The sequence below is a fragment of the Quercus lobata genome, chromosome 8, assembly GCF_001633185.2.
Source record: "Quercus lobata isolate SW786 chromosome 8, ValleyOak3.0 Primary Assembly, whole genome shotgun sequence".
Classification (NCBI taxonomy): Eukaryota; Viridiplantae; Streptophyta; class Magnoliopsida; order Fagales; family Fagaceae; genus Quercus; species Quercus lobata.
Window position 1 is genome coordinate 16,837,115 of NC_044911.1, and position 72,089 is coordinate 16,909,203.

At 36.6% G+C, this 72,089-nt stretch overlaps 5 protein-coding genes across 5 annotated transcripts in view; 3 read left to right on the forward strand and 2 right to left on the reverse strand.

Moving 5' to 3' along the window:
- The window catches only part of LOC115956502 (G-type lectin S-receptor-like serine/threonine-protein kinase At4g27290), a 2,943-nt gene extending 566 nt beyond the window's left edge, over positions 1-2,377 (reverse strand). Inside the window, exons 1-6 of the mRNA XM_031074858.1 lie at positions 2,167-2,377; positions 1,501-1,622; positions 1,189-1,399; positions 758-995; positions 398-548; positions 1-308 (exon numbers count right to left, since the gene is read on the reverse strand). The exon at positions 1-308 is cut by the window's left edge and continues 566 nt beyond it. Of these exons, the coding sequence (XP_030930718.1) occupies positions 207-308; positions 398-548; positions 758-995; positions 1,189-1,399; positions 1,501-1,622; positions 2,167-2,377 (1,035 nt within the window). The 3' untranslated portion in view covers positions 1-206. The remainder of the gene's footprint in view (positions 309-397; positions 549-757; positions 996-1,188; positions 1,400-1,500; positions 1,623-2,166) is intronic.
- LOC115957673 (S-locus-specific glycoprotein S13-like) lies at positions 1,599-3,557 on the reverse strand. Its single transcript, XM_031075978.1, has 2 exons — positions 2,167-3,557; positions 1,599-1,882 (listed from the first exon to the last, which is right to left on the reverse strand). Exon 1 carries the CDS (start codon positions 3,469-3,471, stop codon positions 2,473-2,475), a length of 999 nt encoding a protein of 332 aa, XP_030931838.1. The 5' UTR covers positions 3,472-3,557; the 3' UTR covers positions 1,599-1,882; positions 2,167-2,472.
- Positions 3,558-18,044: 14,487 nt separating this feature from the next.
- Positions 18,045-21,830, forward strand: LOC115957664 (G-type lectin S-receptor-like serine/threonine-protein kinase At1g11300). The gene is made up of 7 exons (XM_031075967.1): positions 18,045-19,355; positions 19,513-19,686; positions 19,776-19,975; positions 20,196-20,406; positions 20,515-20,752; positions 20,878-21,025; positions 21,377-21,830. Exons 1-7 carry the CDS (start codon positions 18,116-18,118, stop codon positions 21,683-21,685), a joined length of 2,520 nt encoding a protein of 839 aa, XP_030931827.1. The 5' UTR covers positions 18,045-18,115; the 3' UTR covers positions 21,686-21,830.
- A 25,968-nt stretch (positions 21,831-47,798) lies between these two features.
- LOC115956504 (G-type lectin S-receptor-like serine/threonine-protein kinase At1g11300) lies at positions 47,799-52,391 on the forward strand. Its single transcript, XM_031074859.1, has 7 exons — positions 47,799-49,038; positions 49,209-49,382; positions 49,472-49,665; positions 50,891-51,101; positions 51,203-51,440; positions 51,559-51,706; positions 52,083-52,391. Exons 1-7 carry the CDS (start codon positions 47,799-47,801, stop codon positions 52,389-52,391), a joined length of 2,514 nt encoding a protein of 837 aa, XP_030930719.1.
- Positions 52,392-70,290: 17,899 nt separating this feature from the next.
- LOC115957674 (calcium-binding protein KRP1-like) lies at positions 70,291-71,055 on the forward strand. Its single transcript, XM_031075980.1, has one exon. The coding sequence runs from the start codon at positions 70,629-70,631 to the stop codon at positions 70,974-70,976; it is 348 nt and encodes a 115-aa protein (XP_030931840.1). The 5' UTR covers positions 70,291-70,628; the 3' UTR covers positions 70,977-71,055.
- The last annotated feature ends 1,034 nt before the right edge of the window (positions 71,056-72,089 follow it).

Sequence of the window (72,089 nt, forward strand, 5' to 3'; positions counted from 1 at the left end):
TACCTCAGTGCCCTCCTCCAACTCTACCAACTTTGTTGACACACCCGGATCAATGATTTGCAGAGGTAAACAATCTGACACTTTAGTTTCACCAAACCCCACAGAAAAATCAACTGCATCCTCCACAAGTATGACCTCCCTAGGAAGACTTAAAAGTTCCTTACTAGAGAAAGTATTAACTTCCTGACCCGATACTTCAAAACCCATTAACCCAGCTCGCAAAAACTCCAGAAACTGATCGGGAAAAGATCCTCTAAACAGGTAAACAATAGTTCCAACGCCCTGCCCTCCTTCCACAACAACCATGCCTGGAACAATTTCAATCCAGATACTCACATAATTCACCAAGAGAAAGAGAGAGAGAGAGAGAGAGAGAGAGAGATAATTTTCCACTTACATGTCCCAAAAGGTTATGGCAGTGATCTGGATGAAAAAACTTTCTATTTTTCTTGCCACTCACTATCTCTAACATAAGCACACCCAAGCTAAACACATCAGATTTCACTGAAAATGTTCCATCAACTGCATATTCAGGAGATATGTAGCCGCTGCATGAAACCATCAAATATAAGTTTTATTATCTTTATTGTTGTTGTTGTTATTGATAAGTTGCATGTCAATACATCTTTAACACATGACCTTACCCTTCACACCATGTTTATGAGGAAAGGAAGTGTCATTTGAGTCAGAGCACATTGATGAAATATTTGCTATAGTATGACAAACAAGAATCTAGTTCCATTTTTATATTACATACTATGTTCCAACAACTCTATCTGTCTTCACTTCACTTTCATCTCCTCCAAAAGTTCTTGCTAAGCCAAAATCTGATTTTTTTGGGTTCAAGTTGATATCTAATAAAATATTGCTTGCTTTCAGATCCCTGTGGATGAGTTGAAGTCTAGAGTCCTGGTGGAGATAGAGAAGTCCTCGCACAATCCCAACAACAATCTCATAACGCTTTGGCCATGCCAGCATTGCACTTTCATTTTGTTCTGCATATAATTTTTTCCCTTGTTACCATGACTTCATCTATGACTATTTTTAGTTCTTTTTGTTTTATTTATTTTTTTTGTGAAAAATCAATCGGAAGACTCTATCGGATACATAATAGGCAATAAACACAGGTACACAACATATAAAAGAGGGAAAGTAATAATAATACATAAAGGGTCAAGAGAATTGTACCAAAAATGAAATAATTCAAGCTTTTGTTGGGCATGTACTCATAGATTAACATCCTTTCATCTCCTTGAATGCAGTAGCCTAAAAGGCTGATAAGATTCCTATGTTGAAGTTTGGCAATGAGAACAACTTCATTCTTGAACTCTTTAAGACCTTGTCTTGAATCCTTTGACAGCCTCTTCACAGCAATATCTTGTCCATTACATAGATTTCCCTGCAAATCATCACATAAAGATGCATGTTTTTACCTTTTGAATTTGCATAATATCACCATACAATTTGTGACCTGTATAACAAATTCAGAATCCTTTTTACCTTATAAACAGGACCAAATCCACCAGCTCCAATCACATTTGCTTGAGAGAATTTGTTTGTTGCGGTAGCAATTGTTGTAAAATCAAATGAAGGTACCTCTACGTCTTCTTTCTTTCTTTCACCTATTGAATCCATATATTACCTTTTCAGGAACTGCTTTTTAATTTTAGTCTAAGCACCCTTTATTATGCCCTCTTTAATTGATCTTGCTTTGATGGATGAGTGTATATATATAGGAAAAATGGATGAGTATACTTACATCTTATATTTGTTGCTTTCCAAATACAACTAAAAACCAACCCCAAAGTAAGCAATCCAGAACTGATTGATAACATTACGATGACCACCAGCCTTTTCTTCGTATTTGATTTGTGGATTGATCCTAGAACGGACAGCAGTTAAGAATTTGTTCATTTTGCTTGAAATGTTCTTGTTTCTTTTTGGTAAATGTATTAGATCATTGATTACACTTGTCAGGATTTATTATAAGTCAGTTGAGAATGCTAATGAAAGCATGGACAAAACTATAACCTGGGAACTTAAACTGAACTGTATTCTACTACAGATTATAAGACTTTCTGCACCATGTTGGCCAAGGCTTTTACAAAGCCTAAATAAGCTAACATGTGAGAAGCTGTGTGTTATAGAGCAGATAAGTGCACTTACTAAGTTCTGAAGCAGGCAGTCGAATATAGATGTCTTGCCCAGGATTTTCTTCTGAATACCCACTAATATCATTTTCTTCGCTGTACCCCATAATATCAATCAAATCCCCAAACCAGATCAAACAACCGTTGCCTCCTCTAATATCTGAATTTGCATATGCTGTACAGGAACAGTTCTTCAAGCACTCCGCCTCGCATTCCTTGGTGCTCATACTCTTGTTTAACCAAAACTCCAACAAGTCAGGCAATTTCACCCACGCAAGCTTTATGAAACCATCTTTCCTCTGGCATTCCAGCGGAGTTCTCCTCACACATCCACTCGACCAAATGAGCTGTTTCCATTCTTCTGGTGATTTGGGGATGAAACCTTCCAAACACTTGCAGATTGATATGATTTGTAACTTGGGCAAACACTATTGGCACCACACTGCCCATAATTGTCACACAAGTCATTTGGAATTGCATTCATAATGGTCCATTCACTGCTTCCTTCCTTCAATAAAATGCCTTGCAGGAGGCCGGACTGACTCAATGTTATCCTCATATTATTCAACTTGTCTTTAGGTTCATATAAATTTCCCACCACGTCCTTTTGAAGTCCTAATATGGGAACAAAATATTGATTAACAGGCACAGGAAGACCACCAAATCGAACTCCATTCCATAGTCCAGTGCGGAATTTTTTTACTGAACCCCTTCTAAGAATTATTTGAGGCAACCCCTTATAATCAAATTTGTATGTAAAATCTCCAGGAGATGCAATATCTGAGTCTCTGCAAGATGTCAAAAATCGGTCTACACCATTGTTCATGTCCTTTCCTATTGTCATGCCTGGTAACCATGTGTTAAGTGGGTAATCAAAGCTCTTCCACAGATAGCTTTTAGAGCTTGATGTAACACTGTCTTCAAGAACAAGGTTACCAGAATCTAAAAGCTGAGCAACTGGTGTCTGTGCGACCCTGGACAAGTTGGAATACCAGATAGTGTGGTTTCTTTGGTTGAGAAGAATAAGCGTTCCATTGTTGCTGATAGTGAAAACTCCAGATGCATCTGTGAGTGGATTGTTCTGGTTCGCTATCCACACAAGTATCCCTGGGGTCTTCTTGTACCATATGCCCAAGTATCTGCTCTTGTTGTTGCCTGAAGAGAAGAAGCCCAGCTCAAAAACTTGGCCTGAGGAAACTAGTGTCTGGTTACCGCTAATTGATTGCCCAGAACTAATGGTGTCAGCTGCAATGCAGAATTGCAAGAAGGTTGAGAAAGCAATGAGACAATAAAAGAGTGAGGGAAGAGCAAGTGTCTCCATTAATTTAGGCTCTTTTCCTTTTAGTTTCGCTGAAAAAAAAATTATATATATATATATATATATATATTTATTCAGCCAAAAGCAGTAGCAAACTACGGCTTTCTGTAGAGAACTGCAAAACTATAAGCAGCTCGTCACTGCCTAAACAAGGACTTCATATTTCAAGTGATATTTATTTTTGTGTCCACTGCTTATGTGGAGCCATGTCTTCTTATCCTTTTTTTTTTTTTTTTTTTTGCCCCACTTTTTGGATAAATTTAAACAGGGGAACCTAGTTTCTCTGCCCATACATCATGGTTCTAGATATAGAAGGACTTGGAAAAGACGTTGTGCCTGCTTTGAATTGTGTTGGTGTGAGAGTAACCTACAAGACGAGGTGGTATATATATGCCGGGTACCTCACAAGGAGGCGGGACCCACACAATGTGGGTCTTGTGGGTCCCGCCTCCTTGTGAGGTATATATACAAAATCCCTACAAGACTGGGGCACTGACATTGACTAATGATGATAAGAAAAATGTGGACTAGAATTGTTAAGATTGTGAATATAATTACGTATGGCTTGAGCCTTGAGGAAAACCTTGGCTTTTTGGCAGAATATTACGGTCTTTTGTAAAATATATTGATGAATTTTAATATTAATTGATAAAGGAAATGTAATCTTTTATTATTATTTCGATTAAAGTGGGTTGGGAGATGAAAATGTGTAGAAATTTGAATTTGTTGTTGGAGAGTTAGTAGCATGCTTTCTAAATCCCATTCTTTAATTTTATAAACTTATACAATGACAATAGGGTGTGTGTATATATATATATATATATATATATATATGTGTGTATTAATACTCTATGAATGCAATAATAATTTACTCTATCGTTTTACATAGTAGTGGTCTCACTACCTAAATTCATGGTAAAATTCACTATAAATACACATTTTGCACTAGGACTAATCACAATAATATAATTTTTATGTTTTTATTTTGATAAGTACACAACAATATAATTTTTATATTAATATATCAACTAATTTACCTATAAATAGATGCATATTTGAGAATATTTGAGCAAAGAGAGTTTTTTTTTTCTTTTGGTGGAGTTTTGGGCTAAGTTATTAGTGTAGAGTTAGCTTAACCCACATGACGATTCATTTGGGATATTAGATCCTCAAGGAGACAAGTCAAATGAAAATCTATTGCATTGGTTTGTAAGTTTTGCCAATTGCAAATGGCTTGAATCTCTTTTGGAGTTCCAAATTGTCACAAATGAGTCATTGGTGGGAAGATTGTGTAGAATTCCAAAAATTCTACAATCATTGTGTTGTAAGTAAGCGGGGTGTTTGATGTAGGAGGAATCAAACCCCAAATCTCTTATTTGACAGTAAATTTTTTTATCAATTAAGCTAATTGGTAATAACTTACAACATGTAAGTTGTTTGCTTGATTATATATAATCGAGCTATAAAGTTTTGAAAATAAGACTGTAATAACCTCTTTCATTGTGGATTTTTTCTAGTGATAGTTTACCACTTTACCTTGGAGTAGTTTTTCTTTTGAAGAAGTTCTTCAAAACTTTTTAAATACTTATGTTTTTTATTATTTACTTTTATTGTTATATGAATTGTGGTGATATATGTGTGTTTGATTTACAATTGTGAATTCCAGGCTTTTTTTTATTGATCTTGTACGAACTTGATAATCAAAATTGATCATTTAAACAGTTAGCAGTCAAACCTGATTTATTTCTTTAAAGAAAATAAAATTTCCATTTAACATATTTAGAACCCAAAAGAAAAAAAAGAGAAAGAAACACTAATAGGCTAATAGGTTAATCTTAATTTGTCTGATATTTTCATGAAAATTATATGCCACAGCTCGTCGAACGTGTGCAGTCCTTTGATTTTCAACTTGCGATCCACCTATCACGCTCTCATTGCCTTCTCTCTCAAAAAAACCTATTACTTTTCTCTTTGATTTGAAAAATCAAATTAGAAAAAGAAAAGAAGTGATGGAAATGCCGAAATGGAAGCTACGGTGAGATGTGTTGACTGTTGAATTGAAACGTCTAGGGGAAAAGCGACGGAACCAAGGATTTCTACAAAGGAATGTTCTGTAGTTGTATTAATTTGAAAATGAATGTCAAGACTCATCTAATGTAATCATAATTCCAACTTCCAAGTCATCCAGCTAAAAAAAAACAAAAAATCAAAATCATAAGTCCAAGTAAGCTCCATTAAACAATTAAAAAAGTAAATGCCTCAATTGAAACAAATGAAAATGTGATATAAAGAGCCAAAACATACATTGCATTTTCCAGCCGAGGAAAATGATATGAGCCTGTTTTTTCTAGCATAACCCATATCTTGAGTTTTTGTCTCTGAAACTACCAAGAAAATGCTGAGCTCTTGCGAGCTTTATCTGTATAAGACTGTATCTCACTACAATGCCTATTTACGTAACTGATTATACACTCAAATTTCCACAACCAAAATTGTATTTTTCATTTTTTTTCTCCTCAACAAATTGACTTCCCTGACACTACAGCGACAAAGCTGTGATTTTTCTCCACAAAGGGTGCAAACTCTAATTAAATAAGAAAATTTAAATGAATTGTTTTGATATTATTTTGTAAAACAAAGGTAATTGCTTCAATAATTATTCTTTGATAACGTTTTGGTTCTTCTAGGACCACAAGTATTACCATAACATAATATTATATGCGATTGTGATTGATGAACTATTACTTTTACATAGATTCATAACTTTTTCTTTGCCATTCGCGGCTGCACATGTCAAGGTTGTGGTAAGAGTTGTGCCATACTCCATAGACTTTCTCTAACAATTTATATTTTTTATTCTCTCTCTATCTCTCTCTCTCTCTCTCTCTCTCAACCAAAAAAAAAAAAAATTAAATAATTAAAAAATTATAACATCTTGCTATAGTACGCTCTCAAAAATGAAAGCTCACTATAACAAGATGTCAAATTTTTTAGCATATGGCATTTTTGATAGAGTAGGTTTTTGTGGTTAATGCTGAAAATAGCATTTAAGCATTTATAACACTCTATGAGCGCACTGTAGCAAGATGTTATAATTTTTTAGCATATGGCATTTTTGATGGAGTAGAATTTTGTGGTTATAAAATATAAATGCTGAAAATAGCATTTAAGCATTTAAAACACTCCTGATAAGAATGCTCTAATGGCTCAAAAAATAAACCTAGTTTTTCAAGTAAAAATATTCCTAAAGTGATCTTATTTGATGCCTGACCGAAATAGGACTCTAATTTGAATATGAAAATCTTATATACACTTAAAATCAATGAATAAAACTCTAAATGATAAAATAACGAACATTACATTTAAAAAAAAAAAATTAAAATTAACAAACAATAAAAATTATCTTTCATATTTTGTCCTACGTCATAATGGAATATTTATAAAATTAAAATTGACTTCATCAAACCCATCATTATATTATATTATATTATATATATATATATATATATATATAAAACATATCTTTTCAATTCAAAAAACCCAAAACATATGATTTTGTTATATGCCTTTCGTTTCTCCAGTAGGACTTTGTTATTTCTTCTACTTTGTTATTTAATTTTTCTTAAGGACTAGGTAAAAAAACTTTCCCTAGGAATTCCGAAACAGCAGATAATGTTTTTCTAGACAAAACTTATGACATTCCGCTCAGTAATTTTTGCTAATGGCTCTGCTTCCACCCATTTGGTAAAATAATCGATCCCTACCACCAAGAACTTCATTTGTCTCGTCCCCATGGGAAAGAGACCAAGGATGTCCAATCCCCACTGAGCAAAGGGCCAAGGGACCACCATTAGAGTAAGGTACTTTGATGGTTGCTTGGTATATTACTGTAGCGTTAACACTTGTCACACACTTTGACATAGGCTTTGGCATCTACTTGCATGGATGGCCAGTAGAATCCTACACGGACTATCTTATGGACAAGGAATCTAGCTCCTGAATGATTTCCACAAGCTCCTTCATGGACGTCCCTCAAGACGTAATGGGACTCGTTTAAAGTTAAACACCTTAAATAGGGCTCAGAGGAACTCCTTTTATATAACACCTTGTCCATAAGGATGAACTTCGCTACTCTTACCCTTAACTTTCTTGCTTCTTCTTTATCCTCTAAAGGAGCCCGTCTTAGAGATAAGATACGATTGGGGTGGTCCAGTTGGCTACTCCGTCTACCTAATTTACTTATAGAATGTCAATACTTTGGATGTATTGGATTTTAATTCGATAACCTACTATCTCACAGATGCCATCTTGGTTAAGACGTCCTCTTCTGCATTTTCCTCCCTTGGTATCTGTTGAAACTAAGTCATTGTGAAGCCTTTAATACATTGTCTAACTTTGCTCAAGTACCTCTTCATCCATTCCTCCTTAGCTTCACATCTTCCATTCCTTTTGGCCTATCACCAACTGTGAGTTTCCTTGGACGAGGACTAAATATGCTCCAAGTGATTTAGCTAACTCCAAGCCCTAAGGTAGGGCTTCATATTCTGCTTCATTATTGGTCGTTTGGAACTACAAACAAATGGCATACCCTAGATGATCCCTTTCTAGTGGCTGTAAAACTATCCCAATTCCTCTTGCATGTTGTGCGGACAAATCATCCACACGAACGACCCACTGTTTTGCCCCCTAGTCTTTATTTTGCTGGTCACTTGTAGGAGTGAATTCGGCAATGAAGTCTGCAAGGACTTGAGCTTTTATTGCTTCTCTTGGTCTATACTACACGTCAAACTCACTAAGTTCCACTGCCCACTGTATCAGTCTTCTAGCGGCCTCCAGCTTATTCATGGCCTTCTTTATCGAGTGATCTATTAGGACATTGATTATATGAGCTTCTTGAAAATAAGGCCTGAGCTTTCTTGTTACTGTCACCAAAGAAAATGCAAGCTTTTCCATGGGCTAGTATCGTCCTTTAGCTCCCCCTAAAGCTTTACTAGTGTAGTAAACGGGCTTCTATACCTTTCCTTCTTCCCTAATCAAGAAGGGACACTGCTAGGTTGAGATACAACTCTTCGCCTAGTTTGGACGGGCTCAGCAATAGAGTTGAAGCGAGATAAGCCTTTAAGCTTTCAAATGCTTGTTGGCACTCATCCGTCCATTCGAATAATTTTCTTAATACTCTAAAAAACAGTAAACATTTGCTAGTAGCTTTGAAACAAACCTGTTAAGCACAACTTCTCGTCTAGTGAGGCTCTGAACATCCTTGACATTTTTCAGGGCCTCCATATTCAAGATTGCTTGGATGTTATCAAGGTTCGCTTTGATTCCTTTCTGCGAAACCATAAAACCAAGGAACTTCCTTGATGCAACTCCAAAGGCACATTTGCTTGAATTCAGCTTCATCTTGTATTGTCTAAATGTGTCAAAAGTTTCTTGAAGGTCGTCTAAATATTGCGTCTCCCTTGTGCTCTTTACCAGCATATCGTCCACGTACACTTTAACATTTCACCCAATTTGTGGACAAAGCATGTGATTAACTAGTCTCTGATAGGTAGCCCTTGCATTTTTCAGACCAAATGGCATTACTTTGTAACAAAACAAACATTGGCTTATATCGAAGGATATTTTCTCCTGATCTACCTCGTCCATCTTAATCTGGTTGTACCCTGAGAATGCATCCATGAAACTCAGCAGTTGGTGTCCAGCTGTTGAGTCCACCAGCTAGTCAATGCATGGAAAAGGATAGCTATCCTTAGGGCACACCTTGTTTAAATCTATGAAGTCTAATAGGCCAAGAATGTATTGACCCATTATGATGAATTAATTAATTAATTAGCCAAGTTTATTAATTAATCAAATTAACATACAATATGCATGATAGCACAAACAAATTACCAATTAAATTAAGTACGCAGCGAAAAATAAATTGACACAGTAATTTGTTTACGAATGGGGAAAACCTACATGGCAAAAACCCCACCAAGTGATTTTAAGGTCACTACTCCCGAAAATCTACTATTATCAAAACAAGTGGTTACAAGTAAAGAAATCTCAGTACCTTATACCAACCTATAGTTGAACCCTTACCCCAATACCCAATTGGATTTGTTCTATAGTGACAATCTCTCATTTTCAATGCATGGCTCCTAGTACATGACTAACCAATTGCGTGAATCCCAGTATGCGACTTGATCACCAACTTGAGAAGGATGTTGGCTACAAAATTCTTCAATTCATCACACAATAAAGATCATGAAGTTACTTGGTCACAAAACCCGATGGTGCACAAACATAACAGTTTCTTCAAGAGAAAGAAGAACTAAGGCAAACTAGGTTTCCGGTCACACTCTTCTTCACACTTGTGGAATTATGCTCTTGTGCAACTTGTGTAACCTTTTACGGCCCTCAAAATAATCCTTATATATGTTTAGGGTTGTGAGAAAAGAAAGTCCAAACCTACATTCACGAATTGGATGAAAATCAGCTTAAAAAACTGAACTTCATAAATCTCAACAAATAGCCTATCTGTCGAGCAGCTGTTGAGCTTTGAACTGAAATAGCTCTCTTAAACCTCGATAGATAGAGCTATTGAGCTAGCTGTCAAGAGTTAATAAACAACACTTTCTCACTTGATTCTTGGACAGACTTGCATGGCTTTAACACTTAAACTTGAAACCTTATTTCTTGAAGCATTAAACATATCTTAGATCTACCCAATTACAAGTAAAGTGCGATTTGTCAAAGGATTAGCCAATTACATAAAATAGTGACATATGTTCCTAACATTGAATCACATATGTCCTAACAAAGTCTACACACATCCTCTATTTGCCATTAGCTTTTTTGACCATCACTACATTAGCTAGCCAATCAGGGTAGTAGACTTCATGGACGAACTCTGCGATTACCAACTTTTGAACTTCTTCTTTGATGGCATTATCTTGTTCTAAGGAAAACACTCGTCCGTATCATGTCCATGGTCTCAGTGAAAATGACAGTATTTGCTTTTGTTCCGCTTGCTATGATCTCCTTTCATCCTCTCAGGCCATTTCAAGGACAAATTGTCTTTAATCTACATCAATACTTGGTCAAGTGAAGTATTTAGGGAAGTGTAGTTAGAGTATCACCCCAAGGACGACCTTGCTTTCTTGCCATCACAATCCCTTTTCTCGCCTACTTTGGCTTTCTTTGGATGAGAATTCTACTCTGGATGGTGTACATAACCATTTTCCAATCGTTCACCTTTCTCTTTTTTCTTAGCAATAATCGCATCTTCTGCATTCATGAAACTTTAGGCTGAATGTATCAACTCAACCATCATCTGTGGTTCCAATCATATAGCTTATGGACGAACAATCTAAGCTTACTCCATTGTAAAAGGTTGCTAAAAGGATCTTATCGTCCATCTCATCCACTAACAAGGCTTCTCTGTTAAAACAACTAATAAAAAAACATAGACTCTTGTTCTCTCCTTGCTCTATGCTTAACAAACTAAATGAGGAATGCTTTTGCCTCTAACCTCCAATAAAGTTGTTGACAAACAACTTTCTTAACTTCTGGAACAAAGTTATGATATTTGGTGGTAGTTTACTAAACCATACTCTGGCCTGGCCTTTCAACGTGGTAGGAAAGGCTCTACACATGATTTTACCTAGTACACCTTGAAGATACATGGTTGTCTTGAACGTGGCAATGTGATCACAAGGATCACGCATCCCATCATATGAGTCCAAGGTAGGCATTTTAAACTTAAAAGGTAAGGGGTGACTAGTGATGGACGCAATAAATGGGGAATCAATCTTGTGGAGGAGGTCATCCATGTGATTTTATCTCCTCATTGAATCCTTCATCTCTTCCATTACTCTTTTCATCTAATCCATCTTCCTCTCCAAACATGGTACCCTACGAGTAATGGTACTTCTGGACTGATCTCCTTCAGCATTGTTCTCAGCCCTTTCATTCTCTGAATTTTGTCCCTGTTCTTCACCATGTCGTTGTTGACACTGTCTATTAACTTCTCTAGTTAACTCCTAGTTTTGTTGCATCAATTTTGCCATCGTAGTTGCCATAGACTGCAACTCTTGTTGGACGGTCATCAGGGGTGCTGATACACAGTTTAGGTGACTAGAGGCATTTCCACTCCCTTGGTGTCCTGGACTAGTGGCCAACGACCTAATCCAAACCATACGACATTTTTGTCTTAAAGAGCAAAAAAGTTAACACTTAGAAACTTTTTTATTGTACCTTCCCATTAACGACGCCAACTGATGATACGCGAAAACCAGGGTAGGCATTTCAAACTTAAAAGGCAGGGGGTGATTAGTGATGAACGCAATAAAAGGGGAATCAATCCTGTGGACGAGGTCATCCATGTGATTTTCTCTCCTCATGAAATCCTTCATCTCTTCCATGGCTCTTTTCATCTGATCCATCTTCCTCTCCAAATGTGGTACCCTACAAGTAATGGTACTTCTGGACTGATCTCCTTTAGCATTGTTCTCAACCCCTTCATTCTCTGAATTTTGTCCCCGTTCTTCACCACGTCGCTCTTGACGCTGTATATTAATTTCTCTAGTTAACTCCTAGCTCTATTGCGTCAATTTTGCCATCATAGTTGCCATAGACTGCAACTCTTGTTGGACAGTCATAGGGGTGCTAATGCACGGTTTGGGTGACTGGAGGCATTTCCACTCTCTTGGTGTCCTGGATTGGTGGCCATCAACCTAATCCAAACCATACAACCTTTTTGTCTTAAAAAGCAAAGAAGTTGACACTTAGAAACTTTTTTATTGTACCTTCCCATAGACGGCGCCAACTGATGATACACGAAAATTAGTAATAGTAAGTTGCTAGTTATACAACTTATTGTTCAAAGGTTGGGAAATTAAATTTTCTTATTTTATTACTCTTCACTCTCTCTACTAGTTTGCTGGAGAGATAGAGACAAACTGAAGAGATAGAGACAGAGGAAGAAAGGAAAGAGAGAGATGAGAGAGGAAAGAGAAATGAAATTTTCGTATTATTTTATTGGGTTGTATGTAAAATTAAAACCTGGGATATAGGGTAAGTTGTAAAATGGGTTAGTAAAGTAGATGAAGTGGTATTTGAGAATGCAAAATATGTTTTTTTTTTTTTTTTTTTTGCATCCTCGGATGCTAATGCTCTGAGAGCAATCACATTAGTCCGTGCAAAATATTCAACCTACCTTTTTTTATTTTGCACAACCATTTTTCCAAAACACCCACATCAGTTTATCTATTATACACTCTTTTCTTTAAATAATCATTTTTTTTTTTTTATTATTTCATCCACCAATGTCAAAACACACACACAGACTCTCTCTCTCTCTCTCACAGTGACTGAAATTTCTTTCATTTTCTTCTTCCTCCCCTCTTTCTTCACTAAAAAGCCCTATAAACAAACCAGAAAACTCCATAAACAAACCTCCAATCTTCACATCGACACAAACACATATCAATCAAGTAGATATGGTAAAACATGTCAGAATTTGCGAACCCGACCCGACCGACCCAAAAAATACTTGATCTGAACCTGAATTTTTTGACCCGAAGCAAAAACGGATTGACCCGTGACCCAACCTGATTTTTTGCGGGTTAACTCGACCCGACCTGTTAAAAAAAATTCACTAAAAAAATATTTAGACTACGTCCTAATACTAGGTGCATAAAGCACAAAGCATTAAAGCCAGCCAATAGTCAATAGATTATAGATGTTCACACTTCACATGAGACAAGACAAGACAACCAGTAAGAGCTTCACATTCAATTTGAGCTTCACAAGTCACAAACACTAAGAGCTTCACAGACATGAGACAAGATAAGACAATCATTTTTAAAAAAAATCTCATTCAATTTGATATGACCACACTTCACAGCTCACACACTAAACTTACTAGTAGTCTGTAGTGAAAGTTCAATTAGTGTATAAAACACTGTGAACGTTTAGACCCCCAATTAACAAATTATCAATTCAAGCTTAATATCAAACAATTAATGTGTGGAATATGAACAAAAACTTAACAAAGAATTGATAAACAATCTAAACCAAATAAAAAACACATCCACAGCAAAAATTAAATGGCAAAGATTAAGGGAAGAGAGATGCAAACACAAGGACAACACAACGATATGTTATTGAAGAGGAAACCGAAGCCCTCAGCATAAAACCTCTCCGCCACCCTCCAAGCGGTAAATAATCCACTAAAAAATGTAGTTGGGATACATGAATAGCAGAAGACCCTCCAAGCCTAATCTACCTAGTGTACATAAGCCCTCCAAGTTCCTACTCCAACGAGATTAATCCGAACCTATTTCTTCTTTACCTTACCGGATTTCGCTACTTGACCATAGCATCAACTAATATGAAATTGGTCCCTTCTTAACTGCTTCCCAAAGCACCAAATGGCCTTCTTACAGATATGGGTATGGTGAGAAAAGGTTTTGGTAATGTACCTCTCAAGGATGTAACAATGGAGAGGAAGAGAGTAGAGGAATTTTAAGAGTCTCTATGTGAAGATTGTGGATGAATCAATCTTGTTTTTCTCTAGGGTTTCTCTCTCAAAATTATCTCTAGAAGCTCTCTATATTTCATGGGTATAAGGGTCTATATATAGTGGGGTGAAAAAGGAATGCGAAGAGTCAGTTTTTTCCAAACAGTGTGGCCTGGCGACTTGGCCTCGCAACTAGACTGAGTCGCGAGTTCAAGTCGCAAGCTAACGGCCTGGCCAGCCTGGGACTTTTGTCTTGTAGTGCAACAACTGGCATGACTCTTCAACTCCCCTGCATGCTTCACACGTGTGCCAGCTTTGGCGGCTTGCCAGTCGCGAGTTAGCCGTGAGTCCCAGTCGCAAGTCTCTGCATCCTTGCACAATCTTAAGCATTTCTTCACACTCTCTCACTCACTACCCTTACATGATTCCCACATAAATACAAGGTTACTAATTGCTAAAATACAAGCAAATTTGGTACGGAATAAAGCCAACAAGATGGTTGATAAAATTCAACCTTACATGTAGTCCAGTACACTAAGTCACTACTCACTATTTTCTAACACACTAAATAGCTAGACTTAGCCTGTAGTAGCTGACTAGCTATAGTCCACAAAGGCACAAACGTGACAAACCACAAAGCTTCCTCCATTCTTGTGCCTCTACCCTTTTGGCCTTTTCACACTTTCACACAAAGCTTGAAGTGTTTCAATTTCACTCTTATGCCTCTACCCTTTTCTCCGTCTCTACTCTTTTCTCTCTGTGCCTCTACGCTTTTCTTTTATATTTTTCTTTTATCTTCTCTTCTTAGTTCTTTCAGTCCTTAAATCTTCAGACCAAGCTCTCTTATAAAATATTTACTTATTCTTCTTTACTTCATATGTTATGTTTATTTTTAAATCTTTTTTTGTTTAGTTTATCTTTCTAAGTATTCTAACTTTACGATTATTTTAAATGCAATAGGAACATGTGCACTTAAGAAGGCCGATAACTTGATATGGTCCATGACATGTATTTTTTTTTTTTTTTTTTTGTGGGAATGATATTATTAGTGATGTAAACTTAAAATATACTTTTTAGTACTTCTTAAGATCTATCTCTTTTTGAAGTTGTAAACTTGTAATTATATGCATTTTGACAGTGAACTATTAACATTAAAGACTTTTTCCATCATGAATTTATGATTATAAATAATTTTTTTTCATGCTCAAAACTGTCAGAATTAGAAGGATATTAACAAGTGGCATTAAGTGCAATTCATTTCCTTAATTGATTTTATTCATTCTCTGTAAATAGGTTGTATTGATTTGTTTTTGTAATTGAAAAAAAAAAAAAAAAAAAAAAAAAAAAAAAAACTTGTTTGAAAAATACGGGTCAACCCGACCGACCCGACCCACAACCTAATTGACCTGTTTAAAAATGACCTTTTTGACCCACGACCCGATTGACCTGCAAACCTGATTGACCTGACCCAATCTACCCGTTTTGCCATGTCTACAATCAAGTAACCAATCGCGAGGCCAAGCACAACAACCATGAACACCCCAATGTTAAACAATATGACAACGAGCATAAGTAAGGATTCGATCCCGGAGTTAAGCCCAAACAGGGCGGCTCCGACAAACCTCACGACGAACCACTTGGATCCAGCAGTCTTTTCGTCGTCTTGCTGCAGCAAAGGAGCCTCGACCTGGGGCTTAGGATTGGAGGCTTTAGTGGCAGAGACAAGCTTGAAGCGGACGCACTTGTGGTATTGGTAAAAGGCAGAGACGATGAAGGGAGTAACTGATTTTGTTATGAGTTGATTTTGAGTTGGATTTGTTTTTCAGATTTGTTTGTTTTGGATTTTTTTTAAATTAATTCTCTTCTTCCTCCTTTTTCTGTATTGAATTGAGTCAGGGCAGAGAGAAAGAGAGTCAAGGCAGAGAGAGTAGCGGTGAGAGAGGAGAGAGAAGATATATTTAAATAATCAAATAGAAAACTACAGTAATCGTGCATACTTACATGATTACTGTAACATTTTTGTATATGTACAGTATTATAGACCACTAATATGGGTAATTTTTTTAGCAAAAATATGTAAAAGTACTTTTTCTATTTTCTAAATGATTGATGCAACTGCTCTAAGGACCATAACCAAAGTTGCTTTTTTCTCCTGATTGATCTGTCTAGACTGGCGCCTGGCCGCCTTATTCTATGCTGAAAAGTAGTGCATAGTATGATTTTATAAATAAAGGCGCACAAGTAGGTTAAAAGAAGCAAGCACGAATCCTTCTCCAAACCAATTAGATTTCTGTATAATTTGGACGATCTAGCTAGAGTGAGTCTTGAACGAGTGACATGCCAAATTCTTTGATTCCTTTAATGTTTTACTTACACTCTAGTGAAATCGATTTTGCTTAAGCGAAATTACACTGCTTCAATTCCTTGATCAGCCCCAAAAGTAACTGAATAAAAATTAATGTGTCTTGGATTTAGCGAACGTACACTTAAAAACATAACAGATTAAAATATAAAACTTGTTGAGAAAAATTGTAAAGAGATATTTGTTTGAGAGAACTTTTTCATACAAAATATTATCAGATAATGTATTTAAGTGTTCTTTATTCAGTTAGGGATTTCATTTCGTTGTGAAAAAAATTATTGCTCGGTTACTGTCAAGGTCCAGTAAGATGAAAATCTTGAGAGTGGTTGTACTCGTAGAGATAACACAATAATTGACCCTTATGATAAAATAATAAATAAATAAATAAAAAAGAAAGAAGAAGACAATTTTGTTGGAAATTCTGAGCGTAGAAAAATGCAATTTTGGAATAAGTTTGATGGCAGCCTCAAGTTACCACCATCCTCTAAGCATTAAGCTATTATCAGATAACAAAAGAAAATATTTTCCTGACCAAATAATCTTGTGTGAGATAACTTATCTAATTTTTTACTGAAAAGTTTTAGTGAAACTGCATTATTGGTCTCTAAAATTCACTCTATCAATGTAATTAGTCTCTCAAGTTTCAAGTGAGCAATTTTGGAATAAGTTTGATGGCAGCCTCAAGTTACCACCTTTCTCTAAGCAATAAGTTATTATAAGATAACAAAAGAAAATATTTTCCTAACCAAATAATATTGTGTGGGATAACTTATCTAATTTTTTGCTGAAAAGTTTTTTGTAAAACTGCATTATTGGTTTCTAAAATTCATTCTATCAATGCAATTAGTCTCTCAAGTTTCAAGTGAGCATTATTGGTCCCTCAAGTTTTAAAAGTGAGTAGTACTAGTCCATTTGTTAACTGTAGTTAATAGTGTTACTTATGTGATTAACAAATTAGTGACTAGACATATTTTTTAATGAAAAAATTTAAAAAATTATTTACACATCACGATTTGAGTTGTCAAACAATTAGGGCCTGTTTGATAGAGCATCTTAAACACGTATTTTCAGTTTTTAAACAACATTACACGTATTTCTACATTTTTTCAACTACACGTATATCAAAAAAATATAAGCAATATTACTCAAACTCTTCTACCAAACAGGCCCTAAACTTCTTCTAATCCCAAAACAAACCAAGTCCCCCCAACCACAATCTTCAGCCGGCCTCCATACCAAAACCAAATACCACCTTGCTGCAAATACCATCACAAAATCAAAATCTTGAACCGTTTGATTTGTCAAAATTTGTGGAGTCAGAGCCATTGAACTCAAAATTGGAGACCATGATGGGGCAATTGTTCTTGTAAAGTCAAGTTGCCTTCATGAGAAATGAGAGAGTCCTAGTCAGACTTGGAAGCCTTTGGAGTCTTTGGGACCATGAGCCTTTGACCTTAACAAGGACATGAGAATTGCCCAAGATGGTGGCCAACACTTTAGGGAGCAATTGCACAGGACAAACTTCAAGTACCAATAGTTTAGTTTTGTCAAAGAAGAATTTAGTGAAATGATTTCTCAATCTATTAATTATCAGAAGAGAAGCTTATAAACAACTCGAGTACAACTCAGAGAAGCTAAAGTTGTGCAACTAACTTAACAAACAAAACAGAAAATCTTACTAACTCAAGCACGTGAGGCACGATCCAACAACATGACTTTAGAGTCTCCTTCCTGGTTGCACTGCAAATTGCAAATTGGCATAGCTGCCTGACACAAACATGATTAGTAGAATTTCACCTCTTATTGCTTTCCTGCTTCTTCTTTTCTGCATTCGTTTTCAGTCCACCAACACTACCGCCAATGATACTGTCACAAATACCATCCAACCTGGCCATTCCCTGAATACCTCCGAGACCATTGTATCCACTAATGGAATCTTCGAACTTGGTTTCTTCACTCCAGGAAATTCAACAAAGTATTACTTGGGAATACGATTCAAGAAAGTTTCTAAGCAGAATGTTGTTTGGGTTGCAAACAGAGAGTACCCATTCCCAAATTCCTCTGCAGCTCTTTGTCTTAATTCGGATGGAAATCTTGTAATATCCGATGGCAGAATGACATACATGGTGGCCAACACTTCAGCTGGAAACGGTACCTATGCCATGCTATTGGATACAGGTAATCTGATAGTCACAAACAAGGTCTTGGAGGTTTTGTGGCAAAGCTTTGACTATCCTACTGATACTATTTTTCCCGGAATGATACTTGAATCAGATTTTGTGGCAACATCATGGAAAAGTACAGAAGACCCAGCTCCTGGTCTCTTCTCCCTACAGCTGAGTTCTTGGGATCAGCTAACTATAAGGGAGGGGTCTAAAGTATACTGGACTAGTTCAATCTATACTTTTGGGGTTTTATCCCACAGTGATTGGTACGGGTACGGTATTACTTGGCCTACTAATTACACTTCTGGAATTTCAAAAATGGTGTTGGATGTGTACGGACAGCTTAAACTGCAGTCGTGGTCAGAAGATGATCAAAGGTGGCATTCGTTGCAGTCATCTAGGTGTGGGGATGCTTTATGTGGAGCTTTTAGCGTATGCAATGAAACTGCTGAAGTACCATGTGGCTGTTTGACAGGTTTCAAACCTGTTTCTGCTGATGCTTGGAGCAATGGGAACTCATCCAGTACTGGCTGTTTGAGGGAAACTGCTCTGCAGTGCACTAAGAATATTGATGTTCAGAAAGATGGGTTTTTTCGCATGTCAATAGTTGATTGGCCTGATAATCCGCAGCATCGGGAGACAGCCAATCCTACTGACTGCCAATCGGCTTGCTTGAACAACTGTTCTTGTGTTGCTTATGCTTATTATTACATAAAGCAAGATCCCAAAAATCCCAAGCTTCAATGCTTTGTATGGCATGGTGCTCTATTGAACCTGAAACAACGCTCAACCGATGACATAAATGGAATTGATTTCTATCTGAAACTTGCTACTTCGGATTTGGTCAAGCTAGGTAAGAAATTTGAAGACTTGTTAGTAATTAGTTATTAGTATGGCAGTAGTGTTTTCTTCTTAGCACAATTATTTATCTTCTGTTTTTTAAAGAACTTTGAGGAGATACCTATAGTAATGATGCATACATTATTTATTTCTCTGATTTCCTTTTTCAGATGCAAATTCAAGGAATGAAACCTCAATAGACACAGTAAATAACAATTCAATCTCTAGTACAAATTTCAAATTCGGAGTGTTGCAAATTTTGGTACTGACCTTGTCTACTCCCTTTGCAATGCTTACATTAGGCCTTTTGTTTTATTATGTGAGGAGAAAGGTCAGAAAGAAGGGTGAGTAAAGAATTGCTCGAATAGCTATTTAAGCAATAAAAATTTACATCCTTAATTAACACCGTATAAATTTGTTGTTCACTATTCAGGCGAAGATTTGTTACAGTTAGACGTGGGCATGACCCAAACAACAGAAAATTCTGAGCTTTCTGAAGTAAGTAAGCCTGGAGATGGTAAGAAAAAGGAAGTCAAAATGCCATTGTTCAGTTTAAAAAGTGTTTCTGCTGCAACTGATAATTTCTCAGATGCAAACAAGCTAGGAGAGGGTGGTTTTGGGCCCGTTTATAAGGTATGATACAATATCCTTAAACGCAATGCTTAGGGGACTGTACATAAAAAGACTAAACTTTGCCATCTTAGTAAGTGTTAACAAGCACAAAGAGGCACATGCCAGTTTTGTTTCTGACTATGATATTAAAGCCTACAAAGTATATCTCTTCATATTTAAGTGAGCTAACGTTCTCCCTAGTAGTAATGGAACTAATTAAGTTTAAGCACAAGAATTTCAGGGAATTTTACAGAAAGGGGATGAGGTGGCTGTGAAAAGGCTTTCAAAAAGATCTGGGCAAGGTTGGGAGGAACTAAAAAATGAGGCAATGCTCATCGCCAAGCTCCAACACAAGAATCTTGTCAGGCTTTTGGGCTGCTGCATTGAACGGGATGAAAAGATACTTGTTTATGAGTATATGTCCAACAAAAGCTTAGATTTCTTCCTTTTTGGTTTGTAGTTTCTCCTCTTTTGAAGTTTTCATAAAATTGTGTTTTGTGCTATTGTCCTTTGAACGTGTGCTACTAGTTGTTCCAATTTACTCATTTTATGTAAATCAGATCTAGAAAAGCGCAAGATTTTAGATTGGGGAACACGACTCCGAGTCATTGAAGGAGTTGCTCAAGGGCTTCTTTATCTTCATCAATATTCCCGGTTCAGGATTATTCATAGAGACCTTAAGGCCAGTAATATTTTGTTAGATAGTGACATGAATCCAAAAATATCAGATTTTGGAATGGCAAGAATATTTGGAGGAAACGACTCTCAAGCAAATACCAATAGGATTGTTGGCACTTAGTAAGTAAAATAAGTAGAAACTTCTGAATCATAACAACAAACATGAATGTATTCATGTGCCCATACATTTTTTTTTTTTTTTTAAATTGAAACTACTAATTCTTTTTCTTGATAATGGTTTCTAGTGGCTATATGTCCCCTGAATATGCTCTAGAAGGCCTCTTCTCGATCAAATCAGATGTTTTTAGCTTTGGCGTCTTATTGTTAGAGATTGTGAGTGGTCAAAAGACCACTGGTTTTTATCTAACCGACTCTCGCCATCTTCTTGGATATGTAAGTATCCTATTTGCGCTTTCACTTGTAAAAACTTCCAATCACTTTTAAATTCTGATTTTTTAGTTGGGATTTGCTGAAAATAAAATATTTAATCACTATTAATGAAATGAAAACTATCTAGTAATCCTTAGGGGTGAAAATGTGCCATACATATGAAGTCCCTTGCTTTCGAGAGGGTATTATACGACTATGTGTAATGGTTACATATGAAAGAGGTTACTTACACATGTACCGGTTACATAAATTATAAATTCCTTGTTCTAAATACCTTAGAACCCTGACCAAATTTCCTCTGACTTTCAATTGATTATTCTTTTCTTTTTTCCCTTTTTTCCTCCTGATTTTAAGGCATGGGAATTATGGACAAGTGAGAGGGGATCGGACTTGGTGGATCCTCTACTTGATGATGTATCTTCTATGCATGTGGCACTCAGATGCATTAACATAGCTCTCCTCTGTGTTCAAGAAAGTGCAGCAGATAGACCTACCATGTCTGAAGTTGTCACAATGCTAAGCAATGAAAGCGTAGCTCTACCTTGTCCCAAGCAACCAGGTTTCTTGAATGTGGGAACTGTCGTGAAGGAAAACCCAATTAATAGCATGACTGAAATTTGTTCTGTTAATCATGCATCGATTTCAATTGTGCAAGGCCGGTAACATTTCAAATTCCATAACTTTTTAAGTTTAAAACACTCAAATTCTTTGCTTATGGAATGATCCATAACTTTTATTTAGACGTTATATTTTTCATTTTATGTACATTTCAAAATCCACTTAATAAAGTTTGTTGTGCTTTGGATCATGCACGCTTTATAAAAGTTCACAATTTGAAGACAATATTAGAATTGGTGCAAGCTGTGATCTTTAACAATGGTGATCTTTGACAATGGTGATGAAGAATTGAGAGAAACAATGTGAATGAGAAAATTGTGTATCTTGTATATTGCCAATAGATTACAAGCTGTCTTTATATACATAGATCAGAGTAGTAAGAGCATCCGTAGCAGATGTTCCAAAAATTATGCCATTTTACCACATCAAATGCCTACTTTATTATTTTACCACATCATTTTACAACATCCCATTTATCAGATGTTTTATAATTCAATTCTATACATTAAAATAATATTTACTACACATTAAAATAATATTTACTACACATCAACACAATAAACAAACAACAAACAATATACCACATCCCTTCCGTACCGTGGCAAATTTGCCACGGTACTGTTCAATGTTGCAAAAAAAAAAAAATTTACCACATCTACTAAATGAGCTAAAGTTGGGTTTGGTGTGGGATATGTGCCAAATATTTAGCATTTGGCACATATCCCACATCTAGTGTGGGTGCTCAACAGAATTATCCAAACTATAAGCCACCAATACAAAGAGAACACGTGTAAAACAACCTGTAACTGATTAACTAATAAATACTGATATGCGACTTGTAGCTTTGTAACACTAATGCAAAAACGACATGTAGCATTACTGGTCTTCTTCCTTTTCTTCCTAATACCGACTGTTGCAGTCTTAATATCTTCTAATAGACAAGAAGAAAAGCAAAAGTCAAAGAGAAGTAAAATTATTAGTTTACATTATACTGTCAATATAACATTTACATTGTAAACTAAACAAATATGCACAGAGCTCTAATCCAATTTCATAATTAATGTCCAATACTAAATTACTTTCACAAATTCTATATGCTTCTTTAGCTCCACTGGTAATTGATATTCAAAAGAATAAGATCCACTTGACACATTAGTCAGACGAGACAAAGAAAACGTACCTGAAATGAAATTTGAAGCCTATATCCTAAAAGCTGACTGCATGAACTGTGATGAATACCATGTCATCTTGGGACCATGACTGCTGTTTAAGGCTTTAAGCTGCCCCGAAATGTCCAACACCATTCTTGAAATTTCGAAAGTTCGTATGCAACCCAAACTTCGTTTTCTGTGGTAGTCAGTGATGGGCCTAGTTGGATACTCTATTATATGGGTGGTAGCATTGGTGGACTGCAAACCCAGGCAGAAAAGAATGAGGCAGCTATATATTCTGCACGGATTACACTTTGCACACAAGTGTAGTTCTCAGATTTATTAGGAAGGAGATTTAGGTTATTAGAAGCTGGGCCATTCATAAGAGCCACAGTTTTTGGCCCATTCAACGCACGTCTTTGAAAGAGCTAGACCAATGGGCAAAAAGATCCACATATCCTGGGCCTTTGATCCTAAACCAATTTCCTGAGGCCCTTGAAAGTGTTCTAGGACTAGGGGTAGATAAACTCGATATACCTCTTTTCAAGCAAAGAAAGATCCACGTCTCTGATAAAACTGTGGAACTCCTCACTAAAAGTCTAAAACTTGTACGTAGTGTTTTAGAGGTTGCTAGAGTGTTAACATACTGTTAGATGCTAGCTAGTAGTTAGTTTGAGAAATGGTTAGGGAAAATATTGATTTGTACTCTTAACAGTCATTGTAAGCAATCACAAGATGAATAATACTTGTTCTCAGTCTCTTAACCTCTCTGTTTTTCTCTCAACTCTCCCTCTTTTCTCAAGGAGGCTTGGCTATCTCAAATCAGCCGCTTCGCAATCCCATTCCCACACACTCATGTTTTGAATACTAACATCCATAGCAAGGCCATCATAAAGCAATAAACTCTTTGTGATCAGTTTAAAAAGTTTGAATTTTTTTTTTTTTTTTTTTTTCCGTATAAACTGAAGGATTTTCTTATAGCAGGAATTGTGCATTGTTCCCTAATTCTCTCTGTGTATATCACTTTGCTTTAATTTTTCCCCACCAAAAATATATTTGAAGTATTAAAAAGTAATTAGACTTAAGCTATTCCGTTACACATGTACCGGTTACATAAATTATAAATTTCTTGTTCTAAATACCTTAGAACCCTGACCAAATTTCCTGTGACTTTCAATTGATTATTCTTCTTTTTTTTTTTTTTTCCTCCTGATTTTAAGGCATGGGAATTATGGACAAGTGAGAGGGGATCGGACTTGGTGGATCCTCTACTTGATGATGTATCTTCTATGCATGTGGCACTCAGATACATTAACATAGCTCTCCTCTGTGTTCAAGAAAGTGCAGCAGATAGACCTACCATGTCTGAAGTTGTCACAATGCTAAGCAATGAAAGCGTAGCTCTACCTTGTCCCAAGCAACCAGCTTTCTTGAATGTGGGAACTTTCGTGAAGGAAAACCAAATTAATAGCATGACTGAAATTTGCTCTGTGAATCATGCATCGATTTCAATTGTGCAAGGCCGGTAACATTTCAAATTCCATAACTTTTAAGTTTAGAACACTCAAATTCTTTGCTTATGGAATGATCCATAACTTTTATTTAGACGTTATATTTTTCATTTTATGTTCATTTCAAAATCCACTTAATAAAGTTTGTTGTGCTTTGGATCATGCACGCTTTATAAAAGTTTGCAATTTGAAGACAATATTAGAATTGGTGCAAGCTGTGATCTTTAACAATTGTGAGCTTATCATTAAGGAAGAGGCTCTTGTTTCCTCTTTATAGTTCTGTTTGTCTTGTGAATAAAATTTCTTCTTCATAAAAAAAAAAAAAAAAAACATTGGTAATCTTTGTACAATGATGATGAAGGATTGAGAGAAACAATGTGAATGAGAAAATTGTGTATCTTATATATTGCCAATAGATTACAAGCTGTGTCTTTATATACATAGATCAGAGTAGTAACTAACAGAATTATCCAAACTATAAGCCACCAATACAAAGAGAACACGTGTAAAACAAACTGTAACTGATTAACTAATAAATACTGATATGCGACTTGTAGCTTTGTAACACTAATGTAAAAACGACATGTAGCATTACTGGTCTTCTTCCTTTTCTTCTTAATAGTTAATACCAACTGTTGCAGTCTTAATATCTTCTAATAGACAAGAAGAAAAGCAAAAGTCAAAGAGAAGTAAAATTATTAGTTTACATTATACTGTCAATATAACATTTACATTGTAAACTAAACAAATATGCACAGAGCTCTAATCCAATTTCATAATTAATGTCCAATACTAAATTACTTTCACAAATTCTATATGCTTCTTTAGCTCCACTGGTAATTGATATTCAAAAGAATAAGATCCACTTGACACATTAGTCAGACGAGACAAAGAAAACGTACCTGAAATGAAATTTGAAGCCTATATCCTAAAAGCTGACTGCATGAACTGTGATGAATACCATGTCATCTTGGGACCATGACTGCTGTTTAAGGCTTTAAGCTGCCCCGAAATGTCCAACACCATTCTTGAAATTTCGAAAGTTCGTATGCAACCCAAACTTCGTTTTCTGTGGTAGTCAGTGATGGGCCTAGTTGGATACTCTATTATATGGGTGGTAGCATTGGTGGACTGCAAACCCAGGCAGAAAAGAATGAGGCAGCTATATATTCTGCACGGATTACACTTTGCACACAAGTGTAGTTCTCAGATTTATTAGGAAGGAGATTTAGGTTATTAGAAGCTGGGCCATTCATAAGAGCCACAGTTTTTGGCCCATTCAACGCACGTCTTTGAAAGAGCTAGACCAATGGGCAAAAAGATCCACATATCCTGGGCCTTTGATCCTAAACCAATTTCCTGAGGCCCTTGAAAGTGTTCTAGGACTAGGGGTAGATAAACTCGATATACCTCTTTTCAAGCAAAGAAAGATCCACGTCTCTGATAAAACTGTGGAACTCCTCACTAAAAGTCTAAAACTTGTACGTAGTGTTTTAGTCTAATTTAGTCCAAAACATGAGCTCAAAAAAAAAAAAAAAAAAAAATCCAAAAGGACCAAAACAGCATGGAAATACCTCTCTTTTTTTTCCATTCTTTTTTTTTTTTTTTTTTCTAAGATAGGAAAAAATTTTAATTCATGATATCCACTTCATGATTATTGTCACTTATTATTAGGCCAAAATATCATTTGAGTTTTTGGTATGGACAATGTTTGAATTTTAGATCTCTTATTTGAAAATAAGAGGTTTTACTAGTTCAATTAACTGGAATCCACCAACATAAAAGTCTTAAAACGATCTCTAGCATCTGATAAACAAAATATAATATGATCGTTGGTAGAGTCAATATTTTCTTTGGAGGGAGCCAAACCATTTATTTCTGATTATCTCTCCTCAAATAAAGTATGTACTTTGTCCCTTCTATATCATAAAAGGACATCTATAGATTATAAATCATTGTTAAAAAAGTCATAGTTGTTGAACCCAAAGTGGAATTTGACCTAGTATAAGCTTTGAGCCACTAGTTGAATTAGTAAATCACAAGTCGACTAGTGACAAAATATAAAAGTTGAATCTCAAAATTTCTTGATTTTTAATTTGGAATAATAAGATACTCATATAAAATATTGTAGTAATTGCATACCATGTTAGCTTTCCGTCAAATGCGTAGGATTAAAACTAATTGATATAGACAGAAGGACATAGAGTAAAACATTTACAAAAGTTTATAGATAAAAAACAAACTTTTTAAAGTTTAGAGATTGAAACTTAACTTCTAATAAAATTTTGGAACGAAAACAATATTTTTAGTATAGTTTTTTTTTTTTAATAGAAAATAGTCTAAAATATATTTAATTGTTGGTCAAAACTCATAACCCATTTTCCAATTGGTCTATCTTCGGATGAAAAGTCTAGGATCCTTCAAAACCCCGTACCATGTCAAGCATCCGAACTTGCTTCACATGCACAATCAATTGTAAGAGCAATTCGTTCTAGACCTCCCTTCTCACTCCTCTATTTCCTCAACAGCCACAAAATGTTTCTTATATAGTTACTTAACAATTGTTACCATTCTTACCTTTCACTAGAACTCCCTTGCCCACACTCCAATAGTTTTAAGCTCATTTACTCAGGCACCCACATTTTCTACAAAATTAGCATTCGTTATTTGATCAAATGCTAATTGTAGCAACGTTGAAGCCATAAACAGAATAATAAAAATGATTATTTCCCCTACTCCTGTGGATTGCTAACCGCATATCATTGTTTGATTAATTTGCCAGTCGCCATAGCCAAGACAGAAGTCCTTAGAAGCAGGCCCATTTTTCTCTTACATGATTCAAGCAGTTGTTTTTGGTTGGTATTTTAAAAAATATAATAATAATAATAACTTGATATTGGCCTGGTAGGAATAACCATCTTCGCTACATTATAATTTTACTTGCACTTGGAGCTTGGATTCCATTTTTGCTCTTAAATGATGCAAGAAAAATGTTTGATAACCCATTTACCCAAAGGTGAAATGTTTTCCTAATGGATCTTTAACTGGATTTGCACATTGGGGGACAGGACAGTATTTTGATACCGTCCTTGTCAAAATTCTGAAGGGAGTTTTGCACGTTAAAGAAACTCAGTTTTAAAAGTAAAAAACCTTTCATCCAAGTTAGATAAATAAATGAATGAACAATAGTATATTATACGCTCTTTTCACAATGTTGGTCCCACTATCCCAATATAATGGTCCTAATCATTCTAATTCTTGTTTTTGCATAAAATGATCACTCTCAATACTTGAACCAGTGCAGCTTCATGACAATACCAAACTTTATTATCATAACATCAAGCCTTTCCTATCCAAAAGATAAGGGGAAGCCTTCTTTCAGTTTCCAATCACAATGAGGAACTAAATGTGCCTCAATACCATGCTCTATTTACCATAAATAAGTGTACTGATGTACTATTTCTATTGGCAGTTTGACACTGAAAATTTTATCAAGCACAAAATATATAATAACCAAAATCAAGGATGGTATGGGGCAAAATTGTACCTATTTTGCTAGTGACGGAGCCAGGAATTTATATTGGGGGGGCCATGTATAAATTTTTTTTTTTTTGTGTGTGTTGTATTTATATTGTCGAGCAATGGCGGTTTTTAAATTTATATATATATTGTCTATAATATATTGATTATTATAATAATAAATAATATATTATAAGAAATTTAAAAAAGAAAGCAATGAAAAAAAAAAAAAAAAAACAAAACAAAACAAATACCTGGAGCACGGTGACACAGCACACAAGCTGTCAAGCACAAGCACAAGCACAAGAAGCTTCACAAAATTGAGTCACAAATTGAGGGGCCCACAGCTATAGCCTACTGACAACTGTAATAAGAATGGTACAAAATTAGTCACTTTTTATGGCCTCAATTCAACACATATCACGTTTACCCAACAAAAATTGAACACAGTATATATATATTTAACTACTACAATTCTAGAAAGTGCAAAATAAAGAGACAAAACCTTTACCTTTAAACAAAGAGACAAAAATTTTACTTTTAAACAAAGGGATGAGAAGGAAAGATCTAAAATCTGAAAAGATTAAAAAAAGAAAGAAGAAGGGGGCAAAGACAGTGCAGTGGTTGTGGCGAGAAGGACTGAAGGAGGCTGAACCGCTGAAGGAAAAGAGAAAGAACTGAAAGAAGAAAAAGAAGAAGAATGCAAAGCCCAAGTCCTCAACAGAGACAGATAGAGCGAGAGAGAGAGAGAGTCACCTGTTGAAAGATTTTTCCTGTTCTGCAACTGCAAGACTGTTGCAACTGTGTGGCGGCATGTGGGAGAGACAAAGTTTCAAAGTTTTTAATTTTTTTTGCCGTGTACAAGTAAGACCTAGATACATTGGGATGAAAATTAGAATTTTTTTTCTCTTTTATTTGTTGAGATAATTGTTTTTTTGGCCTAATATGTTGTGGTAATTGTTAATATATCTGTATTCGTTTTAAAGATGCTAAATATGTAATTATTGTAATTTGTTTACATGTATTTGTGGATTATATTTTATTGTACTGAAAATTGTATTTATTTTTAGACTTTATATAGGTATATTATCAGGGATGGGGGGGCCAAAATGACAATTATTTAAGAGTCTTCAAATTATTTAAGATATTTAAAAAAAAAAATTAGGGGGGCTAGGCGGAAAAATTTTGGGGGGGCCAAGGCCCCCCTCGGTCCTCACGTGGCTCCGCCACTGTATTTTGCACTACTGATGCACAAAAATCGTCAGTGAGTTGATCGTTCACACATGTGCCAATAGGTGTATCCGAAGAACAAAAAAGAAGAACCAATCAAAGGGGATCGGTGGGATACCAGCCAAAGACCCTCCAAAGGTTAAGTCAACGATAAAAGAATCTCCAAAAACTCAAGAGTGCAGAGTTAGGGAGAATTCACGTACCTCAAGAAGGGTAAGGTTTGTGGTTTATATAACGGTAGAGAGTTGACCTGAATCCTTGATACAGGGGTATTTCCTTGTAGGGAGAAGGGTCCCAAGATACTCGGGATCACCTTTCCATATATAAGAGATCTCAATGTGTGGAAGGGCCTTTGGTCGTGATGCGCAAGTAATTTCCATGTAAGGATGTGTGAGTGGGACGGGTCGTCAGGATTAAGGATTGCCTGACCCGTCGGCTCATGGGTTGATCATCCCTCTTGGGATTAGTCGTCTCCTTTTGGGGGTTGTTAGGGAGGTTCGGCACTCCCATACTGATCAAACAAAAATTATCCTCATCATGCACAATATCAAAAACAAGAATTGGCTTACACCTTATAAACCTAAAACGTACTTGTTTCGCTCCACGATAGAGTCTTAATTCAAACCTTAGCACCACAAATATAGTAAAAAATTCCAAACTATAAAGTATCAATTATTTAGGTACCGCAGTGGTTCAATTGTTTACCTTGTGCTTGTCAAGAAGTAATGTTTTAAATTTTTAATAAATTTCATTATATTGATTTCTCTTCCCCTTTGTCTCTCTCTCTTTCTAATTGTTCTACTGTCTTTATAAAAGTGGGCAATGCACCTTTAAATCTCTCATATTATAGATTTCTCTTATCTTAATTTGTTCATTTTTCTCAGCTAGCCTCATGACTCTCCTGAGTGAGCAAATGTGTAAGCTTTAAATTTGGGATAAATGAAAAATAATAACATTAAACCTCATAACAAAAACCTCACCACATGTGCAAAGTGCTTATGATGAGGCTAGTTTTTTTAATCATTTGAAAAGGGGTGGCTTTGGAAGCCTTCTGAGAAATTCATTTAACAAAAAATTTTAAGAACACATTTTTAATTAGAGAGTTTGATTTAATTTATCCTTTCTTTTTTAGGTGGGATAAGGTTTATGGTGCTAGCTAAAAAGTTAGGAACTTTAAACCCACGATACTCCAAAAGTACAAGTTCTTGTGGGATGGGAGGGGGAAGGGCTAGGATTCAAGTTTTCAAGAAAGAGTTTCACATATATAAACACTTAGATTAGATAAGAGTAGAATTTGTATCTCAGCTAAAAAAAAAAAAAAAAAAAAAAAAAAAAAAAACTTTTATACCCATGAAAAATCAACAAGGATAATATTAAAAAAAAAAAATTTAAAGTATGGGCAATAAATGAAGTAAAGCATTTATTTAAATAAGGTTCTATATATATATTATGGGGACGTAAAAACTGGTCTTCGGGGAGTTCTGCATGGATTCTCTCTCAAACTATTCAAACAACCAACATATAAGTAAATAATAAGGGAAAAACACTCCACAATGGGAAACTCAAGCAGTTGATTTCTCTAAACTCAAATATTACAATCTCACGTTGGATAATACAATAGATAACTCTCATGCTCCTGCGGTGTTATCTTTACTCTCTCTCTCTCTCTCTCTTTCTGATTTTTCTTCTTTTTTCAACTCTCCCATCCTTTTGCCTCTCATCTCCCTTTTATAGCTTCAATCCTTGCTCTTAACATTACAGCTAACATGTTGCCTGCCAAAGTCTCAGAGATATTTTCTTTAACTTTATCGATTTCCTCCCCACCCTTATCTTGGAACTTTGACTTTTGGGGGTTGTTTGTACTGTTCAGGCTGTCTTACTTGTATTTAATACAGCAGAGGTTAGGTAAAAACCCTACCATTAATGTGGAGGCAAAGATCTTCAACCTTCTTACATGTTCCGGAAGTTTCCTATCTTGGGTACTGTCGGGGAGCTACATTTGGATTATCCATGCACTTTGCCTCAAATAAGGTTTGTCCTTCTCTTTCTCCATGGGAAGAGCTTTCCAATGGCATTCTCCTTTCTTGGGTGTAGAGGATAGTTCAGCTTCCTCTTTCTCGCAACCCGTTGCCCTCTGGAACTCCTTCAAGCATATAGGCTTGGCCCAGGTCGCTCTCGTGGCCCAGTTAGTTATTAGGCCTAAGGCCTGGACGGGGATTCTTTTACCCCCCCCCCCCAACACACATACACACACACACACACACACACACACACACACACACATATATATATATATATATACTTTTATATTAAAATAGATAGATGGATATTCCAACTTCAAGAACAAGGAATTTAAAGGTGTGGGGGGATGAACTTGAGCCCGGGCTAAGAGCCAAAGGCCTAGCAGATCACGTCTTAAAAGATGGGCCCAACCTAAAGATGTAGATAGGAGTGAGGAAGCCTAAGGAATAAAAGGTAACTCCCCGAAATAGATCCCATGGAGATCCGAGTTAGCTACCATTACCAAAGCTCCAATCCAAGATAATAAGTAGGGCTTTTCCTATTGCAGATACGTAAGGAACCACGGGTAACCAATTCCCTTTTTGCCTGAGATACCACTGTCATCAAACTCACCTTGGGAAAAGCCACGAAAGGATAAGGACCACAGAGGCATTCACCTCCGCATTAATGAGATATTCTCTACCTAATCTCTTCCACATTTAATGCTTGTAGACTAGCCTGAATAATAAAAATACTCCCAAAAGTCTTATTTCATGATGGAAGGATGGCAAAGCAGAGGGGTGATAGGACAAGTATCCCCTGAATATAGCTGGGGAGAGAAGGAAGGGAAATGTGCTTATAAAAGGAGGGGATGTACAACAGGAAAGGGGGTTCAGAAACTTAAGAGTGAAGACTTAGAGAAGAACAAGAGAGAGATAAAGGTGTTAGCAGAATAGGACTAAGAGTTTTTAACTTTAAACCCAACCCATTGTACCTCAAGAAAGTAGTTTCTATATCAATAAACAACTTCTCTTGTTTCTTATCACTTTCTAATTAGTTGTTTAGATCTCCCATTGTGGAGTTTTTACCCTTTAGATCTTATAAATTAATTGTGCAAGTCATTACTTTGTCACTACACTCTTAGTATTTGTTTTTGACCCCCACAAAAGGCAAAAAGCAATATATATGTAAATAAAAGACAAGACGGGTATTTACTGACTAAATCTTTTTTTTTTTTTTCCTTATGTCTTTTCTAAAAAAGATGGTGAAATGAATAGAAGAATAAAATATAATTAAAATCTCGAACTTTACTTCTTACAATTTAAATAATACAATTAAAAGTAAATAACACAATAGATAGCAAAAGTATTTAACAAATTTGTTTTAAGTTATTTGCCAAATGCACAAATCTTTTATCAACATATAAAATATTATAGCTGTAAGGGCAAGATTTGGTCCCTCGGCCCAAAGGGTTAAAGGATTTAGGCTCAAAGAGCCCAATACATGAATTTGTAGAGAATTGGCTCGGAAACTGGGCTTTAATGAGTCAGACAATAATTATAGTTGGCCCAGATGACAAGGAAGCAAAGATAAAATAGTTTAATTCAAAAAAAAATCGTCCTCAGCTCAATCCGAGGAGACCAGTTCTTGTATATATCTCTTTTAAATTTGGTTACAAGACTAATTCTTGTTCTTAGAGCATCCACATCAGTTGGTGGATAGTCTTCTATAATACAAAAACTCCTTCATTTTACACATTTTAGCCAAAAAAAACTCCCACATCAGCTCATGTAAAATTGTGTAAAGTCTTCTAAAAATTTCCATAAGCTACAATAACCGTGCATATATACACGGTTACTGTAGCTCGTCTATACATTATTTTAATAATTTCTAATTTCGCTCCTTTTTTTCTCTCTCTTCTCCATCTGCACAACCAACGCCCTCATCATATGCTTTTTCCTTTGATACACACACTCCCACAAACAAAATCAAAAATCAACCACAAAATCACCCACAAACGCCTCAAAACCAAACACACCCACACACGGACACACCAATGGAGACAGAGAGGAGTGGATCGGCGCTTGTGGCGGATTAACGTGCTTGGATCGGAGTGCTTGGATCGGCGTTCTTCTCGTCATGCTTGGATTGGAATTCTTCTTGCCGTGCTTGGATCGAAGTGCTTAGATCAGCATTCTTCTCATCGTGCTTGGATTAGAGTGCTTCTCGCCTTGCTTGGATCAAAGTTTTAGATGGAAATTTCAGATCAGCATTTGAATTTCAGATGGAAATTTCAACTTGGATCGGAGTTTCAAATCGATGTCGTGCTCTCTGCTTGGATCGAAGTTTCAGAGAGTTTGGAATTGAGAGGAGTTTTAAAGAGAGGAGTGAAAATGTTGGAATAGAGAGGAGTTTTAGATAAGACTCTAGAACAAAGTCTCGTGAGTGGAGAGAGAGTCTCGTGAGTGGAGAGAAAGGGTTTGAGATAAAATAATAATAAGGCTGATTCTTATCCCATCAGCATCTTCCTGAAGTCTTTGAGGGTAGCTATAAGGCTGAAAATTACTGTTCAGGTATCACTTCCTCATTAATGCGGCTAGAGAGTTAGCTATAGAGTATTCATTGCGGTGGTGGTAGCTTTCTCTAGATATTCCATAGCTTTCCTTTGTCCTGTGCTTTCATGATGCATATCCTTATCAATAGAATCTCCTGGAACGTTACTTTTGGATGGCAAACCGCACCTTCTGACCTCTGCTTTGTTCAACCAAGGAAGTATCCCTCCTTGGACCACCTTCTTAGACCATCACGGCCAGACCCCTTTCTTTATTCATTAATGCCGACCTCCATAACAATTTTTAACTGGGCCCCCAGCCCAATATATACTACTGGGCCTATCATCCCTACAATAGCCCCTCGAAATTCTCATTTTTTGCTCCTCGAGAAGAAATGAGGATTTCAATATCACCACAAGTACCCCGTTCTTATCATACATCATCTCTATCTATGTAGGTACCTTTTTAACTACCCAACACACACTCCTGATGCTTCGGTACTCGAGACACACCTTCATTAAATTTTTGCGGCTCCATGTTCCCCACATTTTACGGTGCGATACAAATCCAACGACTGGGGATTTTATTGGAACTCGGGAGGGCATTTTCCCACTTGTCCCTCTCTTTGATACAAATATTGCTTGAACACTTCATTCACCCAACTTTTGCACTCATTCACTTCACTTACGCACTCATTCACTTCACTTGTGCACTCATTCACTTCACTTGTGCCCTCACAAATATCAAGAGCTAGTCCGAGGAGAGTCTCTTTCTTTGCGTAAGTCCTTTTGAACACTTTCATCTACCTTCTCTTCTGTGTTTCTTTTCACAGAGCCCTCTTCTCCTCGGCCTTCTTAATTTTCCCTTTACCATCTTAGTACCCTCAACCCTCCTTCAAATATAGGTAGATTTGCTTACCTGGTAGACTCCACGGAGGGTATAGAGAGCTTTAAAGCTCAATATAGGATCCCATCAGAGTCTCCATTAGATACTGTAAGAAAGGGGACTGGGACTCTCAGAGGCAGGAGGGAGAAGTGGTAATCCCGATGATTGCCTTTATAGAGGGAATGATGAGAATCCCCATGGGCGCGGTCACTAGGGATTACCTAAGGGTTCATAGGTTAGCCCCCACCCAGTGTACCCCAAATGCCCTTAATGAGAAAATGGGCTTAAACCTTACACACCACGATGTCAACTGGGTCTATAACCTTCACCACTTAAAAGGGTAGGAATATTACCTGAAAACTAGGTACCCCAAGGTTAGGCTCATTTCATGCCTCCCTAACTCTAACAAAGGCATGAACAAAGACTTCCTAATCATTTCAAGGGAATGGCACAATGGCCTCCCCTGGCCGACGAAAAAGGGGCTACTAGGTGGGGTTTGTAGGTCTAGGCTTATTACTTCCAAGTCACCCTTCTTTCCCTTTGACATATTCTGTACCTATTTTTCCCATTTGTGTTAGTAATTGAATTTCCCTTTGATTTATGTCATCTCTCTTTTTAACGATGTTTTTTGTTTTCCAAATGGTTTTGCAAATAAGCACGCTGCCGTCTCAAATTTCAATCTCGTCAACCAGCCAAGCTTAGACAAGATACTCAAAGTCAAGGTGTTCGTTCACAGTGACGATCAGTTACGAGTGACCCATCTAATTCTCGAATACAACCCACTCTCATCAAGTTTCCAGGCACCGAAGCGCGTGATCAAAGCTATGAACCCGCGCTTGCATTTAATCAACGTTGTTGTGCCGGGCTTCCTCAATCCAGGTTTAGGACCACAAGGTGTATTGAAGGTAGAGCCACTCCTTTAACACAAGGCCGAGGACAAAACCACCCCCTCACAGCCAGCCACCAAAGAGGAGGGAAGAAGAAGAAAAAGAAGAAGTGGTCGAAGTATTTGATTCTGAGGATGATTTTGAGGTCTTCAACCGACCTCAATCTCCAAAGGTTCTCACCGGTGTCTTCAGCCATCTGCCTCCAGCAAAAGTAAGCCAGACACAAGGAGACCCCTATATTCTAGAAGCTATGGGGATATAGCACAAACCCAGGGCTAATCTAATGGAGATCATAGAGTCTCAAGCTGGGGGCAAGGCACCCAAGGCAACCAGCCAAGATAGACATCCCTCCTTCCCCACTCTTCATGACCCTCAGCCTGTTCCTACTGATAAAAAGAGGAAACAGGAGCAGAAGGGGAAGGGGAAGGATGTGATAGAAAAGAGCTGAGGTGTCCCTTCTAAGGAGAACGAGCTTTAAAGGGGGGCCAAGGTAGCCAAGACTACCCAGACGAGGTCCCTAAGTGATGGGGCACCTGGAGACAGGGGACGTGATCATCGCACCAAGGTTCTAAACTGGAATCCCCCCTAGTGTTAGATGGATCCCCTCTCCTCGCGAACTCATCCATCAGGGACTTCCAATAGTGGAAGGCTGAGTATGTGGCAAACGCCCCTACTACTACCCAATGACATGGCCAATCTGAGGACCATGAAGAAACACGAGGTGTTTCTAGGTCTGAAGAGAAACCTTGCTATGGTAAGTGTTTCAAGCTAAATCTATTATTTATTTATTTCTTATCCTTTTTTCTTTTTCTTTTTTACTTTTGTCTTTGCTCACTACTAAGTTTCCTTTGCAGGCTATCCAAGCCGCTTTCCGAGCTGAGGAGTTGGTGAATATCTCTCACTGACAAATGAAGGATGAAGAGGGCAGGTGGGTTTCTGCTATTGAGGCCTTTAATGTGGCCTAGAAGAGGGTGAAAGAGTTGAATGCCAAGCTCATTGAGGCAAAGAGAGAGAAGAAAAGCGCTAAGGCGGCACTAGAAGGAGTGGAGAGGCAGGCTAAGACTCAGCGCAAGCCACTCCGCTAGGTTGAGGTTGAGCTTGCTACTGCTAGGGAGCAAATCAAGGTGTTGAAGAAGAAGCTGGAGGATGCTGAGAAAGCCAAGGATAAGGCCGAACAAAATGGCTACGACGTAGGGGTAACTGAAAACGAGTAGGTCCTCAGGGCAGAGGTCTCGGGGGTATGTAGAGCATACTGCCTCCAGGTGTGGAATGAGGCCCTCAACTTGGTAGGGGTTAAGACCTCCTTGGCACTGAGGAGAGCAGAAAATATTTACAACCCTCCTGAAAACCGGGCATTAGGCTCCTTGGCCTCCCAGGATGATGCAACACCCAAAGGTACGAGCCCTATTAAAGAGGCTCCGACCAAGGACCCACCTCCTCCCAACAGTCCTCTAAAAGGGGCAAAGTAAACCAACCCACCTGAAAAGGAGAAAGAAGTCCCCAAGGAGATTACCCCTGAGATGACAAGGCCCTCGGACGCACCTAAGGATTCTTCCAAGGGAGGGGTGCTTTCCCAAAGCTACGAGTTGGTTTTGGCAACTTTCCCCATTCCTGCCTAGGAAGAACCCAAGGGTAAAGGTCCAACATCCTCAGTAGTAGCAACAGCCCAACATGCCAAGACTCCAAAAGACAAACTTGTAATAAAGATGAAGCCATATGCTATCTTTCTTTTTTTGAACTGTTGTTTTTGTTTCCAAAGTTTGTAATCAAGTTACCCTTTTGTAATCCATTTGCCTCTTTCTTAGGCTCAGCTTAATGATAATTATAAGTTTTTCTTTCATACTTGTGGTATTTAAATGAATCCTAACATAGTTTCTATTTCACATAACACTTAACCAATGTGACAATCAGATATAACTTCTTTTAGTGATCTGCATAAATGGTAGCATAGTTGCTACATCCCACATGATCTGCAACAAGACAGACTAGACCTACTAAGCCTACAACCTTAACAAAGTATACCCTTAACTTCAAAAATATACACAATGGTAGAGCATCCATCCATGTCAGGCTCCATTTAACCCCACACTTATCAGTAAGTCTAAGGAACTAGAGGGATAATTAGTTCTCAAACAGATCATAGACATACTTGATATACTTGCAAATGTTTTAAGTGATGCTCATGAATGTCCATTTGATCAAATCACTACAATGAAGGTCTCTACCATTCAACATGGCTAATTCTACTTGACTCTTAAATAAATAATAAAAAGTATTAATTTATCCAAGGCATGTAGTCCAAGAAACCAGACATGACGAAGGTTCTGTTTAACACTTAGAAAAAATGATATAAAGTATTAATTTACCGAAAGCATGTAGTCTGAGGAGTCAGGCATGACTAAAGTTCTATTTAACACTTAGAAAAATGGTTTGAAGTATTAATTTACCTAAAGCATATGGTCCGAGGAGCCAAGCATGACTAAAGTCCTGTTTAACACTTAGAAAAATGATGTGAAATATTAATTTACCCAAAGCATGTGACCTGAGGAGCCATGCATGACTAAAGTTCTGTTTAACACTTAGAAAAATAATTTGAAAATACCAATTTACCCAAGATATGTGATCCGAGGAACCAAACATAACCAAGGTTCTGTTTGATATTTAAATAAATGATAAGAAGTATAACGCATAATATAATAAACAAAAATATGGAAGAAAAGACTTTCATTAATAATAATACCTTCATAGGTTATTTACATTCCAGGGGTGTGGTACAATATTTTCATCTAGATCTTCAAGATAATATGCACCTATTCCAGCCACCGAGGTGATACGATATGGCCCTTCCTAGTTGGGCCCTAACTTTCCCCATGATGGGTTCTTTAAAGTACCCAAAACGTTTCTTAATACCAAGTCTCCAGGCGCTAATGGCCTTAACCTCATGTTGGCGTTGTACCCTTACTTGAGCTTATATTGATAATATGTTAATTGAACCATGGCATTTTCTCTTCGTTCTTCAATTAGATATAAACTTTTCTCTAACAGCCCATCATTGTTGTCCGGAGTGAAAGAACTCATCTTCAATGTTGGGAATTCGATCTCCAAAGGAATCACAGCTTCAGCTCCATAAGTCATTGAGAAGGGGGTCTCCCTTGTTGACCTACGAGGTGTAGTCCAATATGTCCAAAGGACGTGTGACAACTCTTCCACCCATTTTCCCTTTACATCATCCAATCTCTTCTTGAGTCCATTCACTATGACCTTATTGACAACCTCGGCCTGTCCATTCCCCTGTGGATAAGCCAAAATGGAATACCTATTCGTAATGCCTAGGTCACAACAGTACCTCCTGAAAGCTCTACTGTCAAACTGAAGGCCGTTGTCTGAGATGAGGATATGAGGAATCCTAAATAGGGTGACAATATTTTTCCAAACAAACCTCTTAGCATCCACGTCCTTGATATTTTCCAATGGTTCAACTTCAACGCACTTGGTGAAGTAATCCGTGCTGACTAGCAGTCATCTCTTATTCCCTGCTGCCTTAGGGAAAGGCCCTACAATATCCAAGCCCCATTGAGCGAAAGGCCAAGGGCTAGATAAAGGGTTGAGGTCACCCCCTAGTTGATGAATGTTTGGGGCAAATCTTTCGCACTAGTCACACTTCTTTATGTACTCTTGTGCTTTCTTCTGCATGTTTGACCACCAATATTCCTGAGTGAGGGCTCTATGAGATAAGGATCTGCCTCTTGTGTGGCTTCCACAAATCCCTTCATGTAACTCCTTCAAGAATAGCTTTGATGCCTCAGGTTGTATGCACAGCAAATATGGCCTAGAAAAAAAAAAAAAACACTTGTACAATTGGTCCTCGAACAGCCAAAACCAAGGAGTCTTTCTTCGCACTTTGTCAGCCTCGGACTTCCCCTCGGGCAAGATATCCTCCTTAAGAAATAGCATTATAGAGTCCATCCAGCTAGGTCCTACCCTAATTTGATAAATATGGACCATTTCTCTCTTTATCTTAGTAGGTTTGCAGAAGTCTTCAACAAGGATAACCCAAGGTAATCCTTGTGCCGAGGACGTTGTAAGAGTGGCCAGAGAATCAGCATATATGTTTTCGCTTCTAAGGATTTGCAGCAAGTTAAAAGACTTAAACCCTGATTGTAACTACCTAACCTGATTTAAATATTCTTGCATTCTCGCATCCCTGACCTCTAACTCTCCCTTTACCTGGCCTATAACCAACCTTGAATCTGAGAATATCTCCACTGCTTTTCCTCTCATCTTCTGAACCATGGTCATCTCTGCCAATAGAGCCTCATATTCAGTCTCATTATTTATGGCCGAGAAACCCAATCTTAAGAATTTCTCAATAGTGATCTTCTTAGGAGATATTAAAACTAGCCCTACTTTAGATCCTCTTTGATTCACTGCACCATCAACTTATACCCTCCAGGATAAAGGTCCTTGCAAGGAGACCATGCCAACTAATTTTCCATCTATGTCCTACTTCATATCTCCTCTTCTAAAGGGGATTCAGCAAACTCAGCCACCAAATCCACGAGGACCTGGCCCTTGATAGAGGTGTGAGGCATATACTTGATATCAAATGCCCCTAGGATCGTAACCCACTTGGCAATCCTTCTCGTGTAATCAGCACTCCAAAGTAGTGATCAAAAAATTTGAGTTAAAACAATAACTGTGTGGGATTGGAAGTAGTGAATGAGTTTACGCATAGCATGTACTACTGCTAAAATGACCTTCTCTAGTGGTAAGTAACAAACTTCTGTTTCATGCAAAAACTTGCTCACATAGTAAATTGGCCTTTGCATGCCATTGTCAGCCCATATCAACACCAAGCTCACGGCATGGGAAGCCATAGCAATGTAAGCAAACAAAACCTAAACCACCTCGGGCCTGGACATAACGAGTAGCCGAGAAAGGTATTCCTAAGCTGTTAAAAGGCCAAGGCACACTCCTCAGTCCACTCAAATCCCTTCCATTTATTCAACAACTGGAAGAAATGTCTGCACCTGTCTGTTGATCGAGAGATAAACCGATTCAAGGCGGCAGTCATTCCTGTTAATTTTTGGACTTCTTTGGTATTCTGAGGAGGCTGTAAACTGTTAATTGCCTTAACTTGATCAGGGTTGTCTCAATTCCACGATGAGTGACCATATAGTTTGGAAACTTGCCTGATCCCATGCCAAATGAGCACTTGGAAGCATTGAGGCGCAATTTGTGTTTCCTCAGTATTTCAAAAATATTCTCGAGGTCTCCCATGTGCTCGGACACCACCTTACCTTTCACCACCATATCATCTATATAAACCTCAATATTTTTGCCTAATTATGGTTCGAACATCGTGGTCATCATTCTCTGATAGGTAGACCCTGCATTCTTCAATCCAAAAGGCAACACCTTGTAGTGGTAATTTCTAGTAAAAGTGACAAAAGCTGTCTTCTCCTGATCACCCAAAGCTAGTGGAATTTGGTAGTATCCCTGAAAGGCATCCAAAAAGCTCATCCGAATGTGGCTTACAGTTGCATCCACTAGTTAATCTATCTGAGGCATTGGGAATGGGTCCATTGGACAGGCCTTGTTCAAATCTGTGAAGTCCACACATATTCGCCACTCTCCACTCTTCTTTTTCACCACTACAGTATTGGCTAGCCACTCAGGGTAAAACATCTCTTTAATAGCCCCGGCCTGCTTAAGTTCGATCACTTCATCCTTGACAACATCAGAATGGTCCTTAGATGAATAGTGAGATGGTTGTTTTTTGGGAATAATGGACGGATTGACATTCAAATGATGGCAAATGAAGTTTGGATCCACCCTACGAGCTTTGTAAGCACTCCATACGAACACGTCAATATTCCTTTTGAGAAACACTATCAACTCTTCCTTCTCTCGATGAGGCAGCTGAGCTCCAACCTGAAAAAACCTTTCTAAATCATCATCTACAACAATCTTTTCTAACTCCTCACACTTTGCCCCTTCTGATATCACATCCATGGGTAACACCAGAATCCTTGATTGCTATAAACCCTATCAGTAAAGGCTGAGGACCCAGCTTCAGGCTGATGCATAATTGCAACCACCAAGCACTGCCTAGCCACAAACTAACTCTCAACCAGCCCTTCAATCTGATCTGCGAATGAATATTTCACTTTCAATTGAAAGGTGGAAGAAACAACCCCCAGGGCATGAAGTCAGGGTCTTGTCATGATGGCAGTATAGAGAGAATAAGCATCTACCACAATGAAATCCACCTCCAAACCGACTTACACGAGTAGTCTAATTTGACCCCTTGGAATAACAACATCAAAGCCCAAAAGAGGTGAATCATAACCTGTCAAATCCTCAGGTTTCAAGTTTAGCCCTTTGTACAAATCAGAGTATATAATCTCAGCCCCACTGCCCTAATCCACCAACATCCTCTTCACATCATACCCTCATATCTTGAGGGTGACCACTAAGACATCATCATATGGTTGTATGGTTCCAACCTTGTCCTCATCCGAGAAACTTAACGCCAATCAGTATTCCACTCTAGTCTTCTTCGGCTCAGGTTTAGAGTCCTTGGCAGGCGGCCGAGCCACAGACATCACCCTAGAGGGGTGAAAACCAATTCCCCCTAGAGCTGCAAAGATGACATTAATTGTGCCCAAAAGGGCTCTCGAAAAAGCGTCTCTCTAAGATCCCGATCCTACCTGACCTTCTTGTCCACTAGGCTGATGTAAAAATTGTTTCAACTTCCCTTCTCTAACCAGCTACTCCAGAGGACTCCTTAAAGTTCTACAATCTTCCGTGATGTGTCCTCATTCCTAGTGGTATTGGCAATGAAGGCTTTGGTTGCACTTCATAGGGTCTCCTCCCATCTTATTTAGCCATTTAAAGTATGGCTCATTTTTAATCATTTCCATGACTTAATGCACTAGTTCCCAAAACACCGTGCCAACCACATGAGTAGCAGTAGGCCTAGATTGCCCAGCAAAGTCTTTTCGGGGCCGATTATTGTTGTATCTGTCCAACCTGAAATCCCTTCTATCTTGAGGGATAACCTTTGCCTTCCCTTTCCCTTGTTGTTGGTCCTCCTTGACCCACTTATACTCATCAATAGGGTCCATGAGCCAACACACACTCCTTACAGGCTTCTTGGTCAACGGCTTTCTCAAATCATGTTCGGCAAGTAGGCCGACCTTGAAAGTCCTTATGGCCACATAATCAAAGTCCTTATCAATCTCATTGAACATTTCCCAGTATCTGTCTGAGTACATTTTCAAGGTCTCCCTTTCTCGCATGGTCATAGACAATAGGGAATCTAAAGGCTGAGGAACCCTACTACAAGTCACAAACTGGGACCCAAATGCCCTAGTGAGCTCCTTAAAGGAGCTAATAGAGCCCTCTCTCAAACCATTGAACTATCTCATCGCCATAGGCCCTAGACTAGATGGGAACACTTTGCACATCAAGGTTTCGTTCCTGGAGTGAACTGCCATCCTTTGGTTGAAGTGGCTAACATGCTCCACTGGGTTTGTTTTGCCATTATACATGGTGAACGTTGGCTGAGTAAACAACTGATGAAGTTTTCCACTTTCAATCCTACGGGTAAAAGGTGATTTGAAAATTTGATTCAAAGCCCTGCCTATAGTGTCATTGCCCAGACCCTAGCGAGACGGACTTTCCCTTCTCTGCCTATAATGTCGTTCATAATCACATGAAAATGACTCACTGGGAGGAGTCCTAGACCTTGGTCGATAGCTAATATCACTATCATCACTAGAAGAGGGGTTAGAACTTGGAGGGGTTATTCTACATCGCTCGTAGCGTAACCTCCTTTGTAAACAGTCAATCTCCAGTTGCATGCTCCTAGTATTCTCTTCATGCGAGAGGTGACTTCCACCTTGAGACTAACTTCCCCCAGTGTCCGTGGTATGCACGCTAAACTCCCAGTCCCTCCTCCACTCAAGGTTGAGGAATTAATCCTAACGTTGGGAACCAACAGATTCCCCCTAGTTTGGCCTTGAACCTACCATAGTTGAATGTGGAACTTAAATAAGCTCTAGTAGTTCCCACAGACGGCGCCAATTGAAAGGGCAAGATTTGGTCCCTCAACCCAAAAGATTAAAGGATTTAGGCCCAAAGAGCCCAATACAATGAATTTGTAGAGAATGGGTTCGAAAACTAGGCTCTAATGAGTCAAACAACAATTATAGTTAAAACAGATGATAAGGAAGCAAAGATAAAATAGTTTAATTCAAAGAAAATCGTCATCAGCTCAATCCGAGGAGACCAATTCTTCTATATATCTCTTTTTGAATTTGGTTACAAGTCTAATTCTTGTTCTTACAGTGTTTTTCTCTTCATTCTTCGATCTCTTTCCCTCAAGTTCTTCTTTCTATTTTATACTATCTTCTTTCTTTCATCTCTACCCTCTACGTATAGATTAGATTGCTGGTGTTGATCCTTGTCCCATCAGCACCTTCCTGAAATCTTTAGGAGTAGCTGTAAAGCTGAAAATTACTGTTCAGGTATCACTTCCTCACTACTGCGACTAGGGAGTTAGCTACAAAGCATTCAATGCGATGGTAGCAGCTTTCTCTTAGATATTTTATAGCTTTCATTTGTCCTGTACTTTCATGATGTATATCCTTATCAATAGAATCTCCTGGAATGTTGTTTTTGGATGGCAGACCGCACCTTCTAACCTCTGCTTTGTACAGCCGAGAAAGCATCTCTCCTCGGACCACCTTCTTGAACCATCATGACCAGACCCCTTTCTTTATTCATTAATGTCGACCTTCATAACAACGTTTACCCGTCCTTGGACTACCAAGCGTCCTCGAACCAAACCCCTAGCCCAATATATACTACTGGACCTATCATCCCTATAATAGCTAATTATAAAAAATTTAAAATAAATAATTAAACACTTTTAAATGTCTTGAAATTTATATATATCTAAAAACTGAAGCGTAGAGTTTAATGTTGTTGCACTCTTGTTGAACCACATCAGCACCATATCATCAACATATTTTCAAAATTTTCTCTCTCCTTTTTAATTATTTTTCTCCTTATTGATTTGTCACTTTACAATTACACCTTCTCTAACATTTACTTACTTTTACATTTTTATCTCCTCACTACTCTATACCTTAACTTAACAATTTCTCCATCTCTTCATCTTCCTTTTATTTTGACTCTTCTTCATTGTTTTTGCTATAAAATTTTGTTATTTTCTATACCGTTCAATCCATATTTTGCACACACAAAAAGATGAATACTCTCTCTCTCTCTCTCTCTCTCTCTCTCTCTCTCTCTCTCTCTCTCTCTCTCTCTATATATATATATATATATATATATATTCCTTCTTTTGGTGGATGTTTAATTCTTTAGATTGATGAATTTTTATGTTTAACTCTACTTTAGGTTGAAATGATTTGGTTATATTTTAATTTTTTATCTTTTAAATTTTATTTTCTTTGTTTATTACATGTTATCCTATGAAATTACAGAATGATTTAATGTTATTTTATTATATAACATGACTTGGATAATTTAGTGTTTACAACTATACATTTTTTTTCGAATATTCTTCTACTCGTCTTCTTTTATATAATTTTGTTATTTGTCTCACATTCTCTTCCAAAAAAGGTGATTGTTCTCTCTCTCTCTCTCTCTCTCTCTCTCTCTCTCTCTCTCTCTCTCTCTCTCATTAATTCTTTCTTGCAACTCTATTTTAGATTGATGATTTTTTTTTTCTGTACTTTTGGATGATACACCTTGGTGGTGTTTTTTTTGAGTTATTTATCACATGTACTCTCCATTCCTCTTATAGTTTTGGTTTGAATTTTATTTTTAGATATTTTACAGGTGATATAATTATGTATTTGAATGTCTCTATAAATTATTTGAATAATATCAATTATAAATTTGTGATGAAATTAGGTTATCATGATAATCTTCTTAAGAGAATGAGAAATTCAAATAATTAATCTTGGAACTTAAAAATTTTAGTTGTAGAAAAAAAAAATCCATAACACACTATACAAAAGTTTGAATAATATAAATCACTTGAAAAAAGAATAGTATGTCTATCTTTTATCTTGAAAAAAAATATATAATAATATCAATCAAATGCACTTAAGTTTTTCAAAAAACAAAAAACTCAAAATAATAGAATGATATATTTGTAGAGATGAAGAGTTGAAAAATAATTTTAGAAATAATATCTCCAGTATGTTTTATAGAATAAATCATACATTATACCACATTACAAAATAGTTGTATATTCCCACATATCGCGTGGGTCTACAATTAGTTTTTATAATTTTTAATAACACATTTTAAGTGGGTGAGAGGTTATTGAACAATGTCTACGTTGAAAATATCAAGAAATAACATTTGACAAAGAAGTTATTGGCAAAAGTTTTTATAATTGAGTTTTAATTGGTGTCATATTTTAATTTTTTTTTTTTAATTTGGAAATATAGCTTCACTTAAACTAAAATATGTAAATAATTTTAATCTACTTATTATGAATCACATTTTGAAATTATGTTGTAAAACTTGTAATACTTATATTGATTCACATAGTGCAAACACAATGTGTACACCACAATTTTCAATATTAAATCAGAACATAAGATAGATTATGAAAATAATATATAACTAATAACTTCTATTCAATTCTTGAAAGCTTTTGGTAGTAGAATTTTAATTGAAGTAATTTTTTTTTAGTTTATAAAATTTTGACAGTAGAATTTCACTTAGAACAAACATATTAATAAATTTAATATAAATATTTTGTATCACATAACATACTGAAGAAAAAAATATATTAAAATTTTTAAAATTTTGGAGTTTAATTTGAAATTATATCAAACTATAGGGGAATTACGTAATTTATACTAGTCTTATTAAAAGGTAGTCATTTGGCACAAAGATTATATCACTTGGGAATGACAATTTTGCCCCTCTCTGCCTTGACCCACCCCTTCTAGCATCATCCCGTGCGGGTTTTTCCGCCTCGCAATAACTGGTGAGGTGGGGATGGGACAAGATTTTAGCCCCCACCACGGGCCGGGGCGGGGATGGGTTTAGACATTTTAGTCCAGCCCCGCCCTGCATTAATAAGATCTATAATTGTAAATTTTGAGGGCTCATTTAGAGTCTTTCCAAGGTGTTATCTTCCTAACAAGTGGTATCATATCCCATGATAGTGTGTGTCAAGATCGCAAGGTTATCAAGCTCCCTTTTAGAGATGAAGTAGGGATAGATTCCTTTTGCAACTGGAGTACGAACCAGGTGTGTGTACTTAGAGCTCACACAAGTATGCATCACATAAGGCAACTCCACAAAAGCCCACACAATTAATCATTGAAAATGGCCCAGAAAGTATAGTAATGTCAATACTGCTAGTTCATAAAGAATAGTAAGGTGTAAGGTTCGATGGAAATATGGAAGCGTGGAGTTCTCATAGATGAGTGTGTAGGATTTAAACCTAATTCTCATGAATGGCATACAAGAGGCTCATGGTGACAAGCTGTTAGATATATAAAAGCCATAGACAAGGAGTAAGTAGGACTTATCTATGGTCCACTGAGAGGCTCAAATCTCATACAGAGACAATGACTTACACTTGATGATAAGATTGTTGAATATATAAATGTGAGTGAGAGTACCACATTTAAGGAAAAAAAATAAAGGAATTAAGGAATTGCTATGACATAACTCGGTCTAAGTATTTAGCTTGAATTAAGTTCGGTAAAGTAGTATCCTATGTGTTATATTAATGAATCAATTAAAAAATTTCCAAGGTATTATTTCCCAAGTAACGCGCTTATGAAAGTGCAAGTTATCATCCATTAAGCTGACCCATCCAAGATGGGACATATATTGGATGAAGTCTGGAGAAATTGTAGCTGAAATATTGGGAGGCCTGCACCATGTAAGGAACAATGGCAATATGGTGGCCCAGAGGGTGACATGATATACATAGAATATAGAGGATGTGAGGGCGTTGGTTGTAGACGTATTCTTGCAAAGCATATGAATAAAAGTTCAAACTTTCAATAAAAAAATAGTTCAAACTACTCTACCAACATTACACACATGTTTTCAGTTTTTAAACAACATTACATGCATTTTCATACACTTTTTCATCCATGCATATTTTAAAAAAATACAAACATTACTCAAACTACTCTATCAAATAAGCCCTTATTCAATCTTAGTTACAAATTCCACCTCAAAAGGCTTGCGTTAAATGGGGGAAAAGATTACTTAAAACAAAATGGAGGAAAAGTAGTGTTGACTACTTCAAGTTGCAGCGTTGATATCCAAAGTCTCCTTCCTCAATCCAAGAACAGCATACATATGCAAAGTGCAATTTCTCTTTGCATAGCTTCCTGATAAGTATGAGTAGCAGAATTTCCCCACTTATAGTTACTGCTTTGTTCCTGATTGTTTCCTGCATTGGTTTGCAGTCCACCAATGATATTGTCACGAATACTATCCAACCTGGCCATTCCCTGAATACCTCGGAGACCATTGTATCCGCTAATGGAAACTTCGAACTTGGTTTCTTCTCTCCAGGAAACTCAACAAAGTATTACATGGGAATACGGTACAGCATGAAAGTTTCTGAGCAGAATGTAGTTTGGGTTGCAAACAGAGAGTACGGATTCATAGATTCCTCTGCAGCTCTTACTCTTAATTCGGATGGAAATCTTGTAATATCCGATGGCAGAATGACATACATGGTGGCCAACACTTCAGCTGGAAACAGAACCTATGCCATGCTATTGGATACAGGTAATCTGATAATCACAAACAGGGTCATGCAGGTTTTTTGGCAAAGCTTTGACAATGCTACTGATACTCTTTTGCCCGGAATGACTCTTGGAGTTGGAGGAGATTTTGTGGCAGCATCATGGAAAAGTACAGAAGACCCAGCTCCTGGTCTTTTCTCCCTACAGCTGGGTTCTTCAGATCAGTTAACTCTAATGCAGGGGTCTAAAGTATACTGGACTAGTTCAATCTATACTTTTGGCGTTTTAGCCTCAAGTAATTCGCTCAATGGCACCATTATTTCTTGGCCTATTAATTACACTTCTGATGAAATTTCAAGAATGGTGTTAGATGTGTCGGGGCAGCTTAAACTGCAGTCGTGGTCAGAAGATGATCAAAGGTGGAATTCGTTACAGTCATCTAGGTGTGGGGATTATGCTTTATGTGGAGCTTTTAGCATATGCAATGAAACTGCTGAAGTACCATGTGGCTGTTTGACAGGTTTTAGACCTGTTTCTGCTGATGCTTGGAGCAAAGGGAACTCGTCCAGTGGCTGTGTGAGGGAAACTGATCTGCAGTGCACTAAGAATAATGATGTTCAGAATGATGGGTTTCTTCACATGTCTAAAGTTGACTGGCCTGATAATCCGTGGCATTTAGACTTTGGCAGTGATATCGAGTGCCAATCAGCTTGCTTGAACAACTGTTCTTGTATTGCTTATACTTATTATTACAAACTGCGAGGTCTCAAGCCTCCATGCTTAGTATGGGATGGCTCCCTATTGAATCTGAAACAACTCTCAGCCGATTACATATATGGAATTGATTTCAATCTGAAACTTGCAACTTCGGATTTGGTCAAACAAGGTAAGAAAATTTGAAAACTTGGAATTAATAAGAGTAAATCACCTTTTTTTTTTTATTGCGGTTGTGTTTTCTTCTTAGCACAATTATCTATTTTCTATTTGAAAGAACGTTGAGGAGATATCTATAGTAATGACGCATAGACTATTTATGACTTTGATTTCCTTTTACAGATACAAACTCAAGGAATCAAACAGCAACAGCCGCAGTAAATAACAATTCAATCTCTGGAACGAATAAGAAATTGGGTGCATTGCAAATTTTTGTACTGACCATGTCTACTCCTTTAGTAATGCTTACATTGGGCTTTATGTTTTATTATGTGAGAAGAAAGCTTAGAAAAAAGGGTGAGTAAAGAATTGCTTGAAACGCTATTTAAGCAATAATAATTTACATCCTTAATTAACACCGTATACATTTGTTGTTCACTATTCAGGGGAGGATTTGTTACAGTTAGATTTGGGCATGACCCAAACAACAGAAAATTCTGAGCATTCTGAAGTAAATAAGCGTGGAGATGGTAAGAAATTCAAAATGCCATTGTTCAGTTTAAAAAGTGTTTCTGCTGCAACTGATAATTTCTCAGATGCAAATAAGCTAGGAGAAGGTGGTTTTGGACCTGTTTATAAGGTATGATTCAATATCCTTAAACGCAATTAATGCTTAGGATAGGGAGTGTACATAAAAGACAAAACTTTGCCATGTTTAGTGTGAACAAGCACAACAGGCACATGCCAGTGGGTCCGGCTCCCCTCCCGTTTGAAACCCTCCCGTTTTCTCCGTTTTTTATTTCGATGAATGACACGTGGCAAAGAAGTAATCTAACGATTAGAAAAACGCCAACACAATCTCTCTATTTTTCTAATCTTTCTTTCCCTCACCTCTCCTCTTCTCTCTGCAAATTACTGCATCACCTGAGCATGAGAGACCCATCAATGGAAGCTTTATTCAACACAAGATTCCAAAGGAAATCAAATCCAGCAAATCAGATCCCATACCTCTCTTCTCTAGATCTTTTACCCAGAAAGACAAGAATTAAAAAAAGAAAAAACACAACTCAAGAATTAGAAAAACGCTAACTCAATTTTTCTCATCTTAATTTCATTCTTTGGCTGTCCTCTTCTCTCTACAACATTACCGCCGTCACTGGGCAACTATAAACGCAATCCACACTGCAAGCTATGATTCAAAACCAGATTTCAAAGCAAATCAAACTATGGCTCGTCGGTGTGGATGGGTCTGCAGTTGGAGATAAGAGGCATCAAAATCCTAATTGGGATTGTTTTCCGTTGGAGGTTGGGCATAGTGCTTCTGCTATGTAGTAATATTCCCTCTTTTATGATCCATATTATGTCTATATGACTCAAATAAATTGATAATGGTATTGTCTTCGGATTTTTATATTGTTATATTTAACAATGATTTTCGCAGCAGTTTTTTTTTTTTTTTACTGGGTAAAGATCTAGAGAAGAGAGGTACTGGATTTGTTTTGCTGGATTTGATTTCCTTTGGAATCCTGTGTTGATAAAGCTTCCATTGATGGGTCTCTCATGCTCAGGTGATGACGGTAATTTGCAGAGAGAAGAGGAGAGGTGAGGGAAAGAAGATTAGAAAAATAGAGAGATTGTGTTGGCGTTTTTCTAATCGTTAGATTACTTCTTTGCCACGTGTCATTCATCAAAATAAAAAATGGAGAAAACGGGAGGGTTTCAAACGGGAGGGGAGCCGGACCCCATGCCAGTTTTGTTGCTGCTTATGATATTAAAGCCTACTAAGTGTATCTTTTCAGATTCCTAGTGGGCTAACGTTCCCTGGTGGTAATGGAACTAATTAAGTTTAAGCAAAAGAATTTCAGGGAATTTTACTGAAAGGGGATGAGGTAGCTGTGAAAAGGCTTTCAAGAAGATCTGGGCAAGGTTGGGAGGAGCTAAAAAATGAGGCAATGCTCATCGCCAAGCTCCAACACAAGAATCTTGTCAGACTTTTGGGCTGCTGCATTGAACAAGATGAAAAGATATTAGTTTATGAGTATATGTCCAATAAAAGCTTGGATTTCTTCCTTTTTGGTTTGTAGTTTCTCATATCTTGAAGTATTCACAAAATTGTGTTTTATGTTATGCTCCTTCTAATGTGTGCACATTGCAATTTGCTCATTTATGTAAATCAGATCCAGAAAAGCGCAAAAATTTTCGTTGGGGAACACGGCTCCAAGTCATTGAAGGAGTTGCTCAAGAGCTTCTTTATCTTCATCAATATTCCCGATTCAGGATTATTCATAGAGACCTCAAGGCTAGCAACATTTTGTTGGATAGTGACATGAATCCAAAAATATCAGATTTTGGAATGGCAAGAATATTTGGAGGAAAGGAGTCTCAAGCAAATACCAATAGGATTGTTGGCACTTAGTAAGTAAAATAAATAGAAACTTCTTAATCATAATAACAAACATGAATGTATTCATGCGCACATTCTTTTTCTTTTTTAAATGAAGCTACAAATTTTTGACCCAAGAATGGTTTCTAGTGGCTATATGTCCCCAGAATATGCTCTACAAGGCCTCTTCTCGATCAAATCAAATGTTTTTAGCTTTGGTGTCTTATTGTTAGAGATTACGAGTGGTCAAAAGAGCACTAGTTTTTATCTAACTGACTCTCGCCATCTTCTTGGATATGTAAGTATCCTATTTGCACTTTTTCTTGTAAAAACTTCCAATCACTTTTAGATTCTGATTTTTTTTTTTTTTTTTTTTTTGGGATTTGTTGAAACAATATTTAATCACTATTAATGAAATGAAAACTATCTACTAATTCTTAGGGGGGGAAAATGTGGTATACATATTAAGTCCCTTGTTTTTGAGAGGGTATTATGTGTAATGGTTACACGTGAGAGGGGTTACTTACACATGTACGGGTTACATAAAAATCAAATAGAAATTCCTTGTTCTAAATATCTTAGAACCCTGACCAAATTTCCACTGATTTTCAATTGATTATCGTTCCAACACCCCCCGTTCCACCCCCCCCCCCCCCCCCCCCCCCCATTTTAAGGCATGGGAATTATGGACAAGTGAGAGGGGATCGGACTTGGTGGATCCTCTACTTGATGATGTATCCTCCATGCATGTGGCACTCAGATACATTAACATAGCTCTCCTCTGTGTTCAAGAAAGTGCAGCAGATAGACCTACCATGTCTGAAGTTGTCGCAATGCTAAGCAACGAAAGTGCAGCTCTACCTTATCCCAAGGAACCAGCTTTCTTGAATGTGAGAACTGTCGTGAGAGAAAATCCAATTAATAGCATCACCGAAATATGTTCTGTGAATGATGCATCGGTTTCAAATGTGCAAGGCCGGTAACATTTCAAATTCCAGCCGTAAGGGTTATATTTCAAATTTAGTGCTTAGTTCCATACTTTTATTCAGACCTTATAACTTTCGTTTTCTGTTCATTTCAAAGTCCACCTAATAAAGTCAGTTGTGCACTCTTATATAATAAAAGTTCACAAGCTGAAGACAAGAAGAAAAGGAACAGTAAAAGACCAAGACCAGAAATCAAAGAGAAGAAGAAAAAACGACTACAGTAGCTTAAAGTATTAGTCTCTTAAGCATCAGCATTGGAAAATTCCAATGCTATTCTATTTTACCATTCTAAAACACCACTTTATCAATATACCATACCATTTTACAATACCTCCACATCCCAAAACTCTATTTTTATTAAAATATTATTTTTTTACCTTTCTTTATTATTTTGTTTCCAACCGTTTTCCTGGGCTTTCCAACAGCAATTTTCATTCCTCTCTCTCAACCTCTAGCACCGGTTCAACACACAACACACACACACCCATGATACACCGATCATCCTACCCAAACCCATCACCACACCCACACACACAAACACAAACACAAACATCAAACCAGCAACAAAGAGCCACACACAAACATCAAACCAGCAACAAAGAGCCACACACAAACACAAACCAGCAACAAAGCCACACACACAAACACAAACCATCAACAAAGCCACACACACAAACCATCAAACCAGTCCACCGATCAGCAAACCCAAGCCACCGATCTGAAACCCACGCCGCCGATTTGAAATCCAGGCCACCGATCAAAAAAATCATTATCGGAGCAAGCCCATTCAAACCCATTCAAAAAAAAAAAATTCATCACCGGAGCAAACCCATTCAAAAAAAAATCATCTCTGGAGCAAACGCATTCAAAAAAAATCATCTCCGGAGCAAACCCATTCAAAAAAAATCATCACCAGAGCAAACCCATTCAAAAAATGAGAGAGATGAGACAGCAGATGGAAAGCAGAGCCGAGAGAGCAGATGGAGAAGCAGAAACGGAAGAGAGAGAAAAGAACAGAAAAAATGAGAGAGATGAGAGACAGAGGAGAGAGAGTAGAGATACCGGAGCCTCCGGAGCAAACCCATTCAAGAAAAATCATCACTGGAGTCACCGGAGCAAACCCATTCAAAAAAATGAGAGAGATGAGAGAGCAGATGGAGAGCAGAGCCGAGAGAGCATATGGAGAAGCAGAGACGGAAGAGAGAGAAGAGATCAGGAAAAAATGAGAAAGATGAGAGACAGAGGAGAGAGAGTAGAGATAAATTTTTTTTTTTTTTTTTAGAATACTGCTACAGTGCAATTCTAAAGATAGAATTGCACTGTAGCAAGTATTGCAAAAAAATTACAATACTTGCTTTTACAATTTTCTGATGTAGATGATTTTAAGACTACAAATGCTAAATTTCCTTTAAATATAGCATTAGCATTCTCCAATATCACGTAACTAGTGGTTGTACAGATATCCTATTTTACATTGATAGTACAATATAAACCTGTTAGAAATACTGAATGAATTGTATTGTATTTCTCAAGTAATAGAATATAAATAAGTGCCTTTATATAGGAGGCAGAGTGTGTAGTACATATAAGTGTGCTATACAAGTAAACAAGGTGGGCCTAAAGCCCACATATCCTAATATATGTTAACAGCCCCCCTCAAACTCAAGGTGGATGTGAGACCAACTTGATGTTGTCAACCAAAGTGCGAAGACGTCCCTTAGGATGTGACTTGATGAAGATATCTGCAAGTTGATCTTTAGAAGAAACTGAGATCAACTTGAGAGCACCATGGACAAGATGATAACGGATAAAATGACAATCGATCTCGATGTGTTTAGTCTGTTCATAGAAGACATCATTGTGAGCAATATGAATGGCACTCTGGTTGTCACAATAAAGAGGAGTAGCAGAGGATGTGGATATACCTAAGTCTTTGAGAAGCCACCGTAGCCAAAAGAGCTTAGATGTAGTATTAGCAAGGACACGATATTCTGCTTTAGTACTGGAGCAGGCCACATGAGTTTGTTTCTTGCTTCGCCAAGAAATCAGAGAAGAACCAAGAAGAAAGCAATAACCAGTGGTGGACCTGCGATCAGTAGGATCTCCTGCCCAATCAGCATCAGAAAATGCACGGAGAACAAGAGGAGACTGAGCAGAGTAGAAAAGACCATGGAAGAGAGTGCCCAATGATTTTCTTGAATCAATGAGAAATACTCAATTGCTTTCACAAATTCTATATACTTCTTTAGCTCCACTCGTAATTGATATTCAGAAGATTAAGATCCAACGTACCTGATATGAAATTTGAAGTCTATCCTAAAAGCTCTCTGCATAAACTGAAACGAATACCATGGCATCTTTAGTGATCTTTGTTTGACCATGACTGCCGTTTAAGCTGCCCTGACACGTCTGACACCGATCTAGAAATTTCAGAAGTTCCCGTTTGCAATTCATACTTCGTTCTACTCAGAAACTTTCTTGTACCTTTGAAGTTTCCATTAGGACAATTGTTGGATTGTCTAGCCCATATAGTCCGCAATGTGTGCAAGGGTTAAATATTAATTTATATGAAAAAGAACCATGCACAATGCTGTAAATTATAAATAAGATAATTATGAACAATGAGGATTACATGTTTGGCCATGACTGGTTGTGTGAGGTTTAACATGATCAAACATGCAATTAAGACGTTTTTTAGAGATAATAAGTTGTAAATGGGGGCAATGAGGTGAATAAAAGAGCAAATTTTAATGTTCAAACAAACATTGGAGAGTTAATGTTTTGTGTCCTAATTTGTAAGAACTGAAATGAACATTAGCAACTTTTATGGGTTTTTAAATAACTCACTTGTGCTCTCAAAACAAAAACAAATGACCACACATAAATCTTTTAGGGAAAAAAACCTACAACAACCCAAACACCATTCACTCTTATCACTCACATTCACTTAATTATACATTTTATACATTCATTGTTTTTATTAATAAATAGTTCTATTTTAATTTTGCTTCAACAATGGTTTATATTATCACTAATTTCAAGTCAACTTTACTATACTCCCACTTAGAAATAGTTGTGGGTAGGATATGGGTAGGGTACACCAATACTCAACCCAAATAATTTGTCTATAAATACCTGATTACCTACCCAATTAGTATCCATATCCAATTGTTACCCCGGTTTGTTTACTCATGGATATCCACACCTTACACAAACCCGATTTCTATAAAATCACCAAGTATGCTAAAAAACCACGAAAATGTCGAAAATAACCAAAAAATCTCTAAATTGAGCAAAATACCCATGAAACCTCTAAAATGACCAAAATGCCCCCGAAATCATCAAATATACTCAAAAGCCACTTAAAATTACCAAAATACCCCTTAAACCTAAAAAATGACTAAAATACCACTAAAACCTTAAAAATGACCAAAGTACCCACGAAACCTAAAAAATGTCCAAAATACCCCTTGAAATCCAAAAATTACCAAAATACCTCCCTAAACCTAAAAAATAACCAGAATACTCCTGAAACCTAAAATTTCATTGAAATACCCCCGAAACATAAAATTACCAAAATACTCCCTAAACCTAAAAAATGACCGAAATACCTCCAAAACCTATAAACTTACTAAAATACCCCCAAAACTTAAAAATTACCAAAATACCCCTAAAATTTAAAAAAATACCGAAATAGCCCCGAAACCTATAAAATGATCAAAATACCCCGGAAACCTATATTATGATAAAAATACACCCAATTTTTCTTTAGACTATACTTAGAACCTTATTCAAGGGTATTTTCATCAGATTAAAGGTTCCAAGAATAATTCAGTCATTTTGTAGGTTTTGATGGAATTTCAGTAATTTTTTAGTTTTGGGGTTATTTTGGTCATTTTTTATATTCTAAGGGTATTTTGGTCATTTTTCAGATTACGGTGGCATTTTTGTCATTTTTTAGGTTTTAGAAGTATTTTGGTAATTTTTATATTTTGGGGGCTATTTTGGCAATTTTCTAGGTTTTGGAGGTATTTTGGTGATTTTAAGGTTTCAGGGGTATTTTGGTAATTGTAAGGAGGTGGGCTGTGCAAGTGGTGTTGGACTGCCTCCTACTGCACTAAGCCCAAGTTTTCTGGATAAGAGAGTTGGGACCGGTCTAGTTTCAACTTAAGTTGGCCTGGCTTGTGCGCAAACTAGGCCAGGTCTGTTAGGAACGTGTTCACGGTAGACAAAACTGTTTCAGGCAAGTCGTGGCAGACAGACATAACAATAATAAAATAAACAAAAAATATCTAGCCACTTAGTGGGGAAGTGACCAAACAGCCCTTGAACTCAATTACAACAGCAGTATTAATCGTTTTCTTTGCGGAAAGGAAAGAACATAATAGAGGATATCAAACATTAATACGCATGGGTTAGTTAGAATATTAGGGAAATCAACCAAAATCCAATCCGCAAGAGCAGAGCCACAAAGGAAAGAACGTTCCTTCTCAACGCAGTCAATCTCTCGGGAAAGAGTCCTGCCGTGGAGATTAACCGCCTTGAGGGAAACGGGCCTGAGTGGTTTTTCTGCACAGATATTCTCGAGGTTTTCACAGAGGGCCAGATTTCATGAGAGAGAGAGGGGAACAATCTACCAGTGTATGCCTACCGTTCTAATTCTCACTTTTTCTTTCTTTCTTGTGGTTTTCTTTCTTTCTTTTCCCACTCGTTTCTTTAAGTTTTCTATCTCTTAGTGAAAGTTCCCGTCGTTGTCCCCTCCCTTTTTGTTCACAGCAAGATCCTCTTTTTATAGTGCCTGCAGTGACCAGATTTTACTGTTTTAGCCCTTAACTCCCTTTGTCTAGTCTGGGTGTAGTGGCCAACCATCACTGTTCCGTCTGTGTGTCACCCTCCCATCACCAGAGAAGAAAGAGAATTTTGTTTGCTAGTCTGTCATGGCACCCTTTCCTACTACGATTTGGGTTATTTCTCTCTCCCTATCCCTCATGGCATGCACATAATGGTTCCAGCTCAGCTTGCCTCTTTTGGGTAGTAAGCTATCCCAGCAGAACACCTCCCCAAAAGAGCCTGAGCTGGAACCTTCAAAATCGATTTTCCCCTCTCCCCACCACCAAACCATGCCCTCTAAATCTCTCACCCCTCGACCTCACCATGCTCTGTATTAGTTAAGTACAGGCTAGTGGTGCATGGGCCTTACGCGTGCCTTCATTCCATATGTGTCCAAAATCTATCTACTGCCCATTCGTCTGCCGTGGTCTAAAGGCTCGCCGTCCGTGTTTTTTTGACCTTTTATGTGGGCTGTTTTTTGTTTTTCCGCTCCTCTCAAAAGTTGGGCTTTATTTGATGATAGGTCTTACATTTCTTTGGCTCACTCCTTGATTTCCCTCATTTCTTGCCATATCGTTCTGTTATTCCTGCTGTAATGATTTAATCATAGTGGGCCTCTTTTAGGCCAGCCGTTTACTCCTTCTTCCAGTGGCCTGGTATGGCCACTGGTTTTCTCTTATTTATGGGCTCCTATGTCCCTTTTGTCTTTTCCTTGGGCATCCTTAGCCCGTTTGCTTTCTTTGGACTTCCTCGACCCTTTTGCTAATTCTGCATTCCCATGGGATTTTACTAATTTCATTGGGCTTCCAGGACCCAATAACCTTATTCTCATCTTTGGGGTTCAAGGGCTTGCCATAAACCCTTTACTTTCTTAGTTTGCATTATTTTGGGCCTACGACGACCCTTTCTCACTTTTCTACATCATACACTGCCCATAAGATGCTATTTCTCTCTTTCCGGGCTTCTTTAAGCCCACTTGCGACTTCAAGGCCCATTTGTTTATTTATTGGGCCTGTGATCCATTATTCCCATGGGATTTTACTAACTTCATTGGGCTTCCAGGGCCCAATAACCCTATTCTCATCTTTGGGGTTCATGGGCCTGCCATAAACCCTTTGCTTTCTTAGTTTGCATTACTTTGGGCCTGCCATAAACCCTTTGCTTTCTTAGTTTGCATTACTTTGGGCCTACGGCGGCCCTTTCTCACTTTTCTACATCATACACTGCCCATGGGATGCTATTTCTCTCTTTCTGGGCTTCTTTAAGCCCACTTGCGACTTTAAGGCCCATTTGTTTATTTCTTGGGCCTGTGATCCATTATTCCTACCGCTTGAACTTGATGATTTTGCTGTCTGCTTTGCCAATTCTTTGCTGCCCTTGTTATTGGGTTTTCTTTCTTTCCACCTGGATTCTCACAAATGGCCCTCAACAGTAATTTTAAGGTTTCAAGGGTATTTTGGTCATTTTTAGTTGTTGGGGGTATTTCGATTATTTTTTAAGATTTGGGGGTATTTCAGTCATTTTTTAGGTTTCGATATTATTTTAGTCATTTTTTAGGTTTAGGTATATTTTTATCATCTCATAGGTTTTAGGGGCATTTTTGTCACTTTATAGGTTTTCAGGGTATTTTAGTCATTTTATAGGTTTTGAGGGTATTTCGGTAATTTCATATGTTTCAGAGATATTTTTGTCATTTTATATGTTTAGGGGGTATTTTGGTAATTTTTAGGTTTGGGGGGGTATTTCAGTCATTTTCTAGGTTTTTGGGGGTATTTTGATTATTTTTTAGGTTTAAAGGGTATTTTGGTAATTTTAAGTTTTTAATTTGGATCATTTTTTAGGTTTTAGGTGTATTTTGGTCATTTTCTAGGCTTAGGGAGTATTTTAGTAATTTTTAGGTTCAGGGAGTATTTTGGTCATTTTTAGGTTTCAGTGGTCTTTTAGTCATTTTCTAGGTTTTGGGATTATTTCGTATATTTTTAGATTTAGGGGGTATTTTGGTAATTTTTTTAGGTTTAGCGAATATTTTGGTAATTTTCAGGTTTCAAGGGTATTTTGGTCATTTTTAGGTTTAGGAAGTATTTTGGTAATTTTTAGGATTTGTAGATATTTTGGACATTTTTTAGGTTTAGGGTGCATTTCGGTAATTTTAGAGGATTTAAGGAGTACTTTGGTCATTTTCAAGTTTTAGGGACATTTTAGTAATTTTGATTATTGGGTAATTGGATGGGTTTAGGTTTACCCATAATAATTTGATTGAGTTGGGTTTGAGTTAGATTTAATTAGTTAAATTGGTAATAATGGGTAAAAATTCAAACCCTACCTGAAAATTTTGGTAATATCCAAACTCTACTCAATTACCTTCCACCCATTAAGAACTGGGTATTACTTAGAATATTTAGATCGGGTAGGGCTGGATATCCATTACCCAATGGGTATGACCATCCCTACTTACACTCAATCCAAATTATTCATCAGTGATTAGCATGGTTGGATGGATAGATACTATTATGGGTCGTAGCAATGATGAACTGCAAACCTAAGGGGGAAAAAAGAGCAGGGGAAATTCTTCCACTACTCAATTCTAAATGACACAACAAGCAAAGATTACACTTTACACAAGTATGGAGTTATCAAATTTAGGAAGGAGAATTAGTTTATTATAGCTTATTCATTACTGGTTATATAATAGAAAAAAATATCACATTTTAGTCAATCAAGCCCAAAATTCACCCACATTAGTTTATGCAAATTTGTGTAAAAATACATAGTTGCTTTAGTAGCTGTATAAAATTTACACTGACATTATTCGTTTTACATTTAGTTTTTTATTCTTTCTTTATGTATCTCAATGATGAAGAAAGTGAAAAGATTTTTCTCCAAAGTAGTTTACAAAAAAAAAAAAAAAAAAAAAAAAAAAAAAAAAAAAAACTCTTTAAAAATATTCCTATATCTTTTTATTGTATATGAATTTTTAAAATCTAATCATTGAACTACATGTTTTTATTATATTTTCCATGCTTGCAAAATTTTAGGAAAATCAAGAATTGATAGTTATGTCATCAATCAAAAGTTTAAATTTCAAATTTTTGTAGTCTAAAATTATGCATAGAAAATAAGTTTACTGATCAATTATTAAATAACATCCGAGTTAAACAAAATTTGACATGTGTGTTAAGAATATAAAGAAAATGCAATTTAACGGTTGGATCTTCAAAATTTACATCCAATAAAAAGATATAGGAGGAGTTTAAAGGGTTTTTCTCCAAACTAGTTTAAAGAAAAACCTTGTCCCGAAGGAAGAGATTGTATAATGATTGTTGTGTGTAAAAATAATAATAATAATAATAATAATTTGATATTTTAATGAAATTTAGTATAAAATAAATAATCTTTTTTTTAAAGAGAGTTTTAATCTATGACGTTCACTCTTGATGATAGTTCTTTATCATCAGACCAAGACATCAATAAATTTTTTATATAGGTGGGGATTGAATATCAGATCTCTTATTCAATCATCAAAGATTAAGAGACTTTATTAGCTAATATATGGTATTTTAAAAAATGAGTATGTAGAAAAAGAAATTTATACTAAAATAAATAGAAATTTTAATTTTTGCACTAATTGATACAAATGCTCTAAGAAGCCACCTATCTGGTGTCCTGGGCCATTCAAAACAACCAGAGTTGTAGGCCCATTCAACGCACGTCTTTGGAAGAGCTAGACCATTGGGCAAAAAGATCCACGTATCCTGGGCCTTTGACCCTCTCTTTTCAACCGAAGAAAGATCCAGGTCTTGATAAATAAAAAAATAAAAAATAAAATAGTGGAACTTCTAACTAAAAGTCTAAAACTAGTAAGTAGTGTTCTAGTCTAATTTAAACTTCAATCCTGAAATATCAAAAACAACATGGAAATAATTTTTTTTATATATATAGATATGATAGAATTTTAACTTATGACATCCACTTTTTAATTATTGTAATTTATTATTTGGTCAAGACATCAATTGAATTTTTAATATAAACAAAATTCGAATCTCAAATCTCTTATTCGAAGATAAGAAATTTTACCAGTTAAACTAACTAAAATCCATCAATATAAAAGTCTTGAAGTGATCTTTAGCATCTGATAAAACATTCTACATTTCAAAATTTTGCATGGATATCATTAGCATTATATCCTAAGATAGTGAACCAAAACAAAAAAAATCCACAAAACTAAATATGATATGATAATTGGTAGGGTAAATATTTTCTTTGGAGGGAGGCAAACCATTAACTTCTGATTATCTATCCTCAAATAAAGTATGGGTTTCTCCATTCTACATCATAAAAGGACATTTATTGATTATAAATCATTGTTAAAAAAATCTAGTTATTAAACCCAAAGTAAAATTTGACCCATGTAAGCTTTGACTCACTAGTTCAACCAATAAATCACAATTTGAATAATGACAAAATATACAGAGTTGAATCTCACAATTTCTTAATTTCTAAAATGAGATAATTAGATATTCATATAAAATATTGTAAGAATTGGATACCAAGTTAGCTTTCCGTCCTCTCTCTAAAAAAAAAGTTAGCTTCCCGTCAAGATGATTAGGATTAAAACTAACAGATATAGAAAGAAAATATTTGAGTAAAACGTTTACAGAAATTTTTGGACCCAAAAAGAAAAAACTTTTTAAAGTTTAGGAATTAAAACTAAACTTTTAATAAAGTTATGAATGAAAAAAATATTTTAGCTTAAAACATATTTAATTGATGGTCAGAACTCAGATACCATTTTCTAATTGGTTTGTCTGTGGATGGAAAGTCTAGAATCCTTCAAAACCCCATATCATGTCAAGCATCCGAACTTGCTTTCACATGCACAATCAAAACCCTCATTGTGCTCATTCCCAAAATCCAAGGCCCTGAAACCATTGGAAATTATAGACCAATTAGGCTGCATTTGTTTTGGGTGAAAATCACTTTCGGAAATGCTTTTCTGTATTTACGGGTGTTTGGTTGTGCACAGAAAATGCATTTTCCGGAAATGCTTTTCAGTTGGCTTGTCAACGGGTGTAAATTGATTTCCGTTTTTATTTTACCTTCAAATACCCATTTTCCAGAAAACAGAGAGAGAGCTGAGCGAAAGGGAGACGCGCCCGCGCGCAGAGAGAGAGGAAGAACCCAGAAAACCCAGAAGAGCCCGACTCAGATCGTCGTCCCTGACCGCATCGCACCCTAAAACCGATCGTCCTCAACCCAGATCATCATCCCCGACCTAGATCGTCGTCCCCAATCGCGTCGCACCCCAAAACCGATCGTCCTCGACCCACATCGTCAACCCCAATCGCATCGCACCTCAAAACCGATCGTCCTCGACCCAGATCGTCGTCCCCGATCGCGATCTCACCTTCATGTCGATCGCGATCGCAGCACCGATTGGCTTCGCGCAATCTCACCTTCACGTCGATCGCGATCGCAGCACCGATCGGCTTCGCGCGATCTTGCCTCTCGTCGAACCCAGTCGCAACCGGATTATGAATTTTTTTTTCTGGGTTTTATTTGTGTTTCTGGATTGAGGAATGAAATTATATATTTGTTTGGCAGCTGAGAAAATGTGAGTAATAAGTAGAAAATGTGTTTTCTATGGTATTTTTAACAACACAACCAAACACCAAAAAATATTTTTCACAACATTTTCTGAAATGCAACCAAACACATCAAAATATTTTCCTTTCCAAAAAATAGTATTTCTTGAAAATAAGTATTTTCTGGAAAATATTTTACATAAAACAAACACACCCTTAGATTCTGTAATACTATCTACAAGATCATCTCCAAGATTATTGTTGCTCGAATTAGACCACATTTGGAGCAACTTGTCTTGCCTTATCAAACGGCTTTTGTGCCGAGTAGAAGAGGAGCCAATAATGTTATTATTGTTCAAGAGTTGATTCATACCATTGGTAGAACCAAAGGCAACAAGGGGTATATGGCTATCAAGATTGACCTTGAAAAAACTTATGACAAAATTGAGTGAAGTTTCATTAGGGAAATGCTTCTTAAGTTCAACTTCCCTGTGAACCTTATTGATCTTATTATGAGATGCGTTTCCTCGGTGTCGACATCCCTTCTCTTTAATGGTGGCTGCCTTGACTCCTTTTGCCCCACTCAAGGTATTAGACAAGGGGACCCCCTGTCGCCTTACCTCTTTATTTTTTGTATGGAGTTTCTGGGTTACTTGATTCAAGAGAAATGTGATGCCAAGCTCTAGTCGCCTGTGAAAGCTTTTAGGAGTGGGCCTTCCTTCTCGCACTTATTTTTCGCGGATGACTTGGTCCTTTTTGCTAGAGCAAATTCAGACAACTGTCAGGCCATTAAGGATGTCCTTCATGAGTTTTGCTTGAGATCCGGGTAGAGCGTGAGCGAAGCCAAGTCTCGTGTGTTCTTCTCCCCTAATGTGGAGCCGGATCAAAGAGACATCCTTTCTAGCATTCTTGGGTTTTACTCAACCCCTAACCTTGGCAAGTACCTAGGGTTTCCCTTGAAGCATTCAGGTGACCGAAAGCATGATTTTGATTTCGTCCTTGATAGAGTCAAGAAAAGTTGGCAGGGTGGAAAGCCAACTTACTCTCTATGGCTGGCCGAGTGGTTCTCATTCATGCCTCCTCCTCAACCATCCCAAACTATGTGATGCAATATGCTCCTCTTCCTAGTAAAATTCTTAAGGGTATTGACAAGGTCAATAGGAATTTCCTTTGGGGTTCAACGGATCATGCTAAGAAGATGCATTGGGTTAACTGGGTTGAAGTGACTAAACCAAAGGAGGCAGGAGGTTTGGGTTTGCAATCTGCTAAAGGTAGAATCACGGCTCTCCTAGCCAAGCTCAATTGGAGATTTTACATAGAGAGGAATGCACCCTAAGCTAAGGTTCTCAAGTTTAAATATTGCACTAGACAAAGAATTAATTCTAGGAATGAAGCGAAACTCCCTATGTCTCCGGTTTGGAAAGGGATGAAAAGGGGTGAGGAAGTCTTCAAAAAAGGAGTTAAATGGATTCCAAGCCATGAAAGTTGTCTAAATTTCTGGTCTTATTGTTGGTCTAACATTGGTCCCATTAGGCCTCATATCCAAGGCCCATTCCGCAAAACTCTGTTAACTTACAAGTCAAAGATGTGCTCTCCCCAATCGGATGGGACTGGTCTAATATCCCTTTTGAGCTGCCTCCCGAAGTCAAAGTTGATATTCAAGCTGTCCCCATTCCTATTGTGACCAGGTGCAATGATAAAATGGCATGGAAGTTCTCCCCTAGAGGGGATTTTGATATGAGGAGTGCCTATAGCCTTGCCATTAACTCTTTAGGCAATGAGTCTTTCTCTAGTTCTTGGATTTGGAAGCTTCCATCCCTGCCTAGAATTCAAATGTTTATTTGGAAGTGCATGCAACAGAGCATAGGTGTGAAGGAATGCTTAGCAAACAGAGGTATCCCTTTAGAAACCACCTGCCCTCTGTGTCACTCAGAAGCTAAATCTATCTTACATGCCCTTCGGGATTGTAGCTTGGTTAAACCCATATGGTACCAGATGGGAACAAACTGCTTGTACTCCAATTTTTTCTCCCAAGACATTAGGGAATTGTTAACTAATTGTAGACTCAAGTCTTCCCAGAATGGCGTGGGCATCCCCTGGTATGTGCTCTTTTCTTTTACTCTTTGGTTGCTTTGGAAGCAGCGGAACCATATTGTCTTTACTAACAGGGGAGTAAATCCAAATTTATGCAAATCTATTGCCTTACATGCCTCGGAATTTTTCTTGTGTGCTTCTCAACCGAGGCGGCACAATCGAATGGTTATTAAGCAAATCAGATGGGAGAAGCTAGAGCAAGGGTGGTGGAAACTCAACACTGATGGGTCTTGGGTTGCAACTTTGGGATCGGCAGCAGGGGGTGGTTTGATTAGAGATAGCAGGGGCAATTGGGTGACCAGCTTTACAAGAAAAATAGGGAATGCTAACAGCTTCACTGCAGAAGTTTGGGCTCTCCGCGATGGCTTGATGTTGTGCGTTCAAAGAAAGATTCCAGCTGTAATTGTCAAGATGAATGCAAAGGCTTTGGTTGATGCGTTGAACAATCCTTCTTATTGAAACTCAGTGATCTCTCCTATTTTTGACAACTGCAAAAATCTAATTCTGCAGATTCCTCAAGTTTGTATTAAACATGTCTATCGTGAGGCAAATAAATGCGCCGGCTGGTTAGCTAATTCTGGTCATTCTCAATCTTTTGATTTTATTATTCACTTTGTTCCTCCCGTGAGCTTAATCCCCTCTGTTGAGGCTGATTGTCATGGTACTTGGTGTAACAGGCTTTGTCCTGAGTTTTCCTTTTCTTGTTAGTTGATTATTACTTCCAGTTTACCAAAAAAAAAAAAAAAAAAATTGTAACTAAGAGCAATTCGTTCTAGACCTCCTTTCACACACCTCTGCTGCCTCAAAATACTTGCTATATAGTTACTTAACAATTGTTACCTTTCACCAGAACTCCCCTGCCCACACACCAATAGTTTTATATATGCTCATTAGTCAGGCACTTTCTACACAATTAACATTCGTTATTTGATCAAAGCTAATTGTAACAACGTTGAAGCCATAAACAAAATTATAAAATGTTATTTCACCTACTCCTGTGGATTGCTAACCGCATATCATTGTTTGATTAACTTGCCAGACGCCATTTTCTCCGCCAAAAAAAAAAATATATATATATATATATATATACCATACGCTCTTTTCACAATGTTGGTCCCACTATCCCAATGTAATAGTCCTAATCACTCTAGTTTTTGCATAAATGTTCGCTCTCAATAATTGAACCAGTGAAGCTTCATGACAATACCAAACTTTTTATCATAACATCAAGCCTTTCCTAGCCAAAAGGTTTTTCTCAGTTCCCAAATCACAATGAGGAACTAAACGTGCCTAGATACCATTCTCTTTGTACAAGAATCAAAGCGTAGTGATTTGGTACTATTTCTGTTGGTAGTTTGACACTGAGGATATTATCAAGCACAAAATATACAATAACCAAAATCAAGGATGGTACGTGGCAAATCTGTACCTGTTTTGCACAATACCAAAAAAAAGCGTTGGCTTACACCTTATAAACCTAAAATGTACCTCTTTTGCTCCAAGGAAGAGTGCTAATTCAAACCTTAACACCACAAATATAGTACCAAACTCCAAACTATGAAGTATCAATTATTTAGGTACCGCAATGGTTCAATCGTTTACCTTGTGCTTGACAAGGAGCAATGTTTTAAATTTGTAACAAATTTCATTATATTGCTTTATCGTTTTCTTTGTCTCTCTTTTTCCAATTGCTCCACCATGTTCATAAAAGTTGGCAATGCATCTTTAAATCTCTCATATTATAGGTTAACCGCGACAGTACAACAATAAAAACTATAAAAACTTGTATACAAGTTGAGTGCAAGATTGGATCTTGTTGTTGAACAAAGGAGGAGCCAAAAAGAGAAGAAAAAAAAAAAAGAATAGTTGTACAATTTTTCAGTAGTTGATAGCAATGTACTAAACTGTCCATTTTCTCTAGTTGGTCGGTGAAAATAAAGTTCCTCTGTATAAAAAATAAAAAAAATGTGAACAATTCCACTGTTTTAATAAGTTGTTATTAGTTTTAATTTGAATCCACTGCTAAATTACATTGTTGCCCACCAATAACAGCAGCTAACAACCTGTAACTTAAAATTTTGTTGTGAAAATATTGTGACAATATTGTGTATATATATCATTTTTCATTACAAAAATACTAGAACCACAATTAAAGTCACAACTTACCTAAGTAATAAATTATGAATGATGAAATAAAAGTAGTAAATTTACAAATCCACCACTTATAACTCACCGCGTGTACAAATTATAGCAAAATTGTTATTTTAGTTGTAGTCATATTGATGCTTAAATAATATCCCGTTTGAATTGCATCGCAAGTCACAACCATTCATCCCATTAGTCACATCCGACTACGGTCCACTAACTCCAACCATGTTATAATTTTTTACAATGCGGAATTATTTGCTAATGCGCTTTCTTTTCTTTTTTTTCTTTCTTTCCAGAATCACGTGTTTGTTTATACATAATGAAAACATGTGTTTATAACCTTATTACTTTTATCATTCTGAGTTTCTGACCTAAGGTATGAGTAATCATTTAGTCACTTATTCGTTTTTTTTTTTTTTTTTTTGGGTAGAATTTATTCATTTACTTCTAATATTCAGCAAAGAAAAAATCTTTTATCGCTTTCCAAAACGGAATCGAAATATTTTGATGTCCACACAAGCTTAATAATATCATTGAAGAACTGACGTTTTTTTTTTTTTTTTTTTTTTTTTTTTTCTCATTAAGAAATGACGGTTAGAGGTAGGAGATTAGAAAGTACAGTACAGAGTTCTTGTAGTTCTGGATAAGAGGTATGGAACAGTTCTATGCGAATGAGAACATTTTATTTCTTTCATAGAGATGGGATTCACAAATATGAGGGGTTTTATATGTATCCAAATATATATATCACAATGAAACCCATTATAGAACTTTTTTTTTTTTTTGGAGAATAACCCGTTATCGAACTTGATATAAATACTATCAAATTTGAAAAAATAAAATAAAAAACATTAAGATTATGAAATTATTCCTAGCTATTTTGTTTCTGCTTATTATTGGACAGACTTTGTAATTCAGTCCATATCAGGGGTCTGCCTAAAGATGGAATTGCACACCCCCCCCCCCCCCGAAATGCCATTCTATTTGTTTGGCCATACTTGTAAACAATAGACTTTATTTTAATAAAATTCTAACCTTTTGCTCAAAAAAAAAATTTATTGCTTATTAGTGTTATTTGAGTTTTTTTTTTAAATAGAAAAAAAATTAAAAATTAAATTTAAAAAAAAAAAAAAAAAAACTACTGTCATGTATATCCTTTCTTAGCAACATTAATTAAAATTTGTTATGTAGAATTTCCTGTATAAAAATTCTTGATGGGAAACATCATGTCCACAATGTGTCGTTTAATTGGGGAAGGAAAGGGATGAAGGAAACTGCACTGAAACTTCCTTTTGTCTGAGAGATAAAACCAAGATGATTGAAAAGTGAGAACTTTACCCCCATTGTAGATCACCATCATATCCTTTAATTTAACTAACAAGACCCCATTGTCGAATCAGTCCTTTTTGAAGATGAAAATATCGATAAATTTATTTTGATTTTTGGCCACAAAAGTAATAGATTACTTAAACCTCGAAAACCTTATCAAAGTCTACGGAAAAGATAGTTGACGAATGAAAACTTATTGAGAAAACAAAGATATCATTGATTTCATCAAAGAAAATACACGAATATAATACTGAATTCAATCTAACACTGAATTCAAAATGATAGAAGAACAAAGAAAATTGGCATTTAATTCATGCCCGTATCATTGTGATTTCAGCATTTTGTAGGACTAGAACAATAAAGCATAGGAACGAAATCATTTTACATTTGGTAATACAAATTCTCTATTCCACTTTTTATGTTTCACTCTATTGCTTTACCAATTATGGTATGCTATGGTTGATTTTTTTTTTTTTTTTTTTTTTTTTTCATTTTGAACTTTGATTATTTTATATAAAAAATCAAATGAATACATAATAAATTATGATAAGTGAAGCACAAAAAGTGGATAGAAGAATTCTATGCAATAAAAAAGGAGTACTAGCTGACAATGAATATAGCATTTGGTTTATGTTACAGATTAACTGATTTAATAGCTGACAAGTTCGTCTTTCTGCTTTCATTTAGACCCATTTCAGCCTTAGTTTCAGGACCTGATTTTAAACAACCATAGGTTGATAAGATGGTATTCTTTGGTGTTCAAATTTTTTGACTTTAGGTCCCTAACTTTAGTCAGTGCGGCAATTATTGAAACAAGCTCGGCTCCATCACACAGGTACACAATTCAAATTAATGTAGAGGTGAGAAGAGACATGCACTGGAAGGACAATGAAGTACATGAAAGGACACCAAGCATACGAATCTATGGCCTAACGCCAACACACCAACAATTGCAATGGTTTTTTCCTGCTTTTGAAATTTCTTGAATCAAATAGCAAAGTTGGCCAAATTGAGGTGTAAATGTATTCATATAAAATAAAACATACTCTTGTTAGCAAGTGTCCCAAGGTCAAAGAATATTTGAATATTTGAATCACTTTTTTGTGTACATAAAATTCAAAATAACTGTGTGTATAATTTAAATTTGTACAAAGTTGGATTCTATTTTTTAAATTGGCAAAATTTAGATACAGTATTTAAGAGGTGTTCCTTAGGTTTCCTTCTCAAAATTTTGTTATGTGGCTTTTTTCTCATGAAACAAATGTATATTTTTTTAATTAAATAGTTATATGACTAAATTTTAAAATGAGGAACCTAAAAAATAGCATCTAAGATACTATATATAAGTTTTATCTTTTTTAAAATAAGTAAAGGAAGACAATCATTGATAGAATACTAAAAATAATCTTATGAATGTCCTTAGAGCACTCCTTAACAAAATCTACAAAGCACAAAATAAAATATTGTTTGGGTTATAAGTTTTAGCAATATCAAGAAGTCATATGGATTTGAGTTGGCCTAGGCAAAAATAACTTTTTTTTTTCCCACACAAACAAGTCATAAATTTGGACCAATCATTTTCTCTCCTTATTTCTTGTAAGTAATTAAATTTGGACCACAGAGGCTCATGCCACCCAAGTAAACTATTCATTTGCACAACCATGAGTGATTTTTAAGTTTCATGGCACCCAATAAGACTGGAAAAAAAAAATAGTAGCTAAGCTATCTCTTTCATAATGCAATGGTTTGTCTTCTAATTAATAACCGTATGCTCAAGGTACATAATGATCAAGAGAATAATAATCACATGTTGAAGCAGTAATTTATGTCTTAATGTCAACAAGGCTAAAAACACAAACACATGTTGCTATATATGCCATGTATATAGAAGTTAGCCACACATATATGCAACTTCCAGGAAGGAGAAGCAAAGCGCTCCATTAGAACCAAAGATAAAGAAAACAGGTTTCTTCCGATGAAGCCTGCAAGAAGCTCCCCAATACAACCATAAACATTTATCCTCCTCATATTATGTACCTTCCTTCATTGGCTTTTAGAACCCTTGCCCTTTTTCCACGAACGCCACCATCTCTTTCCTTTCTTCACTTATATAATACACCTCTCACTCCCTCACTCTCCATCACTCCTATTCACAACCTTGTTACCATTACAACCCATCACTCGAATCCTACTCCTTTTCTTCCTTTTTGTTCACGTACAAATTCACGTACAAGTTCGAGTCTAGCTAAGAATGGCACAATTGGCACTAGACAACTCGGTTGAGTTCGAGGACTACTTCCCATCCATGATTGCGAGGTTGGGTGCAGAAGGGTTTATCGGGGAACTCTGCAGTGGGTTTCGTTTGCTGATGGATTGCGAGAAGGGACTCATCACGTTTGAGAGCTTGAAGAGGAACAGTTTTCTGCTGGGGTTGAATGACATGGGAGATGAAGAGATTGTTTTAATGCTGATGGAAGGTGATCTTGATGGAGATGGAGCTCTGAGTCAAATGGAGTTTTGCATTCTCATGTTTAGGTTGAGCCCAGGTTTGATGGATGGATCTAAAAGGTGCTGGATGGATGATTTCGAAAGTATCTGAAATGTAGGCTTATTATTATTATTTAGTTGTTCTTTTTCAATAGCAATCTCATTCATCCAGGAAAAATAAAAAAACAAAAAAAAAAAAATATATTTCTGGGCTTCAATTAATTTTATCAAATGCTTTGTTTTTTCTGGATGAATTCAATGTTTATTTCGAATAAAGAGATTATTTTCATTATATAATGCTGTTATTGAACTCAAATATTTATTTATTTATTGGTAGAACAACTTTTTATTTTCACAAATATCTTATCCACAATTGATCGAATCCTAAAGTACATATTCCATAAATAGAAGAATCGATGGAAGGATTCCATAATATTCTCACAAATCCCGAAATCCCTCATCCACTGTCGATCAAATCCTACCATTATTAAGCTATAAAACCATTGGTAAAAACAAAATTACATCATATCTACAGATCTCTCACCAAATATAATACAACTACTTGTAGGGGTACTTACATATGAACATACTTAAGGTTTCACCATCGTCCAAAGAGCATTGTGATCTAAAACATATTAAGCTCTATTCTTTAATTAAAGTGATATACACTTAATCAAATTATATTGCCTATATATGGATTTGAGAGACTCGTTTTCTGCGCTAGCTAGTCCAAGAGCATTTCAAAGTTAAAAACCTCTTCAATCTAATTGATTCTATCTTCATTTGGCCATTTTCTAGTCTACTTCAATCGGCACCAACCCAAGAAAATTATACATTCTCAGTGTCTTACATGTGAGGGGAAATTGTTATAATGGCAGAAGTTCTTATACTAATTTATTATGGCCGAAATAGAGTCTTCAAATAGCACTAAAAGAGTCTTCAAACAGCACTTTCACTTTAATTTTAAAAATATTATGGGCATGAAAAAAATCTCCAAAACAAATGATAGGAACGTAGAATACTAGAAAAAAAATATATCTAACTACACACAAGATGATACCAAGGATTAAAATTGCTTGGTAATAGTCTCTGTTCACGAATTCACGAATACGTAGTAAAATATGAATTCACTATATCAAAGAGATAGTACAAAGTGTTTATACACTCAAAGAACACTCACAAATAACAAAATCTTTCCAAGACTTTCTCAAATAAATTCAAAGTC

Excerpts from the sequence above, each read along its gene's own strand:
- LOC115957673 (XM_031075978.1), bottom strand. The coding sequence starts at position 3,471 with ATGGAGACACTTGCTCTTCCCTCACTCTTTTATTGTCTCATTGCTTTC.
- LOC115957664 (XM_031075967.1), top strand. The coding sequence starts at position 18,116 with ATGATTAGTAGAATTTCACCTCTTATTGCTTTCCTGCTTCTTCTTTTC. Across the intron at positions 20,407-20,514 it reads CTTAGATTTCTTCCTTTTTG|ATCTAGAAAAGCGCAAGATT; the intron begins GTTTGTAGTTTC and ends TATGTAAATCAG. Across the intron at positions 21,026-21,376 it reads CTCGCCATCTTCTTGGATAT|GCATGGGAATTATGGACAAG; the intron begins GTAAGTATCCTA and ends CCTGATTTTAAG.
- LOC115956504 (XM_031074859.1), top strand. The coding sequence starts at position 47,799 with ATGAGTAGCAGAATTTCCCCACTTATAGTTACTGCTTTGTTCCTGATT. Across the intron at positions 49,039-49,208 it reads TTCGGATTTGGTCAAACAAG|ATACAAACTCAAGGAATCAA; the intron begins GTAAGAAAATTT and ends TTCCTTTTACAG. Across the intron at positions 51,441-51,558 it reads AATAGGATTGTTGGCACTTA|TGGCTATATGTCCCCAGAAT; the intron begins GTAAGTAAAATA and ends AATGGTTTCTAG.
- LOC115957674 (XM_031075980.1), top strand. The coding sequence starts at position 70,629 with ATGGCACAATTGGCACTAGACAACTCGGTTGAGTTCGAGGACTACTTC.